General features: G+C 34.8%; 1 protein-coding gene across 1 annotated transcript; it reads left to right on the forward strand.

Annotated features, from left to right (window-relative positions):
- Nucleotides 1-5,893: 5,893 nt before the first annotated feature.
- Nucleotides 5,894-29,544, forward strand: LOC139864462 (katanin p80 WD40 repeat-containing subunit B1 homolog KTN80.1-like). The gene is made up of 18 exons (XM_071853043.1): nt 5,894-5,918; nt 6,332-6,462; nt 6,937-7,054; nt 7,157-7,391; nt 7,459-7,553; nt 7,869-7,939; nt 8,077-8,151; nt 8,233-8,376; nt 8,513-8,645; nt 8,974-9,294; nt 9,383-9,759; nt 10,380-10,517; nt 10,912-10,986; nt 11,124-11,199; nt 28,842-28,878; nt 28,963-29,079; nt 29,205-29,273; nt 29,381-29,544. Exons 1-18 carry the CDS (start codon nt 5,894-5,896, stop codon nt 29,439-29,441), a joined length of 2,298 nt encoding a protein of 765 aa, XP_071709144.1. The 3' UTR covers nt 29,442-29,544.
- The last annotated feature ends 42,545 nt before the right edge of the window (nt 29,545-72,089 follow it).

The raw sequence follows: 72,089 nt of genomic DNA on the forward strand, positions 1-72,089 counted from the left end.
ATACTTACATATAACAAACTATTGATTTTTAAATATAACACTAAACAATTATATATATAAATATGGATATATTAATATAACTATATAAATATTAATCAATTTAAATATATACACAAATTAAATATATATATATAAAACATAATTTAAGATATAATATATGAATTTGTTCAATTATGATTATATGTATTAATAAATATATAAATGATATAGGTTCGTGAATCCGAGGCCAACCTTGCATTGTTCAATGTCTTCATATGTATTTTTACTACAAAATACAGTATTGTGAGTTTCATTACTCCCTTTTTATATATATTTTTGGGACTGAGAATACATGCGCTGTTTTTATGAATGTTTTACGTAATAGACACAAGTAATCGAAACTACATTCTATGGTTGGATTATCGAAATCGAATATCACCCCTTTTAACTTGGTAACCTAAGAATTAGGCAGACGAGAGGTTCTGTTCCAAATTGACGCGAATCCTAAAGATAGATCTATTGGGCCTAACAACCCCCATTCAGGTTATGGATGGCTTTAGTACTTCGAGATTATTATTATACAGACGAGAGGTTCTGTTTGGGGATATTCTATGCATTAAAGTTAATGTCGGTTACCAGGTGTTCAATTCATATGAATGATTTTATCTTTATGCAGACGAGAGGTTCTGTTTATAAATATGAAAATCTTGTGGTCTATTAAAATTATGGAAATGATCGATTATGATAAACTAATGAACTCACCAACCTTTTGGTTGACACTTTAAAGCATGTTTATTCTCAGGATTGAAAGAAATCTTCCGCTGTGCATTTGCTCAATTTAAAGATATTACTTGGATTCATTCATGGCATATTTCAAAAGACGTTGCATTCAAGTCATTGAGTTCAGTAAAGATTATGATTAAGTAAATGACGATTTAGATCATTTATAGTTGGATATTATGAAATGGTATGCATGCTTGTCAACTTTCGATGTAATGAAAGTTTGTCTTATAAAACGAATGCAATGTTTGTAAAATGTATCATATAGAGGTCAAATACCTCGCAATGTAATCATATGTTATTGTATTCGTTCTTATGGATTAGGACGGGTCTTTACACTTTGAAAGTCATTTTTGGAATTAGAAGACTTTTATTAACTTATGCATGATAATCTCGAGCATTAGGATTGTGATACACTATGACTTGACCTAAATTGTTAGACAGATATTGATCAACATATAAATATATATATAATTAATATAGGTTCGTGAATCCGAGGCCAACCTTGCACTTGTTCAATGCCGTCATATGTATTTTTACTACGAAATACAGTATTGTGAGTTTCTTTTGCTCCCTTTTTAAATGCTTTTGCAATATATATTTTTGGGCTGAGAATACATGCACTGCTTTTATAAATGTTTTACGAAATAGACACAAGTAATCGAAACTGCATTCTAGGGTTAGACTATCGAAATCGAATATGCCCCTTTTTAGCTTGGTAGCCTAAGAATTAGGGAAATGACCCCTAATTGACGCGAATCCTAAAGATAGATCTATGGACCTTGACCAGTCCCATTCGAGTTACGAATGCTTTAGTACTTCGATTTATCATATCCGATGAGAGTCCCGGAATGATGGGGATATTCTATATGCATCCTGTTAGTTCGGTTATCAAGCGTTCACCATATGAATTATTTTTATCTCTATGCAGTTTGCGAAATGCCTGATATGAGATGTATATTTATGAGAAATGGAAATGAAAATCTTGTGGTCTATTAAAATTATGGAAACAATTGATTACGATAAACTAATGAACTCACCAACCTTTTGGTTGACACTTGAAAGCATGTTTATTCTCAGGTATTAAAGAAATCTTCCGCTGTGCATTTGCTCATTTTAAAGATATTACTTGGAGTCATTCATGGCATATTTCAAAAGACGTTGCATTCAAGTCATTGAGTTCAATAAAGATTATTATTAAATAAATGACAGATTGGGTCATTTATAGTTGGATATTATGAAATGGTATGCATGTCTGTCAACATTCGATGTAATGAAAGTTATTTTTTAAAAATGAATGCAATGTTTGTAAAATGTATCATATAGAGGTCAAATACCTCGCAATGTAACCATATGTTATTGTATTCGTCCTTATGGATTAGGACGGGTCGTCTCACGTGTATCCATACACCCGTAGTAACATGTTTTTAATTCTGTAAATATATAACGTTACGTTAAATATGAATATTCAACCCGAAAGGTCCCGCTGCATCGCGCGGGCCACTTTTTCTAGTTATCTACCAAAACATATACGAGTATATAATAATCAGTGACTAGATAATTCAAAATATGCAGTTCCAATGAAGTCAGATAGAACATTGATTTAAAAGTTACAACAGTGACACAAATTATAGATGCATGATAGTTGTAAATTGTAATAAGCTGATATATAGTTCTCGAAAGGTAATTTGGTTATCATTATTTTTTCTTAAGTTAACATATGGAGCCACATATCTTCATCTTTTATCACTGATATAGGATATGATTTATCATATGATAAATTAAATGTAAAGGTATGGCTGTTTACGAACCAAATCAAATTAAACTAAGTGATGTGGGCAGTGTTGTAAATCTCTCGAGATCTCCCCGAGATCTCCCCCGAGATCTCGTTTTTAGAAGGCAACCGAGACGAGATGTTCATTTCCCGAGATTTCTCGGTCAACAGGGTCAAACTTAGTCAAAGCCACGATTTCTCCGATTTTTTTGCTAATTTGTAGTAATTGCTAAGATTTTCTCGCCCATTTCTCGGATATTTTTGTAAAATCTCGTAAAAACGTATATAAATATACATATATTTATGTTTTTATGTATATTTTTATTAAAAAAACTATAAAGTCAACGTCCGAGATCTCCCCGAGATTATTCTGAGATGCCGAGATCTCCCTAAAAAATCCAAACGAGATCTCCCCGAGATCCGAATTCTCCAACCTTGGATGTGGATGCTTTGGAGATTAAAAACAGTATCACTTTCGGTCCCTCTCCTTTGAAGAAATGCGAAAATTTTTTATTCCATGTGTAATTTTGCTTTTTATTAAATTAGTGATAGTGGTTGTAAAAATATTGTTTAGTCTTCATGACTATGGACATGTTTACTTTTCGCTTAATAATTCTCTTAATTCAGAAAATAAAATTATTATTTCTTTGTCACTTAATTTGTCATTTAATTTGAAAATTGGTCAGTCTCTGTGATACATAGAATCGGCCTTCCCTATTAAGAATTAAGAATCAAATGAAAACAGAGACAAATACAGAAAAAAGTAAACAACTCCCTATGTAATTTGAAAATTTGTTGTTATCCTCTTTTAACCCCGTGCTAATTTTTTTAAATAAATTTCCCTTTTATAAAAAAATTCTAAAATATGTGCTATCACTTCCAGCTTCGAAATAGTGTTTTTAGTACTCCGTACTACTTGGTATAATTAAAGTAGATTAGTTTAAAGCAAAACCATAATATAACTAACTAAAGAGTACTGTATATTTTATATGTTAATGTTAATATGTAAATGTAAACGTTAATAAAGAAGATTCTGTATGGGCCCAAAGCACATATTAGTACTTTATATAGATTACAAAGATTTGGTGTCCTATTGTCATTTCTTGACGTTAGGAAATCAATTTACATAGGACAGTTCCTTTTAAAACAGTTTACATTAATGAATGAATGATGTTTTTTTCTTCATTAGTCTAAGACCACAGATATTGGTGATTGTGACGTGGAGTGTGTGAGGTGCACTTTTTGAGGAAAAACGGTGACTGGGCCATAACATTTTGAGGGGAGTTGTAATGGGGGGCTTTTGTAGGGGCGTTTGTGGGTGATGTGGTAAAATTTTATTGGTATTTGAATGATAAAATATTAAAAAAGTGGAGAGAGAAATTACATTAACCAACCAGTAATTGACACCTCATGGTCGTTCTCTCTCTCTCTCTCTCTCTTGGGGCGCATTTGCTTGACAAACGCCCAACTACAAACGCCCCATTACAGGCGTTTGTGGGGCGTTTCTCGTGACATGTATGCGGCATAGAGTGCCACAAACGCCCCATTATCTGTGGTCTAATAATTAACAAATGTACTATAATTTTCTTATAAATGACTCCAAAGTAGTTAACTTGACTTCGCTGTGTCTTAGCTTTGCTTAAGGTAGTCCAAACAAGTTCATCAGATGACTCAAACTTACTAACTTTAAAAATAATGAATTACCTTGATATCATTAGATCAAATAACATTTGTTTTTTTTAAATAAAAATGACTCATATAGAAGCGAAAATACTTTCCAATAGAAAATGTCTTCAACCAAAACCAAAAGATACAACAAGAATTCAAAGAAACTCGTACAAGCTGTGATGTGGTCTAGCGGTTGGTGACCTGTCTCCTTTAGGGGAGGTCGGGAGTTCGACCCCGTTGGCTACATATTAAAAACACAATTTCATCCCTGCCATGAAGTATCCACCCATGACACTTAAAACCGCAAACCAAGCGAAACGAACTAAAGTAAACCTATTGCTAGAACCAAGATCAATAATTATACAAATACATTCGGCCTTACAAAGCCCATGACCACAACACATACAAGACAACAATAAAAATGAATCAAATACCAGTTAACGATTACGCCCCTACCTTTCCAAGTTATCATTTATCGTCACATCGCCGAACTTTTTTTCAAAATCGATTATCGAACTTGTAGGTTAATACATTAGAGGAGCCGTCTCCAAACCAAGATAGTTGTAGAAGGAGCTAGAATTTCATGATCCTCAAGGTCTAGGAATGATCCGCAACCGAAGAACAACTCTCACGATCATCTACTCGAGCTTCATTAAACAAGCTTTGCACCGTGTCTCCAAAATCAAAATCGTCAACATTATCATGTAACCAAGGCCCGACAGAAGATTATGGCAGGGATACTTGAAACATAAACATCATCCACTGGCATGAAAACAATCCTGATATATTGCAGTATTATCGAACCCCAAATTTGTATCGGGCCTAAGAACTAAATTAGGAACAACAACATAACCTTTGGTTGTAACTTATATAGAGCTAGTCGCTTAAAGGTTGATGGTTCAAACCTCGTAGCTAAAAGTTGATGGTTTAAACCTCGTAATAGTCATGTATATATAATATATTCGTTGATAAATTGGTGTTGAGTGTCTGAGTTTCCCCGTAACAAAAACATAGCTAAAATAATTAATAATAATAATAATAATAATAATAATAATAATAATAATAATAATAATAATAATAATAATAATAATAATAATAATAATAATAATAATAATAATAATAATAATAATAATAATCCAATTTATAAGCTGTGAAGATTCTAATTACTCCATAAACTTATGAAGCACACCACTCGGGTTCAATTTTTTGCTATGCAAATTGTTTAAAAAGGGAGTGTGACAAGAGAGTGCGCATAATGCGCAATTCACCCGGTACTAGGTCTCGAGCTCGGGGGGCTTGATTACCCGAGGTTTTACCTTTTATGAGGAAGTCAACGTGCTCGTTCATAGGAGGATTTCTTTGCTTAAAAAAAAATAAAAAATAAAATAAACTACTCCTTCAATCATGCCTTGAACAACTTTCTCTTTTTTAAATTCTATTTGTCTCACACCTACACCTACTAAAACGACCAGGCCCTGCTCTCCAGAAATTGAAGAAAAATAAAAATAAAAACTAAAATTCATATATTTCTCCGGTTGATTATGCACAGAAGCCTCTGATTCACAGAGCATTTCTACTCAATTTTGTCTAAATGTATTAACTTAATCTATCTATCTATCTTCTTCAATCGCATTTGCGTTATAGTGATCAGTTAATACGTCAGTCTCTTATTTGATCAAGAGATACATTTCAATGGCGAAACGCGGATATAAATTGCGTATCCTTTTTTTTGTTTTTGTTGCAAATTTCATGTTTTTTTACTTGATTTCTGCTTATAACTTTCACTTTTTTCAATATTAAAGCTAATTGCAGCTGAATTTGTGCGTTGTAGAATATAATTTTTTTTTTCTTTTGTTGAATTTTACAAAGGAAGTAGCTAATATACAAAAATAAACAATAGTTATAAAAAATAAATATGTTATAATAATACTAATATTTTTGTGTCTGTATGATTATCTGTAAACACAAGAGAAACAAATAAGAAAGGTAGCATTTTACTTTTAATGTTTAATTTTGTGGAGATGCAATTTAACTATTTAAGCATATGGTGAGGATTGATTGGTTGATATAGTAAATGGCTAAAATTGCATTTAATGTTTGTTATATCTTGACTAAAATTATTATATTTAGAGGAGTTTGTGGCACATTCTGCAAATGTGAACTGTATCAAATTCGGAAAGAAGACGCGCAAACATTTTATTACAGGAGGTGATGATGAAATTGTGAATCTTTGGCCGATCGGAAATTCAAAATCCATCGCGGTTAGTATACACTACCAAATATTGTGCTTTTTGCTTGATATTATGCAATATGGTTACAGTTTTTTTTATAGCTTATTCAAGACATTGTGTAATAAAGAGTGTCACATGGATGAATATTTGGAATGTGAACTCCTTCAGCGACTAAACTCGAACTAATTCGAATTAAAAGGAGCTTTAGACTTGAAAATTTGTGATGCAAGGCGTTTTGTTACATGTTAGGCATTGGATGATGTTATAAGGATTCATATACATTTTAGATTATTGTTGTGGTTTGCTTCAATAGCAAATGTATCAATTTGGTAAACGATGTTAATGTCGAATTTCGGTAATACTGTTTTAACCATTATTTATGATTTTGTGTTAATGCCTGCCACATGAATAACTAACTAGGTACAATATATTAGGTTAAATCATTAAAAAACATACAAATTTTTCTAAAGTATAATCATTTTTGGTTCTTGTGATATGGTGCAGAGCCTAAGTGGCCATACAAGCCCTATAGAATCTGTAGCTTTTGATTCGACCGAAGTTTTAGTGGCTGCCGGAGCTTCATCTGGCGTGGTAAAGCTCTGGGATCTGGAAGAGACAAAGGGTAAGTTTTAGTTTTTGCTTAATTTATAGCAATTAACACGTCTTAATGACCAAATGTGAATTATTTTTTGTTTAATTTATGATTCTTTTTTTTGAAGTGCAGTTGTTCGAACACTTAATGGACACCGATCATACTGCATTGTAGTCGAATTTCATCCTTTTGGTGAGTTTTTTGCATCGGGTTCCATGGACACTAACTTGAAAATATGGGATTTTAGAAAGAAGGAATGCATTCGTACTTACAAGGGGCATAAGCGAGCAATTAGTACTATCAGATTTACCCCCGATGGCCGATGGGTGGTGTCTGGCGGACTCGATAATGTAGTAAAGGTATGGCCCTCTTTTTAAAATAACTTCTGAATTAAAAATTGAGCAACTTATTGTAAGTTGTTGTTTGGTTGATAGATATGGTGCTGGAAAACTTTTACACGAGTTCAAGTTTCACGAAGGGCATATTCGATCGATGAGTTTTCATCCTCTTGAGTTTCTTCTTGCAACAGGTTTGTATATTACATTTTCTGTTTTTATGTTTTTTGTTGGTGCAAAAGCTTTGCTTCATGCACAAAAAACACTAAAAATCTGTTTGTTGTTTCTTTCCTTCCTAGTCCTGTTGTGTTTTCTAGGGGTTGACAGTATACTAAGTGGAGGAATGATACACGTTCTTTAGTTTTGTCAATTTTTTTTGCTAATGCTTGTATCCTGAAAACGTACTGCATGAACACCATAATTAACCTAAAGGTCTTAACAAATTCGTAACTTTCAAATTTTTTGTATCCTTAAATAGAAAAACCGTTATGACACATAGTTTATTTCAGGGTCATCAGACAGGACAGTAAAATTTTGGGACTTGGAAACCTTTGAATTGATTGGATCAACTCGGCCTGAGGTATCAGTGATTTTATTTAGTTATTAATTATTATTTACTTTTCTATATATTATTATTATTATTATTATAATTATAATTATAATTATAATTATAATTATTATTATTATTATTATTTATAATTTTTTTTTTTTAACTAGGAAACTGGAGTGCGCTCGATTACCTTCCATCCTGATGGAAAAACACTCTTTTGTGGGTTAGACAACAGTTTAAAGGTTTCAGTTTTTTCATAAATGTTTGTGGTTTGCTTTATGAAAACATTAAGTCTAACATGTACACATCATTTCAAATTTAAGGTGTATTCATGGGAGCCGATAGTTTGTCATGACGATGTTGATATAACATGGTCAACATTGGGTGACCTTTGTATCGACGATGGCAAGCTTTTTGGGTGCTCGCATTATCAAAACTCTGTTAGTGTTTGGGTATCAGATGTTTCAGTAAGTATCTCTGTTCTTTTATGAGTTGAATCGTCTTTTCTTTAAGTATGGTTTGTTACAAAAATTAAAATCTTGAAGTGTCTCATTTAACAAATAAAATAAAACTGATTAGTTTCTACCTTTTCTGTTTATAAAGCAAATTGACCCGTATGTGCATAGCACGCCAACTAAGGAAAGCACTCGCATGGAGCCAAAATTTTATGCTTCCAGAAGGTCCTTTACGCCCCCAGATGATGATACGAAGGATATCAAGAATATATATGTGGACAGTAAGTTATTATTCAATTCAAATCATCTTTCTTTTTTTGGTTATTAATATATCAATATTAATATATCTCCTACTGAGGTGTGTGGTTTGCTTTAGGTTACATATGTTTTGAGCTATTTGATCATTATATAATCTTCTATCACAACACACTGTTAAAAATGTTGCACATAAATCAAATGCTTAACATTTGCCTAGGTTGATTGTTAAAAATGTTGGACATAAATCAAATGCTTAACATTTGCCTAGGTTGATTGTTAAAAATGTTGGACATACTTCAAATGCATCTTAGTTTATGTTGCAGTAATTAACTAATTCGCATAAAGCTGCAGGCGTGACTCTGAACTCAGTAAGTACCAGAGAGACTGATGTTCGGGCTACTGAAAACCTTAAGCAGGTATCATTAAAGCCACCTCATAGGCGGGGCCCATCAAGTACCAATTTAGATCTACAAGGGCTATCATCAACCCTTGATTCTGTTTTGAATAGCGTATCAGATACTGCTACAAATACAAACATTCAGAGAAGACTTTTTACCGATGATCCGACTAAAGATGAGAAGAATCCTTCATTGACTTATGTTGCAGAGGAGTTTCACAAATCGTCATCTTTGGTGAACACAGAGTTAAACTCCGTTAAATATGTTAATGAAGGTAACTATCAAAATCCTTTATGTTGTTGAGTAATAATACATTAATATGCCGGTTATAATTTTTTACAACGTTTTTTCCATTTTTTTAGTGACAGTTGTCAACGGCAGGACTCGCAGTTTGGTTGAAAGATTTGAAAAAATAGACACTTTGACTAACGACCGTCAAGAGCCTGACTTAGCTGCTCCTATATTATCTAACACCGTTAATGTGTCTGCTAACACCGTAGAACACTCCTGTAATGTGGTCTCGTGTGCTAATGTCGAAACTAAAACGTCACCAATATCGTTAAAGACAACTCATTTAGTTCCTGAAAAAGTTAAGGTTTCACCGATTCAGAAACCTGTTGCGCCTCGTCGTGTAATATCGGAGAAAGTTAAATCGTCTCCGATGACAGTGACTAGGAGATCTAGAGCTAATTCTCACATAACACCCGAACGAACTAAAACCAAATTTTATCCATTGTCGGTAAGTTTTTTTTCCAGTGTTTTTAAGACAATTTTTACGATGGTCCCTCAACTTTGTACCAAACGTTTTAGGTGACCTTAAAACTATTTTTTTTGACTTCGTTGACCTCCATCTATCATTAAATATCACGGATGACCTTGGTGCTAACCAATTGTTAAATTCTGGCCGTTAAGTTTAATCACTTGCACATCACATGAGGGTATATTAGTCCACGTACATTAACATGTCTCTCAAATTAGAACACGTGCTTAACATGTGACCCTACTTTATTATTAATCCAACCCGTTCCCAATTTAAACATCGTTCCCAAATTGTAAACCCTAATTTGCACTGACGATCAATTTGCTCCAATTCAAATTCGAATCCGAGATGGTTGTATGCTGGTGTGGTTGTAGTGCCGTCACGTGCAGTTCATGTAATGTCAGTCAAGTCACTTAACTGTTCAAATCTAACGATTGTTAATTCCAGGGTCATCCGTAGATTAGGGTCAACGAAGTCAAAAAATTAGTTTAAGGTCACCTACAATGTTTAGTACACAGTTCAGGACCATCGACAAAATTTTGTCTTTTTACGTCAATGAAGTTACACTGTAACATGTGCTTAGTTTTGGCAATTTACAGGAGGATAGCCCACAAACGACAGGGAGATGCATGGGGTTTAAAAATGATGATAATAATAACGTTGATGTTGCTGATGATTTGATGTTAGATCATGAATCGCTTATAACTACTCTTCGATCTCGTCTTACAAAGCTTCAGGTAACTTTAACTTCGTTATTTACTACGGTAAGTTTGCATCAAAGGTTCACCTTTCTCATTCTCATTCACTGTTATAAAAAACCCCCCATTTACTTCCTTTTAAGAACAGACCGATCCGAATTTTCAAAATCCGTATAATTAATCGGTCAACGTCGGTTGATGGATCAAAATCAGATTTGTTGGTGAAAGCCAGTCATGGGTCTAAGTCGGTTAATGGGTCAATACCGAGTTTTGCAACCTTGTTCTCATTCATGTTTTTCTCTAGTAACATGAACCTTGAATAATGCCGAACCTTTTAAATTTTGCCATGTCTTGTACACCGATGTTCATATAAACCAGATTCCAGCCTTCAAACATATTTTATACTTTGTTATTTAATATTTTATATTTTCAGGTGGTACGACATTTTTGGGACCTAAATGACATGATGGGTGCAATTAATGTCTCGAACAAGTTACCAGATCATGCTGTGGGTATTCATTTTAAAATTTATGATTTATACTTTATATACCACACTATTTATCTATTTCTGAAATTAGTGTTGCTAAACTTTCAAGCTTTTATGTTCTACCATCTAAGAAAATTGGTTTATGTTAAAAATTATAGGTACAAGCAGATGTAATTAGCGTTATGCTTATTAACATCGAGTGTTTAACATTAGATCTGTTCTCTTGCTTGCTGCCTCTGTGTAGACGTTTATTCTTAGGATCTTAGGTCGCTTGCAATCTATCCTAGAGGCGGAATACACTAGAATAGGGTTAAACCGAGATATGGGTCGTTTTGGGATCGAATAGATCAAACCTAGAACCAAAACTAGATTAGATCGACACCTAGACGATATATTTCGGTGGTATATGGTGTTAGGGTTCTCTGGAGACGAAAACCTACGACTTAGGGTAAATAAGACGAGTAACCTCAAACAATTAGGCTAAACCCGTATATATACTGCCTACCAAACACACTCGGTCGAGTGTGTCCCTCAGTCAGTCGACTGAGTAGGACAGTCGGTTGAGTGTGTATACACACTCGGTCGACTGTCTGAGCTGTTTAACTTATTGATCATTTAACAAGTTAAGTACGCACAAACACAAATGTAATCAATAGTCTCGAGTAAACATTATTACATAACCGAAATGTGTTAAACATAAAGACAAACAACGGCTGAGGATTCATGCACGAACAAACTCCCCCTAAGACCTAGCCGTTACACTAAAGCATTCAGTTATCAATCCGTATAAGGATCTGTCACCCAGTTCTTCAGATAGCAAAGTTTGACAACTCTGCAGTACTGTTCAGCTTGCACACGATTCTCTGGGCGATACAGCATCCTGTTGTAGTAAAGGGTAAACATATCTTCTTCACAGCAGTTTCTCAACCAAACTGGATCTAGAACCCTTATACTATCATTTTCATCTCTTCCATCTTTGTCTAACACAATAACCGCTTCCTCCGAGCGTTCATCATAATACCACCAACGAAAACGAGGACTGAAGTGCTGCAGCATCTTCCTCACGGGAACCTTTCGCATATACTTCACAGGTTGATATTTTACTATCTTCCTTCTGACCCCTGTTTTCCTGTTCGTTCTGTAAGAGATCTTCGAAAACTGAGGACGAAAACCTAAGAAATTAGGTGACTGATATGATCTTCTTATCTTACGAACCAAAATATCAGGAATTCCACAATAATCCTGATACAACATCTTAAGCCTGGCCACCTGCATAAACTCAAAATAAGGTAACGTTTTGAATTCGTATGGAGATTTGATATAATCCACTCCATGTTCTTTCTTGATCGCATATATATCAAATTCTTTAATATAAGCCCAGGCTATTATCTTTCCCTTAGCACGTAAACTCTCACAGTGCTCGATAAACTTCAAAAATTGCGGCTCCACCTTAGGCTTCATCACATACTGCCTAATCCGCATCATAATCTTCCATTCTTCTTCCAACACTTCAACCTTTTCTTTGTTGATCTTCACCGACAAGAAACCTTCTGGTAACACACTCTCTTGTTCTTTATGTTCCTTTTCTTTACACTTTCTGTTCAAAAGCTCATCATTCATCTGAAAATAATCAGCAAAAGTTGGAAGATCATCACCAACACCTTCATAACGAGGATAAGGCTCTGTTGGCTCATCCTCAATAACAACTTCATCAAAACTGTTATCACTTTCATCAAAAACATCAGTATCACTCATATCATCATCAAAATTATGAGCCCCTGAAGTCGAAGCTTCAGTTGAAGCTTTTGATGCAGCGTCAGCAGATTCCTTAGCTTGTCGCTCTAGACGCTCCATCAACTCCTGCTCAGTTTCAGTAAGATCCGGAGGGATCTCCCCTTCTTCTAAATCAGTGTAAACAGTAGTGTGATTAAGACGATCCTGCATAGCTAAAAATTCAGAGACTGTTATAACTTAAAGAGGAGTTACATACAGCGGGTTATCCTCCGTGTAGCCTTTGGCAACTTTAACAACCCCGTCTTCCTCTGCTTCACCAAAAGTACCAAAAGGATCTGGTTCTCCATCTTCCTCTTCAACCACAACCTTTTTCTCCCATTCATTTAACCTCTCAGTCAATTCTTGATTTTGATTCTGAAGAGTCAAGATTTCACCGGCTTGACTTCCCACATTTTTCTCTAGTTCATCAATCTTCAACTGTTGTCGATCAACTAACTTCCTCAACGCAGACATTTCAATTTCTGTCTTCTTCTTGTCTTCATCAGCAGCCTTTTGGAATTTAGCGAAATCAGCAGACAACTGAATCAATCTCCGGTTAACTATTCCTGTCAAATCACCTGAAGCAACCTCAGGACGTTGAGAAGCTTGAACTTGTTGAGAAGATGTAGTTTGTTGTAGTTGAGTGGGTGGAGCTTGAGTAGAATCACCAGTAGCTTGAACAGTCGGAGCAACCTTTGGCTGAGACTTTGTTGTGGAAGATGAACTTCCGTCCTTAACTAAAATCTTCAAATGCTTCTGTCTCCCTCTTGTTGACACCTTAGGAGCTTCAGCTAACTTCCTTTTAAGCAAATCCACTTGACTCTCATCAAGCGTTGTTACATTCTCATCATCAACTAATAGAGGACCAGTTTGTCTTGGTGGTGGCTGATTCACCTCTTCTCTTCCTTCAATAGTAATATCGGTCTCATCCCCAGAAGTACTATTCTCATGACGACAACTCAATCCTTCCGGACACACGTAATTCTCATTAATCAGATGACCGATCAACCCTTTCTCCGGAACCTCAACCCGGCTCTGCAAAAACCTGTTGAATGATTGATCATTTAAATGATTCTGCTTTAGCTCATCCTCAGGAATTTTCCCTAACCCTTGAACTTGCTTCTCAAGCATAATCTGAAGAAACCTCGGGAACACCAGATGAATCTTCCTCTTAACATTCAGAACCATTCCATCAAAAATCACTTGAGAGAAGTTAAAATCAGCGTTTAAAACCAACGCCACAAACATAGAGCTGTACTTTGCTGTCATCTCATCAAAACCGCCCTGCATCGGGCTCAAACACCTAAGAAGAACGTACGTAAAGTATCGGTACTGCCTTGGAAGCTTCGTACGTTTAACAGCTTTGGTTATATCACCAGTATAACCACATCTTTTTAAACACCTTCTAACTTTCAGAATCGGCAAATCAGTTGGCATATCATCATTATCCGGGAACCCCAAATCTTCCCTGATAGTCTGTGCAGAAATACGAACAATCGTGTTATTGACAGAACTCAATATCACCTTCCTGTTATCTTCAGTAACAACTTGAGCAACCTCCCAGAATGTTCTCTGATGAGAATAATATGGAGTACACTCAGCAGTAATAGCTTTAAAGATCCTGGAACGCTTCAAGAATGCAATAATCGGACCAAAATCTCCTCTTTGGGCCTCAGAACCCATTTCATCAACACATGCAAGTACGTTTGTATCTTCTCGACCAATCAGACCTGGTAACTCAGAAGATAATGGGATTCGTGGTTCACGTTCTTCATCAGATATCTGCTGTTGTTTTTGAGACATAGTGAATAGCTGAAAAACACTCAAAACAACATAACTAATAAGCATTTACCTCCATGTAACATGGGGTATCTAGTTAATTATACGAATCAATGGATAAACAAACATAACGAGCACATTAACTAATACACACATAGTTACATCGTTCAGAGGTTATTTTTAGTATACACCATAGTACTAAGGCTAACAGGCTAGCCTTATCAAATTACATAATAAACATAATTAAACATAAACACACGAAATCACAAGCATTAGAATTATCATTCAATAACTTCCTCTGGGACTGGCTTCAATTTGTAATTCGTGTCCTCAAACAGATCAAGCTCATCAAACAAATGATTTAAAAGGACGGCATAGGGAAACTGTTTTTCCTCATTATCCAAAGTGTCCTTCATGATGTTAATGACAATCTGACTAAAATTCACCTTGATACGTTCCATAAGACAGTACAACAGAACAGCCTCAGTACCAGATAGCAAATCATCAGATGAATTTCTAAACACCACGTTTCTTTTGATAATCCTCATGTTATACACCAAGTCATCCCTAACATCACTATCTCTGATCTCAATTCTATTGGAACCAATTATATACCCTGGCTTGGTGATGTGAGCAGCCACCCCACCAGCATCAAATTTGCTAGAAATCTTTCTAATATCTTTACTAGGGCAATAAACCTTGGCTCCCCGGTAATTCAATAGTAAGTGATCTGCGAAGTCATCTATGGTCCACTTATAGGCATTGCCAAAGAAATTAGCATGAACATGCTTCTTCTCTATGGCCACACTAGAATAGAACTCTCGGATAAGCTTAGGACAGAAATGATTCCCTATCTGAAGAAATGTTAAGCAATCTAAACCTTTCCACTGATCTTGAGTGATCTGTGTAGCAACAACTTTGGTCTCTACATGGATAGGCCTGTGTTTGGCCAAAGCTCTCTTACGTTCAAGATCATATTTCCAAGTTCCACTTAACCTACTACTTGGACCTGACATTCTTAGAGCAAAACTATACAAAACATTCAGTATAACATGATACGAACTCAACAAAATAATCAAAAACAGCAAAATTCAAAAATTAGGGTTTCTATACACTCGGTCGAGTGTGTATACACACACGATCGTGTGTCTTCGAACGGTCAAGTGTGTGAACTCACTCGGTCGAGTGTGACACACACTCGGTTGAGCGTGTTCATCAGATCTGAGAACCCCAATTTTTTTTCTTTTCAAATCGATCAAATCTGTTGATTTTGCTTCAAGATCTGGTCACAAAAGCATCTAAACAGGCCGATTAACAAGTATAGAGCATCAATTTCAACAGATTAAGCACATAAGGCACTCGATTCGAGTTTTGTAATTCGAATATAAAATCAAAGATTAAGAACAAATGGAAACGAGTTAGAATACCTTGTTAGTGGCGCTGTAATCACAAAAGAAAGATGTATCTAAAACTTGAGATCAAAAACTCGATCCACAACTTCGAAAAAAACTGGGTAAAATCCTCCCTATAAATCACCAAGTGTTCTGAGCCATTTGAGACTCAAACCCTTTTATACCCACAGAAACACTCGGTCGAGTGTGTCGCCTACTCGGCCGTGAATGAATACACACTCGGCCGAGTGTGTTTCAAACACATCTCATTATTTAACTAAGTCAGTCGGTCGTGTGTGTACACTCACTCGGTCGACTGTCTTTAGGGTTGAAAATTTAAGAAATTTTGATTTCAATTTCACAAAACCTTCCTTGTCCACTCCCCCTGGGACTGATCTCCACAGTATAAAAACAAACACACTTTGTTCCTTTAAGCTCTAAACAATTTATTCTCTAATTTAATGTAAAACATAGGATTCCTCTCACTGTGAATCTTTCCGAGAACTGAGTTGCTAGGCTTAATAAACAAAACAGAAAATCACATGCAACTAACTTATGAATGCAAATATTTTCGATTTTTCAGATAAGAATGCACATGCAAATTTACAAAGCGAACAACTGTACAAGATCCAGTGTGTCATAATCAACAGTATTATTACAGACATAGTAAATAATTAACCTTACCGGTCTGTAAAAACCACCTTCTAACATCAAGTTCATTACAGTAAAGCATAAGCAGATAAATGATGTTACTAGCACGAAAATAACTAATACAGCTTTTCATGAATCACACAAGGAGGGGCATAACACATGTATTAGTGAGTTGACATATCAAATTGAGTTAATCGAATGATTCGGGGATCAGAAATGAACTATGTTGACATGTTATTTCACAATTTATTGATTATCGTATTTGATAAAGCATATACACAATAACTTTCAAATATATCAGTAAACCTTAACCAACTTTCACCCTAGACTTCGATGATCACGTTATATTAATTACTTTAGCATTTTTTCAATGCCAGATTTTGATCACAAAGTCAGTCCTCATTTGAGATCGCACGATGTTTCAGGTAGAACAATTGAGCACAACATGTTGACGATGTCCTCTTATCACATCAATGTACTTTCAATCTGATTGGACAGAACCATCTCACGATGTTTCTAGCAACCCTGTCAGCCATGAGCTTCTACCTTAAACTTACACTTTTCGTTTCAGATAACATTGTGTGTCTCAAATTTATTGCATACTTTATCAAGACGCATACCGGCCGCTATAAACCCCATACTTAAACGGAAATTGTATGATGTATGAAGTTGGATGAATGGTAGTGATAAATATATTTGAGTGATGGAACGCCAAGATACCTTCCAGAAGATATTCCCCTATCCAGGTCAATAGGTACAATCCCATACCACAGACAAAAGAAGTAAAGTTCACCAAATGTGAGGTGAACTGAATGATTTAAGTTCTCTATATCTGATGATCTGATAAATTGCTCCCCCTCGGATGTAGAGAACTAAATCTTCCAAACAATTCTCTGATTGTAATATCTGTTGTCTCTGAAGCTTTGTTCAATTCTGGATCCATGATTCTCTTGCAGTAATGTGATGCATCATTTTATTTACAACTTTGACTAAATAAACATAAGCATAACATAACTTGCATCATTTTTTTTTTTTTTTTTGATTTTCTGATGTTGCCTTTTCTCCATAAATAAAACAAACAAAATAAATAAATAAATACAACTATACAAGATGATGATGCAACACTGTCGTTGACTTTAGTAGAAACTGCACGGAAAACCAAACTTCTGATGTTGAAATCTAGAACCCGATGACGTTGCAAGATACAAATCATTCTGTGTCTGTGAAATAAGACTGCACTTCTCAACCCTTTTAGAGAAAACACCTCCCTTTGGGAACCCGATATGTATGTTGTTGAACTTCGATCTAAGTAATAAAGGTAAATAGAAACAGGTATGCATCCTAGACAAAGTATGCTCACCTTGGGGACTCACAAAATTATCCTTTGCTACCGAGTATAAATCGTAGTAGGGGAGACCTCAACCGTCTGTTGAGTTTCTGAACAATCATTTCTCAGTACATATTCAGTGATAAGTAGGTGACTACCCTCAACCGCTGTAAATCTTTTCATGATTTCCTCATCATGATATTTACACTTTGTTAGTGTGATCATCTCTATCTAGAATTAGGCCAATAAAGTCTACTAACACATTATCAGTCATCCTGTATTACTTGTTTTTCACAACTAACATGTCAGTTCAGTATTGCAATCACTTCTCCATAACATAGAATAAGCAACTCATTTTCAGGTTTTTCAATTTTTATGAATTTTCCATTTTTCAATTTTTATTTGATTTTCTGGTTTTTTTCGATTTTTATGACTTTTTGATTTTCTCTGTACAAAAGCATAAAACTATCTAAAAACATAAGCAAACATGCAGAAATATCATGAAATACTAACCTATCATGCAAATGACACGAGAACATGAAAAATACCTGCAAACTACCATGCAAAGCTACACATATTATACAAGAAGTTTCAAGTTCTTCACAACTCAGTCTCGTGGTTAGGTTCCTCTGTGTTAGGAACCTCAGTTTCAGGAACCATGTCAGTAAGCAATTTAATACCTATTTCCTTTAACAGAAAATCAAAGCGTGGTTTATTAAAAGCTTTTGTGAAGAGATCAGCCCTTTGGGCTGTAGTGTCTATCTGCACTACATCTATCAGCTTTTTCTCATAGCAATCTCTAATGAAATGGTATTTAATCCCTATATGTTTCGTTTTAGAATGATTTACGGGATTTTTAGTGACAGCTATGGCAGCAGTATTATCAACATAAATAGGAGTGTTAGAAATTTGCAAACCGTAGTCACGTAGTTGCTGTTGAATCCAGATGACCTGAGATGTACAGCTGGCCGCGGTAATGTATTCTGCTTCACAGGTGGACTGAGCCACTACTATCTATTTCTTACACTGCCAGGTAACAAGTTTGCTTCCCAGAAACTGACAACCCCCAGATGTTGACTTAAATCTTTCTTACAACCTCCATAATCAGAATCACTATACGCCGTGAGATCAAAACCATCCTCACACGGATACCATAACCCTAAGCTCGGTGTATCTTTCAAATACCTCAGAATCTTCTTAACCACTAACATATGATGAACATTAGGATTCGCCTGATAACTGGCACACAGACAAACTGCAAACATGATATCTGGTCGAGAAGCTGTAAGATACATTAGAGAGCCTATGATTGCCCTGTATAATGTTTGGTCCACTAAGGCACCCTCACAATCAGGTGATATCCCATGATTCACAGACAACGGAGTCTTAGCAGGTCTTTCTGCTTCCATTTGAAACCTCTTCAGAATATCAGCAACATACTTGGTTTGATGCAAAAAGATACCTTTATCCGTCTGAGCTACCTGCAGACCTAAGAAAAACTTTATCGTTCCCATTGAACTCATTTTGAACTTCTGCTGCATGACCTTCTCAAACTCATCAACCATTCCCTGATCTGTTGACCCGAAGATAATATCATCAACATAAACCTGCACTAACATAAGATGTTGTCCCTTCTTCTTGATGAAAAGTGTTTGATCAATGATACCTCTCCTAAAACCGTTTTCAATCATGTAGTTGGACAACGTTGCATACCATGCTCTAGGAGCTTGGTGAAGACCATAAAGTGCCTTTTCAAGTAAATAAACCTTTTCTGGGAAATGCGGGTCTTCGAAACCAGGTGGTTGTTCAACAAATACTCTTTCATTGATCTCGTCGTACAAAAATGCGCTTTTAACATCCACCTGAAAAACTTTAAATCCCATGAAGGATGCAAAGGCCAAGAAAATCCTAATAGCCTCCAGTCTCGCTACCACAACAAATACCTCATCATAGTCAATTTCAGGGATCTGTTGATATCCCTTCACCACCAATCTAGCTTTGTTTCTGATAACAATACCCTGTTCATCCTTCTTATTTTTCAAAACCCATCGAAGACCATAGGGCACACAACCATGTGGTGGATTGACTAGCTTCCAAACCTTTAAATGTTTAAATTGTAACAGCTCCTCTTGCATTGCACTAACCCACTCGTCAAACTTCAATGCCTCATAAGCATCTTTAGGTTCGATTTGACACACATAACATGAGTGAGCATGTACAAATATTCTTCCTGTCTTATTCAACGATGAATAAAAAGCTGTTACCACATTCGCACTCTCTGTCTAAACATCTTCTGCTACTGTTGAACATACACTTGTCACGGGAACCTCTAATGTAGTCGGTACTCCAGATGTAGAAGTTTCATTAGACTTCGCTTGAGGAATACTAATGTGAGGAATGCCTCTTGAATCCGCATAATAATCATCAAGACGTTTAGGTGGCAGAATAACACGATTGGATCTACGTACACCTCCTGCTTCAGTTGGCGGTTCAGTCACTGTTACAGTTGGTGGTTGATTATATAGAGGATTAAGATGTTCCTCTGACAGTTGCGTTCGACTAAGTTCCTCGTCATCTTCAAGCTCACTATCTTCATCTGTAAATACTACCCCATCCTCATTTGAATCAAAATCACCTCTAACACTCTGCGGACTTGGTTGCAAGCTAGAAACTGGATTCTGAACCTGCGCTGGAATAGTGATAACATTCTCAGAAGAGTTTTGAGAATCAAACAATATCTGAGTCAGAACTTCTTCATCTGTAGCATCTGGTGGAAGATTGAAGGAATCAAACAATTTATCATATTCAAACTGCCATGCGAACCCTTTACTAACACGAGGTGGAGCATTGCGCTGAATATCCACCTCATAACGTTCTTCCACACACCTTGACTCAGTATTATACACCCGTTTGTTCGGATTCCCATATCCCAAGAAGATACAAGAGATCACCTTTGAATTAAATTTTTCTCCAGCGTCTCGTACCAGAATAGTACAAGGTGCACCAAAGGGTTCAAAATGTTTAATGTTCGACTTTCTCTTGTGTAACAGTTCATAACATGGTTTACCATGTATTTTCACCACTAGAACTCTGTTCATCACGTAGCATGCAGTACTCACTGCTTCACCCCAGAAAACAATTGGAAGACAAGAATCTGCTAGCATTGTTCTTGCGGTTTCAATTAGAGTCCTATTCTTTCTTTCAGCAACACTGTTTGATTGAGGTGTATAAGCAGGACTGAACTGTTGTTGTATCCCCTTCTCATTGCAGAACTGCAGCATCTGATTGTTCTTAAATTCCGTACCATTATCAGTACGAATCTTTCTCACTTTCAAGTTATACAGACTTTCGAGCTTCAGAATCAACACTTTAATATGATCGAAAGTATCTGACTTGAGCTTCAACATCACAACCCACGAGAAACGGGAATATTCATCAGTAACTACCAAACAATAAGACTCTCCGGTGAGAGTTTTACAATTAACTGGACCAAAGAGATCCATATGCAGCAACTCCAAGGGGATATTGACAGAATGATGCTTCTTGGTAGTATGTGACTTCTTAGTCTGTTTCCCCTGTTTACACGGAAGACAAACTTCAAGAATATGAAAACCCTTGACATTCACACCATCCACTAATCCATTATGAACTAGATTATTCATCTTCCTTAGACTCAGATGACCCATACGCTTATGCCAAATAATCGATTCCTGTTCAGTAGCTTTAGAGACGAAAGCCTGATGGCCTGTAGCTGCTTTAACACGAGCCTTTCGCATATCAAGAATATAGAGATCCTTGCACCTCGGAGAAGTCATCAGAATCATGTCTTCCGGAATTACAAACTCTTTTCTCAAAATATAGCAAAACTTATCATCAAAAGAAATGGTATACTTTTTGTCAGCAACTTGTGAAACTGAAAGCAGATTATTCGACATCTGCTCTACATAATTAACTTTATCAAAGCAAACGTTCTCATTAGCAATAACACCCTGATCAGTAATAAATCCTCCTTCACTACCTGCAAAAGAAACTGGTCCTCCATCCACTATTTTTACATTAGAAAGCAAAGACAAGTTCCCTGTCATGTGCCTGGACGCCCCACTATCAACAATCCAAGTACTGCAGCGTGGATTGTAGGCGACCTGCACATTAAAGTAAGAGGATTAGTTAGAAAGGGCCACCCATGCCCTAATGGCAGTGGGTTTCCCATCAACACCAACAACTGACAACTCCACCCATTGTCCTTTAGATCCAGAAGGACCTTCGGGATTTTGAACACCCATAACTTCTGATTTAGGTTTCCAAACTGTGTTATTCGGTAATGGTTTTCTATAGTAATCATTAGTTTGAAAAACCTTTGTTTCATTTGTTTTCACAGGAGAAGATTTAAACACTGGTGAAGGTGATCTCCTATTAAAGGAACAATTTGGACTAAGATCTACCTTCCTTCGGGGTGTCTGTCGAATGGGTCTACAATTTACAGCCCTGTGTCCCAACCTCCCACAATTGAAGCAGTTAACATTATCAAAATCATGAGAATGTAACAATTTGCGTCTAATTGGTGCAAACTGTCTCCTAGGTGGTTCAGTATGTTGTCTAGTCGTAGGGGGTGACGAGACTTGTTGCTTAACAGTCTGTCGACGACCAGGCGGAACATACTTGGACACATTACCATAATTGGAACTCTCACCTTTTGGTGGTTGTTCTACCTTAGGACCTATTTCGTCTATCCTTCCCTTACTGACAAACTTAGGTGACACTCCCTGAGTGTTCTTCTTCTTATTCTGTTTGGGAGTCACAGTGCTCTTAGACTGAGCCTTTTGACTTTCAGTCATCTTACTAGCATTAGCAGGGTTTTTCAGAATGGTAACCGGTTTAGTGACAAGCTTAAAAGGTTTGCTGTCTTTCTCAGTGTCGATATCAGTATCTGACTCTGTTTCATAGAAAACATCTAAATGTTTCTTTGACTCAACTACCTTACCAGAACTCTCAACAGGTGTTTCCTTAAGCTTACCATATCATGGTTCTACAACTGGACCCTTACATTTCTCAACCGGTTTGTTAATATACTCACCCAAAAGTGGTGGGGCAACCTGGTCATAACCTAAACCCTGCTGTTTAGGATGATTCAAAGTCTGTTTCACATAAGACATCCTCTGCCAATTGTCAATCCTAGCTTTCTCAGACTTGTATTTCAACTTAAAGGAATCCTTTTCTGCCTTAAGAGTCTCTATCTGTCCCAAATACATAGTAATCACTTTTCCATCATCTATAACAGTTGATTTTAAGTGACCTACCTGATTTTCTAAAGACTTAATCACATCAACATAGTCTTTCTGTTTATTAAGGTAGAAAAGCGTATCATCATAATTCTTTTTATTAGTCTGATTCTCCAAACTTATGTTCTTAAGGTCAATTCTAAGCTTAGGACAAGTCTCACATGTAACATATATCTCATTAAGCTTAGTGATAACACATTCAAGCCTCTCAATTTCCTGTTCATAACCAATGCATTTAGAACAATTAGAAACCGAGTCATTACATACCTTATCATTACCGAACGTGTTAGCCATGAATGCATAGTCATTTCTTCCAACATGAGAATCTGCATCTGATTCTGATTCTGACTCTGAGCTCGTACTATCCGAGTAATCAGCCTCATAACCTCCTTTACCCTCACCTTGAGCTGAACAAACTTGGCTCTGAACCGTAACAATCTTCTCATCACCACTCTTAAGATCACAGTTGAGCAAATATTCCAACTCTTTCCTGAACCAAGTACCAACATGACAACTCACCCCCTCTTCTTCATCAGACGTGTCAGTAGTAAACTCAAGATCTAATAAGTCCTGAGCTTTGTGAAACTTATCATACAACTTATCTTTAATCCTCTTCCTGAAGCAGAATTTCATAAGCTCTTCTGCTCTCTTCAACCTAGCATCACATTTGCACACATAGCATGTGCAATTCGGATTATCCTTACTAGTACAACCAGCATTTTTCCGAACAATTATTTCCTCTTCAATTTCTACTTCGCTTTTACCTACAAACACAACGTTAGCTTTCTGTGTATCTACCGAGATGTACCAGTCACATACTTCATCAGCATACGTTGTAGTCAAAGCCTTAGATTGAACAGAACCCGAAGATTCTTTCTCTACAATTACATGTTGTGGAGTAACTGAGATGGTTGTCTGGTGAAAAGGATCATGAAAACCAGGCTTGGGTGGTCTCGTGCAAGTTTTCTTAAAGTGACCATATTCATCACAATTGTAGCACCTAACCTTTGACATATCAAAACCAAACTTCGAATCGCGATTTAAACTCAAGATCTTTGTCCTGTTCTCTTCAAGTACTTTCTAGCACGTCTTACAATGCTACCCATACAGTAGAGTATATCCATTCTCTCAAGCTCGTCCTCATCAATCTGATCATAGTCTTCATTTTCAAGATGACTATTAAGCACTTGTCCACCAATCATATCGTTGTATGAGTTAACAACAATAGCTGCCAATGCCATATCTTCCTGAATAGATTCGCGAGATCTCTTCTTGATATTCTCAGTTTGAAACACAGGAGTCTGAGTCTGAGTCTGAGTCTGTTGAATCGGAGAATCTTCAATCATCTTAATTGTAGAATTTTGAGCTTGTAATTTAGTGTGACGATTGCTCCAAATCCATATGGACGAACACGTCATTCATCGATTTCATTGCGAGGTATTTGACCTCTATATGATACGTTTTGTAAACATTGCATTCTTTTGAAAAGGCACACCATAAATGAATATTTAAATCAAAGGTTTTCGACATCTGATGATTTTTACATATAGACAATCACCGTAAATAAGTTTACAATAGTACTTCCATTGACAATGCAGTCAAAATAAGATACATGGTGATGATTTGGTGAATGCAACGTTTCCTTGATAAATATGCCATGTAAGACTCCATGCACATAGCTTGTCTAACATATAAGCAAACAGCGGAAGACTTCTAGGAAACCTGAGAATAAACATGCTAACAAGTGTCAGCACAAAGGTTGGTGAGTTCATAGTTTTAATGTTTCGTATAATCTGTATATAAAGGTGAATCACAAGATTTCAGTTGTTTCATCCAGAAACGTTTATCAAAATATTCTACAAAATTGAGCACCCTGGTAACTAAACTTAATGTATATATAATTTGTACCCTTTGTATAATCATCTTAATAATACACGCAAACCAACGTGTACGCTTCTCAAATAGCATACGTCCGTTAAAAGGCTAGTGCTCTAGCTCGGACGGGGATATCAAGCCCTATGGATCCATATACTACTACTCGCGCCCACCAGTTCTTATAACTGGCAGTTAACAGTTACCAAAGCTAAGGGATTTTCGGTTCAAACTCAGTGTAGAATTTAGTATGTACTTGTATCCATTGCGTTTAAAATAAAGTGCATGTATTCTCAGCCCAAAAATATAGATTGCAAAAGCAATTAAAAAGGGAGTAAATGAAACTCACCTTATCAGCATATAAAGTCGTTCATCGTAATGTGATCGAAACTCAGAGTATCGAATAACCATAGATCTCAACGTATCAATATTGAGATTTAATATTGTAGAAAAGTACGTAGACGTAACGGAGATGATAAACACTAGGTTTGATTCACAAATATACCCTCGAACATTACCCATAACCTCCTTGGCAATAACCCATAATTTCCTTAACTCTAGCTTGCTCTTAAACTTGTTTTGAAATCGTTTGGACATAACCTCGTCGTAGTATTTTATGTATAATACTAATAATATTACTAATAAAAATAATAAGATTAATAATAATAATATTAATCTTAATAATATATATATATATATATATATATATATATATATATATATATATATATATATTTGAGAGACAGAGAGATTTTGAGAAAAAAAATAAATATATTCGAACAAAACTTGCGAGCTTTATAGACCTGGCCTGATTTCCACTGCCATGCGATCGCATGGCTGGGCAGTGTAATTCCCATGCGATCGCATGGGAAACTTTTCCAGCTCACAATGTTTTGGCAACTAGCTCGTCGACATATTTTTATAATATATATAATATATAATTTAAATTAATTAATTATATATTATATTTTATTCTCGTGCATAGTTGATTTGTAATTTTTGTTTCGATAAGTCGTACGTCGTCACTCGACTTATGTCCCGGTTCCGGTTTTTCGAATGTCCCTTCGTACTCTGAGAAAACTTGTACATTACATTTTAGGACACGTACCTTAGTCAAAATATAGCCTTAAATTATCCCTAAATTATATCACTCAAAATATAACTTATACATTTGAGTGTTTTGGTCATTTACATCTATAAATCATCGTCTCGCTATTTGTTAAAATACATTTTAAAATAGTGTTTACTGTAGCAAAGTCAATTTCACTGTAGCAAGTAGTGATTTTCGAAAACACTGTAGCATTTTGAGTACTGTAGCAATTTGAAAATACTGTAGCAAATTAGTGTTTTACTGGTTCATCTTAAATGCTTTAGTTAACTTATCTAAATATCAATCGAATCAATAAACGAATGTTACTATCGTTTACTAAATAACTTGAAATTATATATATGTATATATCTTTTTAATATACATAAATCAGTTTTTAAATACACATTGGAAGTTATTTATAAATAAATTTTAATAATAAATATTCCAACTTATCATATATATTCAAATAGATATTTAAACCAATAAGTTTAATGTACGGTCTCAAACAATTAATACATTGTTACCTTTTCAAATTATAGTATATATGTATCTATTTATATATAATTGTTCGCGAATCGTCAAAAACAACCGAATGGTATTTAAATATATAAAAGTAGTTCAAAAATTTTGAGATTCAGTTTTACAGACTTTGCTTATCGTGTCGGAAATGTTAATCATACAAAGATTAAGTTTAAATTTGGTCAGAAATTTCCGGGTCATCACATTTAGCATTAGAGTAGCCGGACTGAGACGATGGTGCAGACATTTGTGAAGCATTGGCTGTTATGTATGCTGTCTGTAGTGGAGCATGAGTACCAGAAGATGTTCCAATAGCGGACGCCGCAGCAGCTACAGAACCAAGTCTCTTTCTCTTTGCTTCATCCTGAATGTCCTTCTCCATTAACTTCGAAGTAAAAGCTGTTAGTGTCAATGGACGACCTGATGAACTGTACCTGTTCTGAATCTTTTCTATCTCATGATCCCACTTTTCTGGAAGACCATCTTTCAACACCCTTACTGCCTTTTCATCAGGCACCTCAATCCCATAATCTTCCATTTCTGCAACCAATAGCCGATATCTCTCCAAAGTTTGTCCTAGAGATTCTGATGGAAGAGCTGCAAACACCCTCCACTCATCCTTCAAAACCTTACCCTTAGTCGCACGATAAGTAGCTGTACCTTCTGTTGCAAATTGAAGAGCCAATCAGATAGTATACGAGGTTTTGTTTCGGTTCTTAAATTGCTGAAAAATCTCCTTTGACAAAGCTTGGGTAAGCTGAGCATAACATCTACACTCAAGATTGTACTCTTCACGCTCTGTAGGACTAAACTGTGAAGTTTCTTTAGGTTCACCATCTGCTCCGCATGGCCATACATACGGATTCTCAATACATTCCCAAAGTCTAGAATCGACACCGTTTAAGTAAATAACAAACCTAACTTTCCAGTCTAAGAAGTTCTTAAGATTGTCAAGTCTAGGTACTTTATTTGATGAACCAGATTCATTTTCAATAAGTAATAGTTTTTGTAGACCAGGTGCAATTACTAACGCACTGTATTCATTCATCATTTGTTCGTTTGTTTCAGACATTTTAACTGATTGAGTATTAAATTTAAGGTTAATTATGAGCTGTTTAAAGTCACATGGTCGATTGTCCTTGACACACGGTCGATTGAATGAGACACACGGTCGGGTCTATGACTCACACAGTCGATTGACTGACTAAATTTTGGCAGTACTTCGTTACAAGCTGAGCCTTGGGTATTACTAACTCACACGGCCGATTGTCTATCTCCCACGGTCGGTTCACTATCTCACACGGTCGAGTGACCCACGGCCGACTGACTTTAGGAAACTAACACGGCTCTGGTAAAACTCACATGGTCGGTTAAACTACTCACACGGTCGATCTAAGGACTCACTCGGTCGGTTGTCAGGACACACACGACCGAGTGTGTTCTTGACATGAGCAGGTCGACTATTAGGGTGTTCTTGACAAAAATCGATTTTGCAATCGATTATGGATGAAAAACACAAAACCAACACGTAGACAACAATAGTGATGACTCCAGAAACACCTTTTGACAATAAAGACACCAACAATGACGTAGAAAAAATAGATTAATTGACTAAAAACCCAAAAACACCAAAAACACCAATTTTGACCCAAAAACGATTTGATCAAGCAAAACCAGAGACTCCAGCTCTGATACCACTTTGTAGACGTTTATTTTTAGGATCTTAGGTCGCTTGCAATCTATCCTAGAGGCGGAATACACTAGAATAGGGTTAAACCGAGATATGGGTCGTTTTGGGATCGAATAGATCAAACTTAGAACCAAAACTAGATTAGATCGACACCTAGACGATATATTTCGGTGGTATATGGTGTTAGGGTTCTCTGGAGACGAAAACCTACGACTTAGGGTAAATAAGACGAGTAACCTCAAACAATTAGGCTAAACCCGTATATATACTGTCTACCAGACACACTCGGTCGAGTGTGTCCCTCAGTCGGTCGACTGAGTAGGACAGTCGGTCGAGTGTGTATACACACTCGGTCGACTGTCTGAGCTGTTTAACTTATTGATCATTTAACAAGTTAAGTACGTACAAACACAAATGTAATCAATAGTCTCGAGTAAACATTATTACATAACCGAAATGTGTTAAACATAAAGACAAACAACGGCTGGGGATTCATGCACCAACACTCTGCTTTTGGGTTTGCTTGGTAGCCAAACAGAGAGGTACGCGTTTTAAAAATTTAGGTGAAATAAACAATCTAATTGATTATTGATACTGATTACTTTTTCTTAAAAAAATGTATACAGACATATAAATGTGTCACTAAAAATGTTATTGAAGCTTATAGCGGCCTTCGGATGTGTGATTACTTCAACAATATCAGCACCTCCTACTGTAGGTGTTAATATTCAAGCAGAGAAAAGGTATGTTTTCATGATTTTAATTTGTGCTATTTTTATCCAGATTTGTTCATAAATATATTCTTATTTGATTTGAATTATGTAATAAATTACAATTATTAATCTTATAATCTGTAATATGATGACAGACTTGAAAGCTGTAATCAATGCCATGTCCTGCTTCAAAACATCCACCAACTTCTCCCTGGTGTTATACGGTAATCATCCATTATACTAATTAAAAATATAAAAAATAACCTAATACTATCTTTTTGGCACTTAAAAATAAATTATCTAAACTTGACTTGATTCGTTTTCCGTATAGGTTGGGTGGTTTGACGGCAAAAAGTGCTCAAGAACTAAACCTAATACTTCAACAATTATGATACATCCAGACTTTAACCAAGTACAAACGAAAACCCTTTCAACTATCTCACAGTTTTGTCCATTTTGAGGAAAAAAAGTAACCATGGCATACAGATTGAGGAACAACACGTCTCGACCTTTCGGGTTTAGTACAAATGTGTATGTTTGTTATATGACATAAAAAATAAATAAAGTTAACAACCTGTTGTTGTACAAATATCAGCAATAGTGTAAAACGTGGATGTTATAGAACAAAATTTTCTGCAAGTATTATATGCAAGATTCACAAGTCATATATTAAATTCGTGTAGTGTGCAAACGGTTGCTGGTGCTGTCTAGTTATAGTCCTTAAGATTTTTTCGAGCGGTTTTGCGCAAGTTTCCGTTTTTGCTTCCTGATCCAGTTGATTTTTTTGGCAGTATAACAAAAGAGGTTTTTCAAGCAGTTAAATAAAAGTAATTGGAATCGGTTTAGCGAAAACAAACTTGTCATATATAAAATTCTTTTTAGAAAGTTACATAGTTATACGCCGAGTAGTATATGACAACAACACGTAAATATGCACAAGTCATATATGAAATTCTTATTAAAAGGTTACATAATCATATGCCGAAAAGAAATAATCTTCCCTTTATTTTCAAATATTAAATGTGTGTTATTCAATAATGTGATGGTGTGAGATACCTAAGATTGATTTTCTTATTTTCGAGATGAATTTTATTTTGAGTAGGCTAGCAATCTGCTATGCAAATACACAATTTATTCTTATCACACTTATAATCTACGTAACCCATACTGGCAATCTGCTATGCAAATACACAATTTATTCTTGTCACACTTATAATCTACGTAATTCATACTTGGTTTCATACACCAATCTCTACATTTCTTAATATCATCACACATTCCTATAGTGCGGCCAGGTACTTCACAGTCTTCTGCTATTGAAACTTCTACACAAATTATGCAAAAAAACAATTAAATTAATCAAACATTACTTAGTTAAGATGTTAATTTATCCATCTTAAATTTTTCTTTTTTTACCGAAATTTGTTTTTTTTTTAAAGAATTGTATTTTTAACGAAGATTACTAATGATTTAAAAGTATAATAAATAAAATAAGAATGGTATTCATACAAATCAGAGAGATACAAGTCATATATGAATATAAAAAACATACATCCAGTATACATATAACCAATGTTGCAAAGATCGGAAAACTCGTCCGATTTCTCGGGGAGAAATCGGTTTGACCTCCCTGCCGAGAACTCGTTTTGGAATCGGCCAAAAAATCGGTCAACGACGGTTAACGACCAAAAATCGGTCAAATCTCGGAAAAACCGGTCAAATCTCGGTAAAATCGGTTAAATCTCGGAAAAAACTCGGTAAAATCTCAAAAGTCAACGAAAGTCAACCACTCCCCGAGTTCCCCGAGTTCTTGTTTTGGAGGCCCTGCCGAGAACTCCCCAAGAACCGATTTCTGCAACCTTGCATATAACAATACATTCAAGTCACTCTATTTTTCGCCCAAAGTTATAACATATTCGATTAACGTTAACCAATTTTGCATAGAATGTTATATACTTTTGTAAAGAATAATATTCTTTACTAAAAGTATATTATTATTATTTTGCCAAGAAAATTAGTATTCTTTAGAAAAAAATAATATTCTTATCAAAGAATGTTGCTAAATTTAATACGTAGTATTTCAACTCTAAAAATAGTAAAGTATTGTTCATAAACAATAATATTATTTGTAAACAATACTATTCTTCAGAAAAAATCTTGAAATTTTTTCTTCCTAAAAAAATTTGATAATTTTTTTTTTTAACCTTTTAGGGTTTAAGTTGTATAATAATATAAAGGAAAGAAGGAAACCCGTGAATTTTTTAAATCTGGTCTGGTACTTTAATAGTGTTATAATAATAATAATAATTTAGATATGGATAGTCAATTTTGGTGTATACATATAGTCAATTTTGGTACACAAAGTATGTATTTTTATATTGAGATTTTAGACTATAAATACTCATGAATGCAAGCATTAAACTTGCACCATTTCTCACACTTACAAAGTGTTTCTTTCTTTCTCTCCATTATCATCTTTGTTCTTACACTTCATTATTAGTATTCTAAATCAAGAATCAAATCACTAAAGGTAGTTATAAGCCTACTGAATTATAACATCAAGAATCAAACCACTAAAGGTAGTTATAAGCCTACTGAATTATAACATCAAGAATCAAACCACTAAAGGTAGTTATAAGCCTACTGAATTATAACACGTTATCAGCACGATAATCTTAATACTAAATATGGTTGGCTCTGCCACCAAAATGATATATGGTCGGTTATACCACCAAAATGATATATGGTCGGTTATACCACCAAAATGATATATGGTCGGTTATACCACCAGAATGATATAGGTCGGTTATACCACCTGAAAAAATATATGGTCGACACTGTCGCCAAATTTTCATTTATGTTTACTAATATTTATATTTTTGTTATATAACATTTATTTATGATTGCTTACACATGGTCGACACTGTCACCTACTTATCATTTATGTTATATTAAATTTATGTTTAATGTTTATATACTTATGAATATAAATTGACTCTAATTTATCATGATGTTTGTTTTAATTTTTGATAATAGAAAATGTCGAATCTGGAAAAGCTTAAATTTACTCCTTTAGAATCAACTGGAAACAACTACATGCCATGGGTTATAAAAGTAAAAATGCATCTTAAATCAATGGGCATTCTTGAAACTATAAATGAAAACAACACTTGTTCTGAAAAAGAACAAGCTACGGCATGTTGCTTTATTCATCAACATATTGATGAATGCTTACAAAATAATTATGTGACTGTAGAAGATCCCCATGTTTTATGGGAAGGTCTCAAAAGCAGATTCAATAATCAAAGAGAAATTTTACTTCCAGCTGCAATGGAACAATGGAGAACATTAAGGTTCCAAGACTTTAAGAAAGTAAATGAATACAGCTCAGCTCTGTATAATACATGTTCACAACTTAAATTCTGTGGACATGAAATTAGTGATGCAGACATGATGGAGAAAACTTTCTCCACAATGAATGCTGCAAACATCACAGTGCAAAGAAATTTGAGAATGCTAAAGTTCAAAACATATCCTGAACTTAATTCATATCTCTTAGTTGCAGAGCAAAATGATGAGCTATTAATGAAAAATCAGCAATCCCGTCCTACTGGTACACTTGCAATCCCTGAAGCAAATACTGCAAATAATTATAAACAGGGACAAGGACGCGGGCAAGGTCGTGGTTATAATAACCATCACCATCATCATGCCAAAAGCCATAACTATGGTAGAAACCATCCTTATGGTAATGGTAATGGGCGTGGACGTGGTCGTGGTCGTGGCCGTGGTGGTCAAAGAAATAGTAATCCACGAAAATATAAATATCAACCACAAAACAAGCCCATTAAACAAGATGTTGAAGAAAATTCTTCTAAAAATTCTGAAGAATCTTGCTACATATGTGGTAGAATGGGCCACTGGGCTAATACTTGCCGAACATCTAAACATCTTGTTAAGATGTATCAGGATTCGCTGAAAGGTAAAGAAAAGGAAGTAAATTTTGTGGATAATATTGATCCAACAGTCACTGAGAAACCATCTGATTTATATGAAGATTTCTTGAATGTTTAAGTTGTGTGTCTTTTGAAAAATAAACGATTTAATATCGTCTGTCTTTGACATTATGTTTGCTAAATGTTTCAGTACTATCTATTTGCGTTTAAAATATTGTGTAATATTAATGTACTCACTATTTATTTCTTATATATGAAGTTCAATATGAATTTTGCTGGAATACAACATCAATCAAGTGGTGGAGATCTCTGTATAGCAGACAGTGGAACTACACACACTATACTTAAATCCGAGAAATATTTTATTGATCTAAAACCAACGGAAGGAACTATACATACAATATCAGGACCTGCTAACTTGATAAAAGGGATAGGAAAGGCAAATTTCATACTACCAAATGGTACAAAATTTTTAATAAATGATGCCTTATTTTCTCCCAAGTCAAGCAGAAATTTATTGAGTTTCTCCGACATATACCTTAACGGGTATGATTATCAGTCAGTGACAACAGAAAATGAGAAATATTTAAGTATCACTGACAAGAGTCATGTGGTTGAAAAACTGCCAAGACTTAGTTCTGGATTACATTATACACATATAAATGTACCAGAAATACATATGGTAGTTAACAAAAAATATATTGATCCTGGTGTATTCAGTTTATGGCATAACAGATTAGGCCATCCAGGATCAACAATGATGAAAAGGATTATTGAATGTACTCATGGACATCCATTAAAGGATAGAAAAATCCATCATGATACAATGGTTCCATGTACATCTTGCTCTCTTGGAAAATTGATAACTAGACCCTCACCACTTAAGGTTGAGAAAGAATCACCAATGTTTCTTGAAAGAATTCAAGGTGATATATGTGGACCAATTCATCCACCATGTGGACCATTTAGATATTTTATGGTTCTAATAGACGCATCTAGCAGATGGTCTCATGTTTGTCTGTTATCAAGCCGTAATGTGGCATTTGCAAAATTTCTTGCCCAAATTATTAAATTGAGAGCTCATTTTCCTGATTACACCATTAAAAGGGTGAGACTTGATAATGCTGGTGAATTTACATCTCAAGCATTTAATGACTATTGCATGTCTATAGGAATTGTTGTTGAACATTCTGTTGCTCATGTGCATACACAAAATGGTTTAGCCGAGTCATTGATTAAACGTTTACAGTTAATCGCTAGACCATTGATAATGAGAACAAAACTCCCTGTATCTATATGGGGTCATGCAATTTTACATGCTGCTGCATTGATTCGCATCAGACCAAGTGCAAGTCATAAATATTCCCCCCTACAACTTGCTTTTGGTCAAGAGCCAAATATTTCCCATCTTAGAACATTTGGTTGTGCAGTGTATGTTCCAATTGCGACACCACAACGTACAAAAATGGGTCCTCAAAGGAGGTTGGGAATATATGTTGGATATGAAACATCTTCAATATTAAGGTATATTGAACCTATGACAGGTGACGTTTTTACAGCACGTTTTGCTGATTGTCATTTTAATGAAACATTGTTCCCTAGATTAGGGGGAGAAATGAAAAATAAAGAAAATGATGTTTCATGGTGTGAACCTCAATTAAAGTATCTTGATCCTCGCACAAAAGAATGCGAGACAGAAGTTCAAAAGATAATGCATATACAAGAACTTGCAAATCAATTGCCTGATGCATTTACAGATACAAAAACGGTGACAAAATCATATATACCAGCAGTAAATACTCCAGCTCGAATTGAAATTCCAAAAGCTGGCAATAACGTCACTCATGAATCTTTGCCACGTCAGAAACGTGGAAGACCAATCGGTTCAAAGGATAAAAATCCTCGAAAAAGAAAATCAGCTGATAATGAAGTAAAAGAAAGTGTTCAAGAAGAACCACAAATCAGTACTCCTACTGCAGAGGAGATTGATGATGTCAATACAGAAATTGCAATCAATTATGCATATTCAAAAATATTATGGAACCGAAATGAAATGAAAAATCTTGATGAGAAATTTTCATTTAATGTTGCATATGACATCATGAATAATGATGATGATCCAGAACCAACATCTATGGTTGAATGTCAAAATAGACATGATTGGGCTCAATGGAAAGAAGCAATACGAGCTGAATTAGAATCACTCAATAAAAGAAAAGTTTTCGGATCCATCATTCTCACTCCTAAAGATGTGAAACCTGTAGGATACAGATGGATTTTTGTCCGAAAAAGAAATGAGAAAAATGAAGTTACAAGGTATAAAGCTAGACTTGTAGCTCAAGGTTTTTCTCAAAGACCGGGAATTGATTATGAAGAAACTTATTCTCCTGTTATGGATGCAATTACTTTTAGGTACTTAATCAGTCTGGCAGTTTCTAAAAATTTAGAAATGCATCTCATGGATGTTGTGACTGCTTATCTATATGGATCACTTGATAGTGATATATATATGAAGATACCTGAAGGATTTAAGGTACCAGAAGCATCAAATGCAAAACCCAAAGAAATGTATTCGATTAAATTACAAAGATCTTTATATGGGTTAAAACAATCGGGACGTATGTGGTATAACCGATTAAGTGATTACTTGATAAGCAAAGGGAATACAAATAATCTTACTTGCCCTTGTGTTTTCATTAAGAAAACAACATCCGGATATGTGATCATAGCTGTTTATGTTGATGATCTTAACATCATAGGTACAAATAAAGAGATCCATGAAGCCATTCAACTTCTAAAGAAAGAATTTGAAATGAAAGATCTCGGAAAAACCAAGTATTGCCTTGGTTTACAAATTGAGCATATGCCTAATGGTTTACTTGTACATCAAACAACATATACTGAAAAGATTTTGAAACGTTTCAATATGGACAAGGCAAAACCATTAAGTACTCCTATGGTTGTTAGATCACTCAATGTTGAAGCTGATCCATTTCGTCCATGTGAAGATCAAGAAGACATTCTTGGACCAGAAGTACCATATCTTAGTGCAATTGGAGCTCTTATGTATCTTACAAATTGTACAAGACCTGACATTTCTTTTGCAGTTAATTTGTTGGCAAGGTTCAGCTCTGCTCCTACCAAAAGACACTGGAATGGGATCAAACACATATTTCGATACCTTCGAGGAACTACTGATTTAGGATTATTTTATTCTAACGAATCAAAACAAGATTTGGTTGGTTATGCAGATGCAGGTTATTTATCTGATCCACATAAAGCTAAATCTCAAACTGGATATGTATTCCTAAATGGAGGTACTGCAATATCATGGCGTTCTCAAAAACAAACACTTGTTGCTACATCGTCAAATCATGCCGAAGTGATTGCATTACATGAAGCTACTCGAGAATGTTTTTGGTTGAGATCAATGACACAACTCATTACTGATTCTTGTGGACTAGAACGCGATAAAAGTCCAACAACTATCTATGAAGATAATGCAGCTTGCATAGCACAGATGAAAGAAGGGTATATCAAAAGTGACCGAACAAAACACATACCACCTAGATTCTTCTCATACACTCAAAATCTCATTAAGGACAACCAGATTGAAATGAGATATGTGCAATCTAGCAAAAACTCTGCTGATCTTTTCACGAAAGCACTTCCAACTGCTATTTTCAGAACACACGTTCATAACATTGGCATGAGACATGTTCAAAAGATGTAACAGCTGAAGCGATGTCTACTTGAGGGGGAGTCAACTCCATGCTGCACTCTTTTTCCCTTAGCTAAAGTTTTTTCCCACTGGGTTTTCTTTAGCAAGGTTTTTAACGAGGCAGTAATTTATAGTTGACTCTTTTTCCCTTAGCTAAAGTTTTTTCCCACTGGGTTTTCTTTAGCAAGGTTTTTAACGAGGCAGTAATTTATAGTTGATCTTCAACAAAATAAAATTGCTATCCAAGGGGGAGTGTTATAATAATAATAATAATTTAGATATGGATAGTCAATTTTGGTGTATACATATAGTCAATTTTGGTACACAAAGTATGTATTTTTATATTGAGATTTTAGGCTATAAATACTCATGAATGCAAGCATTAAACTTGCACCATTTCTCACACTTACAAAGTGTTTCTTTCTTTCTCTCCATTATCATCTTTGTTCTTACACTTCATTATTAGTATTCTAAATCAAGAATCAAATCACTAAAGGTAGTTATAAGCCTACTGAATTATAACATCAAGAATCAAACCACTAAAGGTAGTTATAAGCCTACTGAATTATAACATCAAGAATCAAACCACTAAAGGTAGTTATAAGCCTACTGAATTATAACAAATAGAGACTTATAGTGACATTTTATGTATTTAATTGTTTTCTTTTATCAAATGACAATAATAGCCCCTTAACTTTAATACCAAGAACAAACTTGATATGCACTCATGAACGTTTAATTAAATGACAATAACAGTTCCTATTATATATATATATATATATATATATATATATATATATATATATATATATATATATATATATATATAATATTTTTATGTATTTTTTAACTCCGTCTCGAACGTACGCCTCCGTTCGCCTCACAGGGGGGAAACGCCTCGAGGCGCGTTTCCGTATTTTTTAAACCTTATATATATATATATATATATATATATATATATATATATATATAGTGATTAAATCAAGATAGAATCACTTTTTTGAGGGAAAGTGGGGGGAAATAAATTTTTTTCGTTTTTTTAATTTTTTTTTTTCAGGCATTAAGATGACATGAAAATATGAAGATTTAAAAAAGACACTTCGTGATTAATGTTATTATTTTGACGGAAAAATGCTCAATGAAATAAATGATAACATTCACTGTAATGAATGTTTTGATTCTGAGTTTGTTTTTTAGGGTTTAGAAAATTAGGGGTTAAAAATTAGGGTTTAGCTATTAGGGTTTAGAAATTAGGATTTTGGGTTTAGAAATTAGGGTTTAGGGTTTAGAAATTAAGGTTTAGATTGAATTTTTAACACGAATGGTTTAGAGTTTATGGTTTAGGGTTTGGAGTTTAAGGCTTAGGGTTTAGGATTTTGGGTGTAGGGACTAAACTCAAACCCTTAACCCTAAGCCCTAAACCCTAAACCTTAAACTCTAAATCGGGCTAGATCTTGAAAAAAAAAAACTTCACATATGATGGAACATTCAGGAATAACATTATGCATGTTGCATGTTATTAGTTTTTTCTTCGAGCGTTCTCCCGTCAAAATAATAAAATTTATCACAAAGTGTCTTTTTTAAAATGTTCATGTTTTTGTGTGCTCTTAATGTTGGGAAAAAAATTCGAAAAAATGAAAAAAAAAAAAAAATTACTTTCCCATTCCCCTAAAAAAGTGCTTCCCTCTTGCATCGTTTTTTGAAAAAACTTTATTCACGAACATTTTAGATTAGATGAAAATATGAACATTTAAAAAGACACTTTGTGATGAATGTCATTATTTTGGCGGAAAAACGCTCGAAGAAAAAAAATAAAAACATTCAATGCATTGAATGTTTTGCTGCTGCGTTTATTTGAATCGTTTTGTTTTCATCTTGTGTGAAGTGTTTTTTTTTTCGAATTTAGCCCGATTTAGAGTTTAGGGTTTAGGTTTTTCGAGTTTACTCCGTAAACCCTTAACCTAAAACCCTAAACCCTAAACTCTAAACCATTCGTGTTAAAATATTCAATCTAAACCCTAATTTCTAAACCCTAAACCCTAATTTGCAAACCCAAAACCCTAATTTCTAAACCCTAATAGCTAAACCCTAATTTTAACTCCCTAATTTCTAAACCCTAATTTCTAACCCCTTAAAAAAAACTCATAATCAAAACATTCAATGCATTGAATGTTTTGATTTTTTTTCTTCGAGCGTTTTACCGCCAAAATAATAACATTCATCACAAAGTATCTTTTTTAAATGTTCATATTTTCATGTGATCTTGATGCCTTAAAAAAAATAATTCAAAAAAAACGAAAAAAAAATTACTTCCCCCTACTTCCCCCAAAAAAGTGATTCCCTCTTGATTATATATATATATATAGTGGTAGGATCAAGGGGAAGTAACCAATCGGGTGGAAGCGGAGGAAGCAAAATTTTTTTTCTTCGTTTTTTTAAAAAAACTTTGTTCACGAACATTGTAGATTGGATGAAAATATGAACATTTAATAAAGACACTTTGTGATAAATGATTTCATTTGGAGTGGGGTGGCTACGGATAAGTCAAAAATAGTTTGGGTAAGATGGGATCCTATTTTTTGTTCATATGTCACTTTTGAAGAAAAACGAGCTTCTTTAAGGAAATGGTCAAGGCATTTTGTGTTGGAGATACTTCATTAAGATGCAGATTTCAAAGGGTGCACGTGCTTCATGTGAACAAATTAAGATGCAAAAATGGTGGAAGATAGGATCGTGTGGAATGGCTTTGAATTTATTTATGGTATCTAAGTTATATGATATGATACTATCACTTAAATTACTTATTACTTATTCAACAAGTTCGCTTGATTTATACGAGTCGATTTTCTGTTACGATAAATTAATGAAACAATAGCGAGGCTAATAGCGGTTTCAGCAGCTGCAATAGCTATAACAAAAATGGAATCGAAACTACTCTTGCAGATGGCAATATAATACATAATTTCCATCACACATTGATTGCGTTGTTCTAATTTACATGCGTTCATTTTATTTGTTGTTATTTAATACGCATGTAAATATTGTAATATAAGTTGTGCAAGTATATGAATTTACGGGTATACCCCAACGGTTCCCCCATGTATTTTGTGTCATGGGATAGGGAGAGATTATGAGTTCGATCTTTAGGGATGACATGATTTTCTTTAAAACAATTGAACACCAATAATGGTGGTATATATTGACCCTATAGGGAGGTTTTACCGGATTCGTTCACGGACCTCTATCCAGGAACACTGCCCGTATGGATGTGTTCCTACCATCGATCGGGTTCGGATTTCCGCCCGAACGTGTGTTATACGTGCAAATGATGAGAGTAGTTGAAATAAATGATCTACTAATGTCAAAAAATCGCCGTTCAAAAAAAAAAAAAAAAGTTGTGCAAGTATATCTTTTTAAATCATAATCACCTTCAAACCTACAACACTTTGAACAAAAATATATAACGAATTTAATTCAATTCAATTCAGATGTAATATCACGAGAATTAGTGATAGTTAAAAATATATGTAGATCGTATTATTCACTTAATGTAAAATAAGCACCTGATTTGAGTTAACATACATTATGTTGAATAACAATAACAAAATGATAAAATGATCTTAAACGGTCATTACTTATTTATTTTTCCTTCCATTCTAAAATAATGTCTCATTTCGACTATTATAAACTTTTTATATTCTCAAATTTAGCTTTAAATATTTAAATATTTACGAAGTATATTATATAATATTTGGTGAAATTTATATGAATATTTTGAGTTTTAAACGTGTTTTCATTAGAGTAGTTTACGTCAAACATTATATAACACAAATAAAAATATTTAAAATTCAATTTAGAAAATAGAAAAGAAAAGACTTGGACCTAGACTGAGATTTTGCTTTTCATCAAATAAAAAATCGAAAATACTTAGAATATCAAAATGAAAGAGTATTTTGGGATGAAGATGTAGCATTTTACTGCATACATAGCTTAAACAAAAGTAGCTACAAAATATATGTAGAGAGAACATAAAAGGGAAGATATTTTATATAAATTAGATGAAGCACCTGAAACAGAAAGAACGAGGAGAAGTATAACTAATCCTTCTAAGTTTTTGGTCATTTTGATTTGCTGATCGAAGCTAAAAACTAGTTGTTAAAAGTTATGTGTTGACTAGTTTTAGATAAGAGTGGGTTTTATAGGAAATACGAAAGAGGTTCAAGAAAACTATGTTTTAGATAAAGATAATATATATATATATATATATATATATATATATATATATATATATATATATATATATATATATATATATATATATAGGGTGATGATATATACACAACCAATTTTTACAAATACACAACCAAACATGCTTTACAGTGTTGTACTGTACAACACTGTAAAGCATGTTTGGTTGTGTATTTGTAAAAATTGGTTGTGTATATATCACTACCCTATAATATAAGGTTCGTATTAGTAGCAAATGTTAGATCGGCCTAAAGTTTGGTTAAGTTTGGTATTAATTACAACGGAATCCACATGCAACCATACATATTTTATACTCCGTATTTAATAGTTGAAATTAGTGTTGTGGTCTGTGTGGTGCGACCTAATTATGTACTCCGTATATAATAATTTGCATATATGGTTGAAAGCATGTTTACATATAGATAATGTAACTAAACTATATGTGAAACTGAAACGAGTAAATAAAAACATAACATATTACTCAACAAAGATAATCAGATTATAATCATATATGATAAATAATCAAAATAAGAATTGAAAATTAAAACAAATAAACCGATTGAAGGTTGCACCGAGATTGCGTTTGACACAATTCTCTTAAACAGATTCTTCGTCTCTACCCAGGATACACCGGTCCAAAGCAGCATACTGCCAGACTTAAACACTTATCCGAAAGGTAACCGGAAAGACCTTGTTGCGGTTGAGAGGAAAAACTAATTGTGCTTGTGCCTTTAGTTTTTTGTGTATATTTCAACAAAGCCTAAAGACTTTATTTATAGTGAGACTAAGGCCTTAACTTTGTTCTCACTTAATCTCCGGCACCTTTTACCATTCATTTTACTCATCTAATATTTATCAACATCATCATCTTCCTGTTTGTTTAAAAACGTAGATCTAGTTCAACTCTTCCTACTGCCGTCATCAACGATTTCGCCTCTTCCTTTTCCGGTTTTGCATCTACGACTTCACAGATCTGCTCCGGCCACCGGCATCTTGCCGGTGGCTTGGCTTTTTTTTTTTCTTTTCCTTTTCTTTGTTTTTCGGCTGGTTTTACCGGTTTCTCTTCTTCCTTTTTCACCGCCGTTCGCGGCTGGGTGGTCGAGTGGCACTGGTTCTTACCCGTCTTTGATCTCAGGTTTTTGTAGCGCTCTGTTGGTTGCCGGTGAGGTTTTCCGGTGACTATAGCCGCCACAACCACCGTTCTCGTGGTTGCCACTGCTATGGTTGTTTTGGCTTCATCAGGGGCCTCTGTCTTGCTCTTTTCACGCTACGGGTTTTCTGGCCGTCCTCTCTGGCGGTGGTTGGCCGGTGACCACTGTGATGACCCGAAAATTTCTGACCAAATTTAAACTTAATTTTTAACGTTTCCGACACGATAAGCAAAATCTATGAAGTTGAATCTCAAAATTTTGAACTATTCAATTACCCTTCGATTGTTCTCAACGATTCGCGAACAATTATATGTAAATAGATACATATATTATAACTTGAAAACGTAACAAAGTGTTAAGTAAATGATATTGTGCATTAAACTTATTGGTTTGATTATCTGATTGATATATTCAACTACGGAGTTAAAAGATTGTGCCAAACGATTGAATTAAAAGGATATTTACTGAGTCCCTTAAGGATTATGATATTATTACGGGTCTCTGTTGTAAGGTCCACGTTGATTTGGGAAATCATTCATGTTTAACGGTATTCGGAATTAATGGTAAAGTGTTTGTTTAAATAACGTAATTTGGACACATACAATAATAAGGAATATTAACTGTTAGAATTAGATATATGAATAACTTGCGATATGTATTTTAAAACGTGTTTATTAATATTGAAAATATATATTTAACAATACGATAAAATATAATATTAACTTGGTCATAAAAACGAATTGTTATTATATATATATTAACAAATAGCGAAATGATGATTTATAGAAGTAAATGACCAAAATACTCAAAAGTTTAAGATATACTTTGAGTGGTATAGTTTAGGGATAATTTAAGGCTATATTTTGACAAAGGTACGTGACACGAAACGTAAAATGCAAGTTTTCTCAGCGTACGAAAGGACATTTGAAAAACCGGAACTGGGACATAAGTCGAGTGATGACGTACGACTTATCGGAACAAAAATTACAAGTCAACTATGCATGTGAATTTAATATAATATATAATTAATTATATAAATTAAATATATTATATATATTATATAAAATTATGTCGACAAACAAAAAGTTAAAAAATTGTGAGCTGTCCCAGGGTGCCATGCGATCGCATGGCCTTGAAGCACAAATCCCATGCGATCGCATGGGGTACTTTTTCAGGCCAAGTCCTATAAATTGAACGATTTCGGGTTCTGTGATGCACTCCATTCACTTCTCTCTCGATATATTTATATATTATTATTATTATTATTATTATTATTATTATTATTATTATTATTATTATTATTATTATTATTAAGATTAATATTATTATTAATTATTATTATTAGTATTATACATAAAATACTACGACGATGTTATGAGCGTGTCACTTTCAAAATGGGTTTTCAAGCGGGATAGAGCTAAGGAAATTATGGGTTATAGCTATGGAGGTTATGGGTATGATTCAAGGGTATTGTTCTCAAGTCAAACCTAGTGTTTATCATCTTCGTTGCGTCTACGTACTTTTCTGCAATATTAAACCACAATATTGATACGTAAGCATTCATATCTTATCTTTTATATATTAATTGTGTATCCATGTCTAGTGCTCGAGTATATATATTTATATATGCTTGTATGCTAAATTTCGTCGTTAAACAGTTATAATGAATCACGAATTAAATACATATATTACTGGTAAAAGGTATATGATATACATGTTTTTGGAAAGCTGACGAAAAAACAATAACTTTTCATTTAGATATCGAATAATTTCGATGAACGGATTAAAAGATATGATCAACTGAATTATGATTGACGTTAATTGAAATTGCTTTTGAATCTGCAATAAAGATTTAAACAACTTGTTTACAAGATTGATAAATTGGATTTTTGAATATTACCAACCGAGTAAATGAATCCTTATATAAGGCACGTCTCGTTTTGTTAAACAATTGTCAAAATTGACTTTTTGAAACAACTTTGGATAACTATTGTATGTCGATCTCGAGCATTAGGATTGTGATACACTATGACCAGACCTAGCTTGATAGACATTTATTGACCAACATATGCTCTCTAGGTTGAGATCTACGGTTATTTGGTAATCCGAGTTTCAGTCACATTTTGGTGAACGACTTTATATGCTGCTAATGTGAGTTTCATTGATCCCCTTTTAATTGCTTTTGCAATATATATTTTTGAGCTGAGAATACATGAACTTTATTTTAAACGCAATGGATACAAGTACATACTAAATTCTACACTGAGTTTGAACCGAAAATCCCTTAGCTTTGGTAACTTTTAACTGCCAGTTATAAGAACTGGTGGGCGCGAGTAGTAGTATATGGATCCATAGGGCTTGACATCCCCGTCTGTTCCAGGTATAGAAACCCTAGCCTGAACTATAAAACAGACGTATGCTATTTGAGTGTATCGTACATGTTGGTTGCATGTTAAACACAGGGGTACTTATTAGATAAACGTTAAAGCTTAGTTACCAGGGTGCTCAATCTTACAGAATAATTTGATAAACGTTTCTGGATGAAACAACTGAAATCTTGTGATCCATCTTTATATACAGATTATGCGCAACAATAAAACTATGAACTCACCAACATTTGTGTTGACACTTGTTAACATCTTTATTCTCAGGTTTCCTAGAAGTCTTCCGCTGTTTGCTTATATGTTATACAAGCTATGTGCATGGAGTCTTACATGGCATATTTTTCAAGTAAACGTTGCATTCACAAAATCATCACCATGTATCTATTTTGACTGTATTGTCAACAGAAGTATTATTGTAAACTATTATTTACGGTGATTGTCTATATGTAGAAATCATCAGATGTCGAAAACCTTGGATATAAGTATTAATTTATGGTATACCTTTTCAAAAGAATGCAATGTTTATAAAACGTATCATATAGAGGTCAAATACCTCGCAATGAAATCGATGAATGACGTATTCGTCCATATGGATTTGGAGCGATTGTCATAGTTGGTATCAGAGCGTTGGTCCTAGTGAACCATGTCTTGCATTAGTGTGTCTAACTGATAGTTGTTAGGATGCATTCGTAAGTCTGGACTTCGACTGTGTCTGCATGTCAAAAGTTTTGCTTATCATTTCTTGTCGGAAATTACCTGTCTAATCATCTTAAGTCTAAACGCGTCTTATTGCATTGATTACATAGATAGTATAGACAAAATTCATATCTTGGCATATCTATTACAGTAAACTTTGCCTGACATCTTCCGTAAAATCCTCCGTAACTTGTGGGATTCTGGTATTATAAATACATATGTAAACTATGTATTGAGGAGTACCAAATTAGTCCTATAATCTATTTCATTCCAAAAATTTTTTCCTTGATTACATAAAATGGATCCTGTATCTAGTTCAAATTCCTTAGATTCCGACGGCTATTTCGATATGGATTTTCATTCGAGCTCCGAAAGCAGCGTAACCGGAATGGATCAACCAATTAGTCATCATCTATTCTGGATGAATTGGGGATGGGTTCGTAATCTACTTAATCATTGGAGACAAGAAGAAGGTGATCCCTTCCATCCACCAGATTCACCTCTTGGCGAAGAACCTGAAGCACTTACCGGCGAACCCGTTCGTAACACCATTTTCACCCTCATTTCCAGAACAGCTCGCAACGACTACATAATATCCAATATTGTAAATCTTATTCATCCACTTGTCCGAACCGCCAATCATCCGGGGGTAGTAGAAGAAGTCAACGAGCTTCGTGCTCGGGTAGTGGCTTTGGAGAATATGGTGCAAGGGTTACGAACACCGGCAGCATAAGTGGTACCACTATCATCAACACCAACAGTATCATTACCACCACCAACAATAACATCCACATCACACGCCTCAACATCACAATCTATACCTCGGATATTAACATCATACTCACCATAGGTACCAAGGGGTACCAACAACAATAAATGATGAAGTATTGATTCATAACTTCATCGGAGAAATATTCTACGGCGATTAGGTAATCTCTAAAATCTTAGAGATTATTTATCCCAGTTCTAATCGTAAATAAGATGAATAGAGATGATAGAAGGAAGAATAGAAACCCTGAATGGTGCGTAAGGTACAAGCTAGACTTGTTTTACCAATAGCATCAACAGTACCCTTAGCCTCACCAGCACAGTCAGTGCTGTTAACATCGCCTCTAACATCACAAGCTCCGCCAGTTCAAGAAAGCACCGTGGACATCATTAAGAGTCAACAACGAGTATATTGTATCGATGAGTTATGAAGTAATAACTCAATTCCTCTAAAGAATTTATATGTATATCTTATATATATAAATTTTAAAAACCATCATAAATCTTTTTGTACTAAGCTATTATGTATGAATTGAAAAAGGGTAAATATTACTCGGTTAAATTCATATTACTAATATGCTATTATGTACATCCTTTGTTAACAACTTAACCTTCGTTAACTACAATCTCTGTTTCAACTCAATGAATCTCATTTCATAATAAACCAAGTGTATTATTCAATTACATAATTGATTTTACATTTTCATTCTCGATGTACTCGAAACTTTCCAGAAAACATCATCTATGCCTTGTAAGGTTTACAAAAATTCCACAAGCATCAACATCCTTCACCGAGGAATAAGAATAAATAATGAAGTATCGATTACATTAGTAAAATACTCCGCAAATATTATGTAATCTTTAATGTTTTAGAGATTAATCACTTCTAAGTCAAGCCGAAAACCAAATGAGCTTAATATGATATTAACTCATTAAATCTGTATTACATTTGAAGAAAATATACATACATATATTTTCATAAAGATTGTAATGAAAATTCTTTTGTACAAAATATTACTTGTGAAATCTTTAACGGGTAGGTAATACTCGGGAAATATATAAGTTCACAATTAATATGTTACACTGTAGATTCTTCAACTTTGATTCCAAAAATTATTAACAATACTCACAACGATATACAATCGTTTTCATACAAATTCAATTACATATTCTGATATTGACGGATCAGAATCCAAGTCATAACTCTAAACCGGTGAAATCATTCTTAGATCTCTACATCTTTCAAAGCTATACTTTAACTTCAAAACTGTGCAAGATCCTTTAGCGTTGTTTTTACCGAAAATAACCTTGACATATACGTTATTGTTACTGGGAAACCTTTCATGTTCCACCACATTAGCAGTAAATTTACCAACAACCTCATTGATCCTTGATCTTTCGAAAAATCCTTACACTCATTGAAACCCTATCATGTACTCATCCACATCTTGTAACGATAATTGCCATACCAACTACCGGGAATTAGCAATCAGTATTTTGAATCTCGCAGCATTTTCTACGACAACAGTTATATATAGATAACGTCTATCTCCTAGACTTACATACTTTGAATATGAAGTTTCTGAAAAACACCCCAAACTGCGAAACTAGTTCTCTGAATTTTGGAAAAATGCTGATGAAGCAGCAAAAACTGTAAACGACTTTAACAGTCAAAAGTTTGATGATAAAGAGTAGTGTGTTGGAAAAGCACAGAAAAAGAGAAATTTTGGTACTGAAAAACGGATTGAGCAGACCATGAAGGAGGCTGTGGACAAATCACAAAGACGAAATCTACCTTCAAAGAATACAAATGATTCAGTGTCTGCTGAAATCCTTAGCGAATACCTTGCTCCTGACTCTAAACCTTCACAGACAAATCTTCTTCACCATCCGTTAATATTAGAAATTCTAAGATATTATCGTATCTTTCATTATAAATATCCTCCATATTTCTGAAGATATGATTCGAAACCATTCTTATCTGAAATCATTACCTCTTCGTGCTATCTGTATTACATCATAAAAGAAACTATTTTATTTTCTAAATTCTGAAACTTTCAAGTTTAAAATATGAATGTTTTGAAGTAGTGTTGGGAACTGAAGCATGAATTAGTATAATATAATGACACTTGATCAACGTGATTATATTACAGTAAGTCATGCTGAGTTTCTAGTAGAACGTGATAAAGGTTCACAGATCCCACCCTCATCATGAACCATGTTACATAACTCTTTCATTCTATATAATCTTTAAATATATCAAGAAAATATATTTCTTGATGATTCGGTCTTTTCCGAATATTCTGGTAATTTGACAAATCAAGATCGTGCCATTACAATTCCCTTCTTAGAACATTAACTATGTTCATTTCAAAATCCATACCTACGAATTCTGGACCATTATTCGCTTGACTTAAGGTCAGGAAGAGAAAATGAAAGCATGAAGCTCTGAAATATAATGGAAAATATAAAGCCCGATAACAACCCCGGAATTTACAAACCGTGTATATCAATGCGTATAGCAATATAAAGACACGGGAGAATGAAAAACACTATAACCCCAAGGTAATGGTAGAAGAAAATAACTTCCTCTGGTGGTAGATGAAAAAGAAGAATGACAGATATGAAAGTTAGGAGTATATCAAGAATCAGAACCGGATGAAGCATTTCACAATCTTTTAGAAGTATTAAATAAGGAAGAAGATTATAGGAGTGGTGAAAATAAAAGAAACGGAAGAGGTCAATTTATAGCAAAATAACAGACATAACAATCGAGGCAGATTATGCATATAATCAAAGAAAATCCTAATTTCCGCAAATTTCGAAGAATCAAATCTTATTTAGATTATGAAGATTTTCTATTCCTTAAATTCCGGAAATCAATAGTTACTACATCAAGAGATAAGACGCATCTCTATTCTCCATTTCACTCTATTACGATAACTTCCCTCATACGATTCGAGTAATTGGATTGTTTTATCCATATTATTCAACGGTGATAAAAATTCTATTTATCAACTCATATTCGTCATGAAAACATTTTTATTGTTAGCCATGACGACCTCACTCAAATTTCGGGACTAAATTTCTTTAACGGGGAGGTACTGTGATGACCCGGAAATTTCTGACCAAATTTAAACTTAATCTTTAACGTTTCCGACACGATAAGCAAAGTCTATGAAGTTGAATCTCAAAATTTTGAACTATTCAATTACCCTTCGATTGTTCTCAACGATTCGCGAACAATTATATGTAAATAGATACATATATTATAACTTGAAAACGTAACAAAGTGTTAAGTAAATGATATTGTGCATTAAACTTATTGGTTTGATTATCTGATTGATATATTCAACTACGGAGTTAAAAGATTATGCCAAACGATTGAATTAAAAGATATTTACTGAGTCCCTTAAGGATTATGATATTTTTACGGGTCTCTGTTGTAAGGTCCACGTTGATTTGGGAAATCATTCATGTTTAACGGTATTCGGAATTAATGGTAAAGTGTTTGCTTAAATAACGTAATTTGGACACATACAATAATAAGGAATATTAAATGTTAGAATTAGATATATGAATAACTTGCGATATGTATTTTAAAACGTGTTTATTAATATTGAAAATATATATTTAACAATACGATAAAATATAATATTAACTTGGTCATAAAAATGAATTGTTATTATATATATATTAACAAATAGCGAAACGATGATTTATAGAAGTAAATGACCAAAATACTCGAAAGTTTAAGATATACTTTGAGTGGTATAGTTTAGGGATAATTTAAGGCTATATTTTGACAAAGGTACGTGACACGAAACGTAAAATGCAAGTTTTCTCAGCGTACGAAAGGACATTTGAAAAACCGGAACCGGGACATAAGTCGAGTGATGACGTACGACTTATCGGAACAAAAATTACAAGTCAACTATGCATGTGAATTTAATATAATATATAATTAATTATATAAATTAAATATATTATATATATTATATAAAATTATGTCGACAAACAAAAAGTTAAAAAATTGTGAGCTGTCCCAGGGTGCCATGCGATCGCATGGCCTTGAAGCACAAATCCCATGCGATCGCATGGGGTACTTTTTCAGGCCAAGTCCTATAAATTGAACGATTTCGGGTTCTGTGATGCACTCCATTCACTTCGCTCTCGATATATTTATATATTATTATTATTATTATTATTATTATTATTATTATTATTATTATTATTATTATTATTATTATTAAGATTAATATTATTATTAATTATTATTAGTAGTATTTGTATTATTATTAGTATTATACATAAAATACTACGACGAGGTTATGAGCGTGTCACTTTCAAAATGGGTTTTCAAGCGGGATAGAGCTAAGGAAATTATGGGTTATAGCTATGGAGGTTATGGGTATGATTCAAGGGTATTGTTCTCAAGTCAAACCTAGTGTTTATCATCTTCGTTGCGTCTACGTACTTTCCTGCAATATTAAACCACAATATTGATACGTAAGCATTCATATCTTATCTTTTATATATTAATTGTGTATCCATGTCTAGTGCTCGAGTATATATATTTATATATGCTTGTATGCTAAATTTCGTCGTTAAACAGTTATAATGAATCACGAATTAAATACATATATTACTGGTAAAAGGTATATGATATACATGTTTTTGGAAAGCTGACGAAAAAACAATAACTTTTCATTTAGATATCGAATAATTTCGATGAACGGATTAAAAGATATGATCAACTGAATTATGATTGACGTTAATTGAAATTGCTTTTGAATCTGCAATAAAGATTTAAACAACTTGTTTACAAGATTGATAAATTAGATTTTTGAATATTACCAACCGAGTAAATGAATCCTTATATAAGGCACGTCTCGTTTTGTTAAACAATTGTCAAAATTGACTTTTTGAAACGACTTTGGATAACTATTGTATGTCGATCTCGAGCATTAGGATTGTGATACACTATGACCAGACCTAGCTTGATAGACATTTATTGACCAACATATGCTCTCTAGGTTGAGATCTACGGTTATTTGGTAATCCGAGTTTCAGTCACATTTTGGTGAACGACTTTATATGCTGCTAAGGTGAGTTTCATTGATCCCCTTTTAATTGCTTTTGCAATATATATCTGAGAATACATGAACTTTATTTTAAACGCAATGGATACAAGTACATACTAAATTCTACACTGAGTTTGAACCGAAAATCCCTTAGCTTTGGTAACTTTTAACTGCCAGTTATAAGAACTGGTGGGCGCGAGTATTAGTATATGGATCCATAGGGCTTGACATCCCCGTCTGTTCCAGGTATAGAAACCCTAGCCTGAACTATAAAACAGACGTATGCTATTTGAGTGTATCGTACATGTTGGTTGCATGTTAAACACAGGGGTACTTATTAGATAAACGTTAAAGCTTAGTTACCAGGGTGCTCAATCTTACAGAATAATTTGATAAATATTTCTGGATGAAACAACTGAAATCTTGTGATCCATCTTTATATACAGATTATGCGCAACAATAAAACTATGAACTCACCAACATTTGTGTTGACACTTGTTAACATGTTTATTCTCAGGTTTCCTAGAAGTCTTTCGCTGTTTGCTTATATGTTATACAAGCTATGTGCATGGAGTCTTACATGACATATTTTTCAAGAAAACGTTGCATTCACAAAATCATCACCATGTATCTATTTTGACTGTATTGTCAACAGAAGTATTATTGTAAACTATTATTTACGGTGATTGTCTATATGTAGAAATCATCAGATGTCGAAAACCTTGGATATAAGTATTCATTTATGGTATACCTTTTCAAAAGAATGCAATGTTTATAAAACGTATCATATAGAGGTCAAATACCTCGCAATGAAATCGATGAATGACGTATTCGTCCATATGGATTTGGAGCGATCGTCACAACCACCCTGTTGGTGGTGGCCACCTGCCGCTGCTGTGGTGGTGGTGTCTTAAGTTAGTTGCAGATTTGAGTGGGGTTAACCGTGGGTTCGGTTGCGAGACTTTTCCTGTTCGGGGACACTTCCGGGTTTGGAACAGGCGACGATCTCCCTGTTGGAGATCTGGTTTTGATCTGGGGTGGATGCGGATTTTTACGGATTGGGCTCTACTTCAGACGGTTGGGGTGCTGCTACTTTCTGGGATCGTTGTTTCTGTTGGGGTGGTGATCGGTGTTCTCCCGATCGCTTCCGTTGGTTTTTTCTTTATTTACTTTATTGTCTATGTGTAGTATAGCTGGTATTTTAGCTTTCTTGTTTGTTATAACTTTAGTTAGTGGACGTGTCACCCTGTTGGTGAGCCTGTCTTATTAGGTCTGTTACTAGCTAGAGCTCGTTTACGGAAGCTACTGTATCAGTTGTATGAGTTGATCTTCGGATCCGTTATTAATGTTATCGTTTTTTTTTGCCAAAAAAAAAAGTTTGTTCTCACTTCCGATGTGGGACAACTTTCACTTCTTTACTTATTGTTTCAAGTTAGTTACCAAACTAGCAACTTAGAGACTCGATATCTCATTCATCACTAATTGGTTTTGGACACACTTTAGTTCGTTGTTAAGCCCTCGTCAAGGACTACAAAACCCACTTAATGGTTATCAATATATGTCACTCAACCATATAATTATTTGTGTCAAATGTTGGTGGAAACAGACATTTTTTCATCAATTTTTCCTACAATCCCCCATATGAATGGAGATCGATCGCGGAAACAACAATATTTCAATGGAGTTTCAGCAGTTGAATCTTGCATACGATAGGTATGTGCTACCTTTGAACCTTCGCTTATGAAACACTCTTAGTCTACTGGCTCTAAGTGGACGACAATGTCTTTGATCTCGTTCACCGTTTGTGTAGGCGAAAATACGCTTCACAAAACTCTTTCTAACAAGGTCAAGTCCTCATATTTATGTTCGTTATGATCATGAAAATCAGCCTGGTTCTGCAAGAGCTTATCAAGTATTGTGTCCCAACAACACCCTTCGAAGTGATCCAACTTCTCTCTCAAATAGGTGATTCACCACCGAATAGCTACTAATTAACCACGCATGGTTATCTCACTTGAATCATTAAAAGCCATATACTTATCCTCTTACTTGTCACTTTTAGGAATGGACTAGGGAAGTCTACTCTTCTTTAGAAAACTCCCTTTGAAAGATGTATCGGTTGCTAGTTGATGCGTGATTTACAATATTTAAATTTGAAAACAAAACTAACAACTAAATATCACACACTATAGGAAGCTACTCCCGATCGGTGCAGTGATAGACTGTTGGTAAGTCAAGTTCGTTCCTCAGAGAGGCGGACTTTTAAGGCTTAAGATTGTTAATTCGTTAGAATTTCTCGAGAAAGAAATATTGTTAATTGTTTTGGGGAATTTAGATTACAAAAATAAAGGAAATAATAAGACAAAATAAATAAACAGTATGCACTTGGTTTCAATCACTCCAGTCTAGATTGCGTTTTAATGCCCGTTTGATTATTGGGTGGTAATAATAACCTAGGTCGATGTCCGTTACCTAAGTTACAATATTAATTTAAAAGCACGAATTAATTTCTACTGTCGTAAAACCTAACGTCAGTGTCCCGCACGTATATTAAGCATACAATTAATTTAAAACAATAGTCAAAATCTAAACATGCGCAATCCAAAACTATGACTCAATCATCCAAGTGAACACTACTAAACTAGCCTCTAAGCATGACACAAATAAATAAATAATTAAAATACATAATCAAATTAATAAACATGTAAATAACTAAAGCAATAAAACGTATAAATAAAGCATATAAATAATAAATGGAATAAAAGACAATGCGATAAATAATAAATGATAACTTTATTAAAATAAAGCGTACTTACAAAGGATGAGCAGATCTACAAGTCGATTCCATACTCCAATGCATAAAATTTTAAATTAAGAACTCTACAATTCAAAGTCTCTAGCAACTTTGGAAAGTTAAGTTCAAAAATTGAACTAAGGTTGGCACGCTTCAATAATCCAAATATTCCAAAGGATGTGGAAAATGAAGTCCCTAAAGGGAGAAAGAAGAAAGATTAAAGTACATCTGAACTAGGAGGTGAAGGTTCCCTTTTATAGGGTGAAAGGAACATTTAACATTTGCTTTTGAGCAATGTGGGACAAATAAAGATGCATAAACTTGATTAAAATTTGAATTTCAAATGTGGTGCCACGTTTTTGGCTTTTAGCCATCGCTACATACCGATTCAGACCAAACTTATAAAATGAAAATTAAGAGCTATGTCTTGTGGTCGTCTGGACTCTTGATTCGCCTTAAATGAAGACCGTATGAGTAAGTTATGGCCAAAATAGTTACTGTAAAATTTGTAATCAGCTCCAGCAGCCAACATTGAACGCTTCTAGCTGCTAACCGAGGTCGATTCAAATCAAACTTATAAAATTAAATTTGTAATGCTCTGTCATGCGAACTTTTGGGCTTTCGATTAACCTTAAACGGGGTCCGAATGGTCGAGTTATGGTTAAATCGGTGATAGCGCACATTCTTTATCTTTTAACATTTCTTCTATTTTCACTTCAATATGTCTTCTTTTGTACCTGTTTTAATCACAAACAAATTTTTCATACCGTTAGTAGGCTTTGCTCATTTTTCCCTTAATAAGCAAAGGTATTGGTCATTTTTGTGCATAAAAAGGGATGATAGCACCATAAAAACGGTAGAAAAATATGTATAAATTTAGTGCTATCAAAATCCCCCACACTTGAACTTTGTTTGCCCTCAAGCAAACTCAATTTAAATCTTAGAAATACTTGGTATTTTTAAGTTATAAAGTTCATTTATTTTTGAAAAACCGGGGATGAACTAGTGCTATCGACTTATGAGCTTGATGATAATTTTACTTTAGAGAATAAATTCTCGCAGCTTTTTATGAGATTTTATAGAAGACTTTCAACACCAACCATCCCAGACCGAAGCCTTAGTTAAGTACCCCCCCCCCCCCCCCCCCCCGGACTTACTTTTTCAAATCTCAAAGGTCACAAAGCTATCTCAACTCAAATACGGGCTTTCTATGAGACCCATATAGCTAACGTTCGACCAACTTATCCTAACCAGACGGTTTTGGTAATCCAGATGATAAAACGCCCCCCGGGTTTACTTGTGTAGTACTCAAAGGCCTATGATTGATATAATCAGTCCAAAGTAAATTATCATAAAAATTTGTATCTATTTGAAGAAATATTTTTGAAATTTTGAAAATTTTGAAAATATACCAAGAATTTTGATAAAAAGACAAGTGCAGTACTCAATCCCCTCACTTGCACGGAATCAACATACAACGGTAAAATAAAGAAAGATATATTTGTATAAGGGAGTGGGAACTTCTCTAGGGCAATGAGCAGTAAGAGTAAAGCTATGAAGTGCGAGCTCGAAATCCACACATGCTAGTTGGTAATTCCCAGTTCACCATGTTTATTCAAACAAAAGCTGACCATAATTTTCGAGTGCCTATTTATTAACGAGCCTTAAGCTTGACTCAACCTCACATTTAGCGGGGTTTGACAACCCCCCCCCCCCCCCCCCCCCCCACACACACACACACACACACACACTTATCGGGGGCATATAAAATCAGTCGAAAATGTTCCACGAATCAGCAATGTGAGCCAACCATTGAAATCTTGGGTTGTATTTAATAAGTATAAAAATTATTGTTTTGATTTTTGGAAATTATAAAAATTACCCGAGAGTCGATAAATGATTCTCCTTTGTGGTATGTAGCAGCAAGTTGATTTTCTTTGTTGGTTATTGCCAAAATGGGTCGTTAATCATTAAGTTCCACCAATTTTTTCTTGGGGTAGACGATTTCTGGAGGAGACACAAAATTCACAAAAGATTTGCACACCTAAAGTGATTCTTTCAATACCAATTCTTCCTCCTTGCAGTTATCAGTTTCGGAGATTCCTGTCAATTCCCTCAATTAGGCCCCGCGATCAAAATCCTATTCTTCATCATCCGAAGTGTCCCATTTTATTTTCCGTAATCATACTCATCATTGTCATTACAATCCAACGAGTCTAAAAATGTAGGCCGAAACTCCTTATCAATATCCGAAGTCAACACTTCCACCACCTATTTGGGACAAAACTCCTTATCATCGGTCTCTGAGGAGTCCCAAATTGTCGTATAATACTCATTTTCATCTTCATTGTATGAAGGGTCCCAATGTATCGGCGGAGGTTCCTCATCTATAATTGCATCGTGGATAATACTAGTTGAGGCTACTATGGTGGTAGGTGACGGTAGGCCTGTGCATGGTACGGTTTCGTCCCAAACTACTTCGGTTCGGTTGCATCCCGAGTCCCAAATTATTGAAGAAAGTCGTCCCGAGAACCGTACCAAAATTTTTTGGTTCGATTCAGTTCCATGATTTTCGGTTCGGTTTCGTGGAAAGAACCGTCCCGTTTCATTATCAATAAATTTCAAGTCTACTTGTTATCACCCATCATTAGACAAAATCGATTTTTGAGAAAAAGCTACATGATAAATTGCATGAACATATATACTTGTTAAGACACTACTATCACTTACAAGTATTAAACACTATCGTGTATTACATAATAAATATTATACACTATCACGTATTACATAATCCTCAAGGTGAAATAAAATACATACTCCAAAACATCTTATGAAAATAAACAATGATAAATGACAATAATCTATATAGAAGGCCATAACATAAATAAACACAAAGAACCATAGTTATACATCGATTTGCAGAATGTAGATAAACTTTGGCTTAATGTATATCTTTTCTTATATTTCTTTTAAAAATCGATTTACGTATCTATTGAAAATATAATAATCATCAACTTACCTTGACATACAGTCTACATTATCTTGACTACAGACTCGGAATTGCTTATAAGAAATTCAATAAATATTTGAATGGCTAAATCATTCTTAGATAAAATATCAAGATAACTAACTTATCTTGACCTCTAGACTCAGTCTCCATATCACGATCACAACCCACTTATTAACCCTTCTTTTAATTATTTCTCTATATCTTTATACAAATGGGTTCGGTTCTTTCCCCTTTTTTCGGGTTCGATCCGTCCCGCACCGAGGACCGAAAAATATGAAATTTAAGGACTATGGACCGTATTGAAAAAGCTCGGTTCGGTTCGGGATCGGTTCGGTCCGGTATGATTTTCGAGTATTTTCGGTTTTTCTCGTACCATACACACCCCTAGGTGACGAAGTGGTAAGTTGTGGAGTCATAAGGTGAGGTTGGAATAAGTTCCGGAAAGTTCAAATGCTCCAGGTACGGAATCAAAAGCGAATTTAAATCGAGAAGAGGTTGTGTGGTAGGTGGAGGAATCGAGTGTTTTACGTTAGGATTCGTGCAACATTGTAAAGATCCATACTCACACGAACACAACCCTTCGGCTATCGTCACTCTTCTATAACCATATTTTTATTATTGACCCCAATTTCCTCTATTTCCTCTTTTTGTTTAGACCAAGTTATCTTGTCCTTCTCTTCTTCGACGATCTCTAATCGTTCTACTACTTCATCCTCAAGATGATCGTCCTCTTTATCCCTAGTCCGACAATCCATATTTGTCGCCCTTAATTCCTCTTCAACAATAGCTGGATTAGTCATTTTGCATTTAATCTTTCCGGATATGGAATACGAGGTGTATAGATTTTTGGTTCGGGAAGAGGCGGTGTGGTGGTTATCGTATTTTGGATTGGAACCTCTTTTTATCTCCCTCTTCACATTCATCGTACTCCTCCCTTTAGACTCGATTTGACACATTTGTTCTCATTCCAGCTTCATCTTGGCTTTTAATAATTCTAGATGTTCTCTCCCATCTCATACCCTCTAAAAAACTGACATTTGTTCTTCGAAAGCAATATCAAAATCAAAATTTTCCATTATATAACAATGTTTGCAACCTAGCTGTGACCACACTACAAAAAACAAAAGAAAAGAAAAGAGAAAAGAGACTTTTGCGGAAATAAATTCCAAAGAAATGATCGGGTTTACGGAAGAGAAATAAATAGTTACTTTTCAAGACTCAACAACAACACTCTCTTGGCCAAATAAGAGGTAGTGCAGGATCATTCAAATCGGAAAATCCATCAACCCTATCCTGCTTGAGCCTAGACACAAAGCGTCTTGCAGTGTTTTAAGAAAAATAACAATCTAAAACCTCACTACCTCCCCTACAACGGCGCCAAAAAGTTGATGCGTGATGTACAACCTTTAAATTTAAAAACAAAACTAACCACTAAATATCACACACTACAGGAAACTAGTCCCGATCGGTTCAGTGATAGACTGTTGGTAAGTCTGGTTCGTTCCTAAGGGAGGCGGATTTTTAAGGCTTAAGATTGTTGATTCGTTAATATTTCTCGAGAAAGAAATATTGTTAATTGTTTTGGGGAATTTGGATTACAAAAATAAAGGAAGTAATAAGACATAATAAATAAAGAGTATTCACATGGTTTTAATCACCCTAGTCTAGCTTGCGTTTTAATACATGTTTTATTATTGAGTGGTAATAATAATCTTGGCCGGTGTCTCTTACCTAAGTTACAATATTAATTCAAAAGCACGACTTAATTCAGTTCTACTGTCGTAAAACCTAACGTTGGTGTCCTGCACGTAAATTAAGCATACAATTAATTTAAAACAATAGTCAAAACCTAAACATGCGCAATCCAAAACTATGGCTCAATCATCGAAGTGAACACTACTAAACTAGCCTCCGAACATGACAGAAATAGATAAAATAAATAAATAAAAGCCATAATTAAATTAATAAACATGTAAATAACTAAAGCATATAACTAAAGCAATAAAACATATAAATAATAAATAAAACAAAAGGCAATGTAATAAATACTAAAGGATAACTTTATTAACATAAAGCGTACTTACAATGGATGAGCGGATTCACAAGACGGTTCCATATTCCAATGCATAAAATTTTAAACTAAGAACACTACAATCCAAAGTCTCTAACGACTTTGAAAAGTTAAGTTCAAAAATTGAACTAAGGTTGGTACATTTCAATAATTCAAATACTACAAAGGAAGTGGAATATGAAGTCCCCAAAGGGAGAAAAAAGAGAAATTAAGGTACATCTAAACTATGAGGTGAAAGTCCCCTTTTATTGGGCGAAGGGGAAGCTTTAACATTTGTTTTTGAGCAATGTGGGACAAATAAAGATGCATAAACTTCATCAAAATTCGGATTTCAACTGTGTTGCCATGTTTTTGACTTCTAGCTATCGCTACATACTGATTCATACCAAACTTATAAAATGAAAGTTGTAGAGCTATGTATTGTGATCGTCTGGACTCTTGATTCACCTTATACAGAGACCGTATGAGTAAGTTATGGCCAAAATAGTGACTGCAAAATTTGTAATCCGCTCCAGCAGCCAACTTTGAACGCTTCTAGCCGTTAACCGAGGTCGATTCAAAGCAAACTCATAAAAAAAAAGTTGTAATGCTCTTTCATACGGAAGTCTGAGCATTGAATTCACTTTAAACAAGGTCCGAATGATCGAGTTATGGTCAAATCGGTGACAACGCACATTCTTTATCTTTTAATATTTCTTCTATTTTCACTTCAATATGTCTTCTTTTGTACATGTTTTAATCACAAACATACATTTCGCACTATTAGTAGACTTTTCTCATTTTTCTCTCAATAAGCAAATGTATTGGTCATTTTCGTGCATAAAAGAGATGATAGCACCATAAAAAGGGTAGAAAATATGTATAAAATTGGTTTTTTTCACTAGTTTAGTAATTAACTACCCCACAATAACTTCACTAGTTCATACAAGTAGGTTGCCCTATTGAACTCAGAACTTGGGATCTCTAGTCAACCAAGTTAGGTTTTTCTTCATATAAACTTTTATTCAAAGGCTTCAATCTCATTCCCACACACGACTTATACACTAACTCTTACTCTCTGTTTAAGCCTTTTGTCTGCAAATCCGCAATAATATACTTTGACTTCACATAGTCAACAATGATAATTCATGTTGAGATTAGTTGTCGTACTTTATTATATCTACGTCGTATATGTTTATTCTTACCATTATACATTGTGATACGAGCTCTACCAATCGCCGATTGGCTATCACAATATATACATATTGTCAGCATCGGCTTAGGCCATCTTGGTATATTCTCAACGAATTGACGTAGTCATTCCGCCTCTTCACCAGCTTTATCTAAAGCGATAATATTGATGTCATTATGGATCTAGCAATAACCGTTTGGTTAGACCATTTCCACGATATAGCAGCACCTCCAAGTGTGAATACATACCCACTTGTCGCTCTGGAATCATTTGTATCAGAAATCCAGTTTGCATCACAGTGAATTCGATCATTGTCGGATATCTGTTATAACGCATCCGGTAATCTAGAGTGTATCTTAAGTACCGAAGTAACCTAGTCATACAACTTCGGTGAGACGTACTTGGATTACTCGTGTATCTACTTAGCTTGCTTACAACATATTCTAAGTTGGGTACAACTCATTGGATACATAAGGCTGCCAATAATTCTTGCGTACTCTAACTGGTTAACGAATTATCCCCTGTTCGTAGCTAGATGTTGGCTTGTGTCAATATGAGTTATAGCTATATTAAAGTCATTCGCATTGAAATTCTTAAGAATCATATCCACATAATGGGTTTGACTTAAAACAAGTCCACTTTGGATTCGTGTGATTTGTACTCCCAATATTACATCTAATATACCCATATCTTTCATGTCAAACTTCGATTTCAACATGTGTTTTGTAGATTTAATGAGACGACCCGAAGCATTTTTTGAAAATCGACGCCATTTAAAAAAAAAAAAATTAAGTCAGTGGCCTGACACAGGCTTAAGGCGCGGCGCGCCAGAAAGACACGCAACACGTGCTACACCTACACCAGAAGTCTAGTAACTTGATTTAGCCTCAGGATCCAATTCACGCCTTAGTGCGTGACGCGCACCAACACTTGGTCAGGATCCCAGTAGCTTGATCAGCTATTGTCCCCATTTCCGCATTATATTGCACGATGCGCGCATACCTGCGCGTCGCACAGTAACACAGGATTGTGAGCTTCAGTTTATTTTGAGTCCCAAAACATGAATTTCAACATTTTTGCAAATCTTAAAGCTTCCAAAACCTGCTTAACATAGTTTACACAATCATAAAACAAATTCACGAGTTTTATGACAACGGGTACTACACGATCCTTATTATGTTAAATGTTTAACTTCGACCCAAAACACACAACACATTGATACAAAATAGAGCATGATCATCCTGGTGAAAAACTAAAAGCACAATCCCATTCCATAGCTACTCCAAAGCCTCACCCTTGTCCTTTGCGGCGCTTGAAACTATAAAAGAGTAACGAGGGAGTAAGCAACATGCTTAGTGAGTGCAATACTTATATGCATACATACATAACGTACTTAGTTGCACCAAATTACTCATAACCGCATAAAAGCTAGCATCACAAACACATACAATCACAATATAAAATGCTACACTACAAACATACAAATATGGTTAACCATACACAATAGTGCTAGCCATCAAATGGTATAACAACTATCCAACACATGTGTGTGGCCGAAAAAGCGCCTTCATGATGGCACTACCATGTATACACGAATGTAGCCGACAAAAGCAAAACCGTTAGGTGACACTTACCACATTCCCACAAGTGGCTGACAAAGAGTGAATTCAAATGGATAGCACTCACCACATGTTACATTGGTAAACGTGGCCGACAAAAAGCGAATCCTTACGGATAACACTTAGCACTTTGCATCAAGTGACCGACAAAGAGTGAATCCTCACGCCCGCATGTCACTCACCACATCACCCACAAGCAACCAACTTATATACATGCACATATAGATACTCCACTCACCTTGATCAACTTGGATGAGCTAGACACGAGCTTGATCTTCACGAGAAATCCAAAAGCAATTCACCTAGCATTCATCATAACATCAAGCCAAGAACACCAATAGCTTGACCCAAAACACCCAAGTGCAATTATGACCCAAATTGCACTTTGAACACCCAAACTAGGTCAAACCAAGACCTTAATACACTTAATCACTAGTAACTAGTGATTATGACCCAAGTTCACCAAAATGTGACTCAAGGTCAAGTACTTGAAGTACTTCTTAACCCATTTTAATACCAAACCCATTTTGACGTAAATTGAGGGCTTACACTCAAAATCAACTTCACACAAGTAACACTATCACAAATTTACAATTGTTCTAGTCATAAACAAGCTCATGCAAGACCTAAGCCTTACAAATTCGTCACTCAAAACCCTAAGTTACCAAATAGGGTTTATACACCCAATATACACCTTAAGAACCCTAATTTCACAATAAAGTGGGTCTTAGACTCAACACCAACCTAAACGGCCAAACCCTAACCCAAAAATGAAATTAAACACATAGGGTTTTGAGTGAAATTAAATTTTGCATGAACCTCTTATTTACATTTTTCAATTACACTGTAGTCGTTATCTCTCTTCATTGTTTATCATGGTGCAAGTACTAACTATGCTCAGTTGATGTATGCATGGTATCGAAAGATATGCACATAATGTGCTCTATGAAATGTCCTAAATTAATTTTAGGACATGATACTTCTAATTTGTAATTTAGATGTTAATCTAATTATATTATTTGTGTGATTATGTTGTATGAAACATTTTTTATGTTTTTGAATTTTGTAATTAACATTATCATGTAATGTATCCAATTAATATCCATTCTTTGCTATATCTAAATTAGACATCACATATTATGGAGTAGAACATAAATGTGATAGTTACCCCACAAGCTTAATTTTATGGTTTTAACCTTATATATAACGACCATCCAGTTTTGTTGCTTATTAATTGCTTTGGGTTTTTAAGTATGAACATGTTGAGTAGTCATGTTTCATGTTGTTTAGTCGAAAGGTTAACAGACACCATTAAAGATGAAGCTCAGCTTATTTTGGTTGATGAAGGAATAGGTAGACATGGAGCTCAACTTATTTTGGTTGACAAAGGAATAGGTAGACAACTTCTTTTTTGCTTTAACAGAAGACTTCAAGCTTCATATTGAAGGGATATATATGTATAATTTGAATACATAGCTTGATGTCTGGGTAGTTTCACTCTTCTTTTTGTAGAAGGTTACTTTATTGCTAAAACCATCTACTACTTTATTGTTACGTAATAGGTTAAAGTTTGTTTGAAACAGAAGGGATTGGATATGCTAGATTATTAGGTGAATATTGTTTACATTTCATATTGTATAATTAGCAAATACTTGCTCACAAGTATAGTGATTTGTGTAGAATACTCTTTTTCTTTGACCAACTTAAAAGATTGTATTTCACATTTCTTTTAATTAAGTATAATCATATAATCATTTGTACACTAATTATTTGGCATGCTTACCGGGGAAAAAAGAAGTGAAGAAAAATTGTATCTTAGAAGTATAGTGATTCGTCTTAATGTATGTGTACAATTTATTTAACACTTTCATTATAAGTATATATGTATTTATATTTATGTAAGTTTAATTTTTTCGACTCCAGGTATGGAAGCTTTCCCGAAGGATTTTGATGAGAAATCTGTTGCATCAAACAATACGTTGAGGTAATTGTTGTTGTTATCATGTGACGTACTTGAACATGATTATATTTCGTATTTAGCTCTATAATCACGAATTGAAGCTGAAAATTATACAATTGTTGTTATCATTTACTCTGTCATTTATCATAAACATAATGTTGTTCTTTTTATAATCTACAGAAATGGAGAGCTTGAAAAGGATATTATATAGCAAACTTGCAGCAAATCTTACTCCACTTCAACACAACTGGCAGGTATTCCTTGCATTTTCATGATCCGTAGATTTTCATTTATAAGAAACTTCCCTTTAAATTACATAATGTGTTGTGTCTGTATGAAAATTTAAAAATGTCTTCTTCTACATCGAACTTTGGGAGTAGGATGTGTATATCAAAAGAGAGTAAAGTTTTTGTTGGTAGTAGTAGATAGTAGATGATTAGCTGATTATACATTTAACAATACAATGCTTACTTTTCATCAAGTTTTAGTAACAATTGCTTAAATATTTCTGTTTTGAATTCCTTTTAGTACATATCTTATAAAGTTATTTTGACCTCTTTTTAGTTCATCAACTTTATATTGAATATTTTTGTTCTGAGACCCATGTAACTTTATATCATATATGAATTTGAATCTATCTATCTATACATTATATAAACCACGTGCTATTATGGTGACGTGTCAACTCCTCCTTTATTTTTAACACGTGTCATTCTATTGTTCTTCTCATTTATAATTGATTTTCTCAAATAAGAAAACTATTCTAAATAATATACAATTACCTATCTATTTAATTGATTTTTTCAAATAATAAAACTATTCATAGTCTAAATAAAATATAGAAAAAATTACACCGTTGGTACCTGTGATTTGTTCACATTTGCATCATAACACATAAACTTTTTTTATTGCGTAGTTAGTACCTCAGTTTTGCTTAACTATCGTGGTTGGCACCCCAACCTAACTCCAATCAAAGTTTAATGGTTAACCTCTTACATGTGCCATGCATGTGAGGGCATATTCGTCCTTCTATATCAGACACTCAAACCCTATATCATTTTTGTTTTCAATTTTATTCATGAAAATCTTAAAAATTAAATTGGGGGTTAAGGATCAAGTAAGGAGTGCTGAACAATTGCACCCAGTTCTCTGCAATCTCTCTGTTTCCTCTATACCCTACCGTCGCTTCACTAAATTTCTCCATTGCAATATGCGCAGACGTCATTTAGAACATTGATTTTATAAAAATTAAATCAAACATCACCTCGTTAGCGATGTTAGCACTTAGCACCCATAAGAACACAACAATTAACACCTAATTGTTGTGAAATTAGGGTGGAGATCATACATGGACCTTCCTTCTTAACCTCCATTCCTTTAATCAAAGAAATGGCTTGTGCATCACTCCTAATTTTTCCGATTAATCTCTTGCACATTCCCTCCATAAACTGATGTGGGGTCACAAACACCAACATGTTTGCATCCCTCACTGCAAGATTAACCACATAAATACTTACATACATATAAGAATAATCACCCAAATTCTTATACAATAAAGGTTTCTGATACAAAATTACAAAACAAGGTATGCACTAAAATAAAAGAAAAAATGATACAGAGTAAAGAGAATGAAAGAATCTATTCTTTTTTTACTACAAAATTTCATGGCATAATAAACTGAAATGAAGAACATGATGATTATAATAAGAAATGAAAGGAAGATAAGAAATGAAATGAAGATACCAGCATTTTCAAGATCTGGGTCTGCAACAACATTACACCCCAGCTTAATCCCAAGTAAATATTTCACATTTACTTGTAAATAAACCCCCAATTTAATTTTCAAGACTTTCATGAATAAAATTGAAAGCAAAAATGATACTGTATAATTTTGATTAGGGTTTGAGTGTTTGATATAGAAGGACCAATATGCCCTCACATGCATATGCATGGCACATGTGAGGGGTCAACCATTAAACTTTAACTGCAGTTAGGTTGAGGTGCCAATCATGATAATTAATGAAAACTGAGGTATCAACTATGCAAAAAAAAATGTTTAGGTGTTATGATGTAAATTTGAACAAACCACAGGTACCAACGGCGTAATTTTTTCTAAAATATAATTACTTTAAATATTAAATTATATAAATAAAATAATATAAATATAAAAATGAAAGTAACGGGAGCAATAGAACTTCACATGTGGCGTTAAAAAAATATAAAATAAAATGATAGTTTAAATTAAATAAATAAATAAAATAATATAAATATAAAAGTTAATATTGTTTAACCATATTATAAGTACAATACAATTACTTAAATATTAAATCTGACAATATTATTATCAGCTATTAGCATGTATGCACATAAAAAGTAGTAAACAAGATCTCCACCCTAATACATAAGATTATATTTGAGCATAAATTCTACTCCATAACATAAATGTGTGTGAAATGTAAAGAAAATAAATGATTAAACTTTAAATAAAATTAGGTATATAACTTAATTTAAATAAAAAATCAAATATCTTTACTAAATACAAAATATGACATTTAAATAAATTTAAAGTATATCAACTTTTGACATTTGTGATACGTATTTTAACGTACGGTCTCATAAACGTATCACTATATGTTCAAAAAACTTTGCAACATTGAATGAGAACAACTGATTGTTGCATTGTAATTGTATTCAATACTAACGTTTACGATACTAATGTTTTTAATACCTCATACTCATGTTATCATACATTATACGTAACGACCCTGGATTTTCCAACGTTTAATTAATAATAATTATTATTAATACTTGTGTTTTATTGAATGTATTGTTTATATACATTTACTTATTACCGCGATTAACTTTGAATGCCCCGATTCGTCTTTGTGACACGCGTACATTACACGAATAATATTTTCAAATATTATTTACATTCATGATTGATTTTTATTAATCATTTTAATTAACTAAGTTTACTAGTTGATTACTTGGGCCTTTATTAGTGTTAATGGACTTTTATTTGGATTAGTGTTTAGTTGGACTTGGGCTTGTGTTAATGGGCTTATAAGCCCACCCTACTTATCTAAATGGATTAATTAAGAGCCCAACATTATGTTAATGATGCTTAAGACTTAACTAGATTGATTAAGTGGAAGGAATCTAGTTACTTACTTAGTTACACCATGTTCCAACACCATGCAACCTTATAACCACCTTTTTGAGTCAATTACATGCATGATCTTGTGGACTTTCTCCTTCCCCCCTTGGAACCCCAAACCGTCGGCCACCTTGGTAAATAGGGGAGTTCAAATCTTTTTTTTACTACTTGATTCACTAGTATCATTTCACTCTCACATACTCTTCATTTCATACTTCCAATTCTCTCATTTTTCTCTCTAATTCTTGTAAGTAACAAAGTTTCTTTTCTTTCTTTTTCTTCATAAAAACCGAATCCCAAACTCATCATCATCATTCTTTGATTGTTGTTTTGTTACTTGTTCTTGTTTGTTGATTACTTACTTGTAGTTGTTGTTGCTTACTTGCTAGTTTTAAGAATCAAACTCTTTAGTTTGTTCTTCATTTTATCTTGTTCATACAAGAACATACAAGAACAAAACTTTCTAGTTTATGTTCTACATTTAATGTTTGAAAGATTGAAGGTTCATGAGTTGTAAAACCATACTTGAAGTTCATGTTGTAAACTTAAAGTTTACTTCCTTAAAGATCAAGAATTTGGCTTGAATCTTTAAAGTATGAATAACCATGAACTAGTTACTTGTTTATTTAGTTTATTACTTCATTTCCTTGCACTTTAATTTCGTGATTCATGTTATTGTTGGTCAAGTGTTACTAGTTAACTTTGATCTCATTTTTCTTGAACTAAAGTTAACTTATAAGTTCAAGAACATGGAAGTTTAACTTTCTAGTTACTACTTCACATACATATGAAAGATCTAAGTTTCTATAGCTTATGGTCTACTTATTTTGTCATAAACAAAAGCTTGAAAGCTTGCATATACTTTACAAGATGAAAATCTAAGTTTTATAGCTTATTGTTTCATTAAAGTAAAGATTCAAGTGTTATTACTTAGGATTTAACTTAATAACTTTAGATCTTGACTTTTGCATCTTGGATCTTCAAGATCTAACTAAGAACTATGTTCTACAACTTAAGATCATGATTAGTTAGTTTACTTTCAAGTTTGTAGTTCAATTATACTTTTATAATTCATGTATGTGTCAAACCTAAGACTTTGATGTAACTTTGGTTCATCAAACTACTTGCAATACTTAATTGAGTTGTGCTACATGTCTTAGACTTGCACTAGTGTTATGATAGTCAAAACTTGGTAAAGATGATGTAAACCCATCAACGAGTTGTACACTTGAAGCTATATGCATCAAGGATGAGAACCGTGATGAACATCAAGCACCAAGAACCCACCGGAACCTACTGTTTACTGTTTTCTGGAACTGATCAGAAAACTTGGGCTAATTTAAAGCTGATTTTCAATTATCTCTGTTCTATTAGATAATTTTTCGTTTAAGACTCGTCTTAATCCGAGTTACGGTTTAGGATCTATGGCCCTCCGAACGTCACTATGTCCTTTTAACGTTGTGCTGAAAATTCTGACCTACTCGCACTTAAACCGTCGCTACGGTCAAACGAAGACGAGTTTGGTTCTGGAATTTTTACAGCAACTAAAGGACTTATATACGGATCCATGGCCACTGGTCTCACCTCATTTCAGTAGGTATAGAGGCCGTGGTGACTGATCCAAGTCAACCCTTGTTTAAAACTCTTTTATTGAACGAAACTTACTTTACACCTTTTGTTTGATGATGAATGATGATGGCCTTTAAGACCTAATTTACATACATTTAAACCTATTGAGACGATTTACTGACTTAGTAACTTTTGACTTAGGTTGAGGACTTTCCTAACCTACATACTTGCTTACTTCCCGACTCAACTTTACTACTACTTTTCCACTGTGAGTTATAGCATCCCTTTTTTACTTAAACTATTTTGGGTACTGAGAATACATGCGCATTTTACGTTTTACATACTAGGAACGAGTACTTAAACTTTATATATGTGTGGGTTATACAACGGCATAAACATTCCCTTTAGCTCGGTAACGTTTAGTCATTGGTTTTTGAACCGGTGAACGCGAATCTTAGATATGGATCCATAGGGTTTGACATCCCCACTCGGGCTAGTAGCGCTAGCATTTAACGGGTATTTAATACTTCGTATACATACGCACTCGCCAAGTGTACTTTCAGGGGGTTATAAACGTTAAGTTAGTTACCAAGTGCCCACGGTTAAACATATACTTTATCATACTATTTTGAAACGCTCTTTGTAGCACTGAAATCTCGTGGCCTACCTTACATTACTGTTATACTTAAACTATAGCTCACCAACCTTTGTGTTGACGTTTTAAGCATGTTTTTCTCAGGTGCTTAAGGTTTCTTGCTTCCGCTGTTGTACTAGTCTTGCTGTAGACACCCGCTGCTTTAGAGATGTCACCGCATGAACGTTTATCTTGCATTCATAAACTTTAATACTTTTGAAACAATGATTTGTAATGACCTAAGGGTCACACACTATTATCTTTGCTTCTATTCATAAAAGCATACTTTTGATGTAAAACATTCGACGTTAGTTATGACGTCACCTTTTACCATGAATGCAAACTTGTTTTGAAAACGCATATAGTGTTTGACCTTGTAATGATCCTGTTGTTGATGATTCGTACACGATGGTTTTGTACGGGGTATCACATTTGGTATCAGAGCATTGGTTGTAGGGAATTAGGTTGCATTAGTGAGTCTAAGACCGACCCGAGTAGGATTCACTAATAGGACTAATCTACAACTTGCTAGTTTACTTGTTTCCGCTGAACTTACTGCATGCTGCTGCTTACTTTTACTGCTATATGCCGTATGCTACTTGTTTTCACTACTGCATGCTATTATTTGTTTTCGATTGCATGCTACTTCTGTAAGATTCGTTATTATTGCCATGCTATTTACTGTTATACATGATTTAGACTATCATAGTTACTTTGCCTAATACATGCTTGCTTTATGACTTACTAACATGGAAAAAGTTATTTTTCCTTGTTCAGATGTCGGATATTCCACCTGCTATCATTTTGGGCAGCGACACAGACTCATCAGCCACTTCACCTGCCGCTGTTGCTGATCCTCAGATCCCGTCAGCGACACCATCTAGTGACCCAGGCGCTTCATCCTCCGGAGCTAGTAGTCATGCACCTGGCCCGATGGTTACCTCTAACGGAGCCGAGGACCTCCCGGAGATTCCAGCTCCACTAGCCCCAGTACCTCAGGAGCCACAGCACTATCCTGGTGGTGTTGTGATTCCCGCGGAATTTGGGGAAGGTCTATTCCGTAATCAGTATCATCATTGGTGCCGACGCGCTCCTGATGAATGTCTCGTGCCGATCGGACCCGCCCGATACCGACAGATGATGGCCGCCCGAAGAGAGCCAGTACAGCCACCCGTGCAGCCACCTCCACATGATTCAGATGACCCATCATCCGACGACTCATCCACAGACGACTCTAGTGACGATGACTCCGACGAGGAGGACCCTGATGATGCACCTGTACAGCCACCCTCCACCCCGCCGAAGAAGCGGTACCATTTTGATGGATCCGTCATTCCAGGGATTAATGGAGGTCGAGCATTCACTGACGCATATGGTCGGCGTCGTAGGGTTACCGCCCGTAAGCGGCTTGTGCCGTATCCTGCTGATCCCTTCATCCGTAAGCCTTACCGCTTCGCAGCCTCTACTTCTGGAGCCGGACTGTCTGCACCACCAACTCCACCAGCACCACCCGTACCGACAGCACCGCCTGCCCCACCATCTTCCACTATCGAGGAACTGAAAAGGGAGGTGGAGATCCTCCGTGCTCGGGTAGCTGAGCTCGAGGACCAGATGTCTCATGTATTGGACATCCTACACCCACCTTCACCATAGGACTTTTGTAGTAGATTTCTTTATGTAATCTCATTTGTAGTTTTATGTTTCACTTATGTATTGTACGAATCTATGCGGATGTATGAAACTTATTATTAATGAATGAAACTTTGTGTTGTTTACTTTTTGCACAAGAGTTCTATTTACGTTACTGTACGATGGTTTTGTGATATCTGTATCTAGTTGCTCTACTTAATTAACATGTGTTGTGTTGTTTACATGTTGGTTGTTGTATACTGTATTATTACTATTTGAATACTGGATTTTGACTTGAGTCAAAATTTTTGTTTAGAACACCATGTCCAACGGACGATCAACACCTACCGCAGCCCAAATCGAGGAGATGATCAATGAACGAGTCACCGCAGCTTTAGCCGAAAGAAACCTCCAAGCTCCACCGCCACCACCACCGGTTATCCAGCCCATTCGTAATGGGTGCACATACAAAGAGTTCCAAATCTACAAACCCCACAACTTTAGTGGAACGGAGGGGCCGGTTTGTCTCACTAGATGGTTTGAGAAATTAGAATCTGTGTTTCGAGTTAGTAACTGCTCAGAGGCGAATAAAACCAAGATTGCTTCATGTACGCTGTCTGACGGCGCACTAACATGGTGGAACACGTTGGCTCAAGCAAAGGGTATCGATGAGGCATTTGCTACCCCATGGGAGGAATTCAAAGGGGCCCTGATTGAGGAATATTGCCCTAGGACCGAGATCCAGAAGATGGAGATTGAGTTTATGCAGTTGAAGGTTGTGGGAAACGACCTCGATGGTTACAATCGTAGGTATTTGGAACTAGCCCTGATGTGTCCTACCATGGTTACCCCGGAGTTCAAATGTATGGAAAGGTATTTGTGGGGACTTCCTAAGTCCATTAAGGGAAACGTCACCTCGTCTAAGCCACCTAATGTCCCGGAATCAATGCGCATGGCGCATAATTTAATGAACCAAATCATCAGCGATGAACCGGAGAAGGCTAAGTCCGAAGCGGGTAGTAGTGATAAGCGCAAGTGGGACAACAACAACAGGGGAAGAGCCTATGATCAAAACCCGGCGAAGCGACATGAGGGTTTCAAAGGAAACAACAACGGTGGGAACCTCAACCCCAACTACAAGGGTACCCTACCACAATGCAAGAGGTGCTACAAGCACCATACTGGGTATTGTAACGTTGTTTGTGAAAAGTGCCAATGGATTGGACATATCGGTAAGGACTGCAAGGTCACCACCCTGAATGTGAAGGCGAACCCCAATGGACCGAAAAAGTGCTACGAATGCGGACAGACGGGCCATTTCAGAAATGCGCGCCCCAACAAATGAAAAGATGGCGGACCACCGCGTGGTAGAGCTTTCAATGTTAATGCAAGGGATGCACGCGAGAACCCTGACTTGG

Source organism: Rutidosis leptorrhynchoides, chromosome 8, assembly GCF_046630445.1.
Source record: "Rutidosis leptorrhynchoides isolate AG116_Rl617_1_P2 chromosome 8, CSIRO_AGI_Rlap_v1, whole genome shotgun sequence".
Classification (NCBI taxonomy): Eukaryota; Viridiplantae; Streptophyta; class Magnoliopsida; order Asterales; family Asteraceae; genus Rutidosis; species Rutidosis leptorrhynchoides.

Coding starts and splice junctions, on each gene's coding strand:
- LOC139864462 (XM_071853043.1), top strand. CDS start 5,894: ATGGCGAAACGCGGATATAAATTGC. Junction 7,055..7,156: donor GGATCTGGAAGAGACAAAGG/GTAAGTTTTAGT, acceptor TTTGAAGTGCAG/TTGTTCGAACACTTAATGGA. Junction 10,987..11,123: donor ACAAGTTACCAGATCATGCT/GTGGGTATTCAT, acceptor TAAAAATTATAG/GTACAAGCAGATGTAATTAG.